At 39.7% G+C, this 60948-nt stretch overlaps 2 protein-coding genes across 2 annotated transcripts; both read right to left on the reverse strand.

Annotated features, from left to right (window-relative positions):
• Positions 1 to 41324: 41324 nt before the first annotated feature.
• Positions 41325 to 45171, reverse strand: fam181b (family with sequence similarity 181 member B). Its single transcript, XM_086215242.1, has one exon. It carries the CDS (start codon positions 44783 to 44785, stop codon positions 43829 to 43831), a length of 957 nt encoding a protein of 318 aa, XP_086071368.1. The 5' UTR covers positions 44786 to 45171; the 3' UTR covers positions 41325 to 43828.
• A 3298-nt stretch (positions 45172 to 48469) lies between these two features.
• On the reverse strand, positions 48470 to 60259 carry prcp (prolylcarboxypeptidase (angiotensinase C)). The gene is made up of 9 exons (XM_086215243.1): positions 59780 to 60259; positions 55036 to 55176; positions 54855 to 54956; positions 54490 to 54671; positions 53539 to 53696; positions 52523 to 52695; positions 50608 to 50775; positions 50315 to 50502; positions 48470 to 49589 (listed from the first exon to the last, which is right to left on the reverse strand). The coding sequence occupies exons 1-9, from the start codon at positions 59957 to 59959 to the stop codon at positions 49370 to 49372; spliced, it is 1512 nt and encodes a 503-aa protein (XP_086071369.1). The 5' UTR covers positions 59960 to 60259; the 3' UTR covers positions 48470 to 49369.
• Between the last annotated feature and the right edge of the window lie 689 nt (positions 60260 to 60948).

The following is a 60948-nucleotide window of genomic DNA, read 5'->3' on the forward strand; positions in this document are numbered from 1 at the left end:
GAACAGACACGGCTGGGCAAACATAAAAGAAGAAAAAAGTACTTTATGCAAATGCTCATTTTTGTTAAAAATTGTTTAGAGCATGCAGGTTATCAATCTTAGTAAGCGATTCAGAGGAAAATAAGCAGCTTTGCCTGTCTAAGCAGCTGTCTGGTGTGCAACTTGTCAGTCAGACAGGATATTAGCACAGCACGGATAAACCTTTATACAAGTTTTAGCACAAGGAAAAACAATAGAGATTGTCCCCTGTTTTTCTTGACAATTTAAATGCTACCTTTGAACTAAAGCTTTTGTGTATGGCGACTCTGAAGTCTGTACACATTGATGAGTGAAGGCCCTAAACATAATGCTCTAAATATACTGTTTATTAAAATAATTACAGTATATAAACTGGCAATTAACAAGGGAATATATGATGAAAAGGTGATTTAATACAGATTTAATGGCTGTAATTAGTGGGGGATAAACAAGCCCCCCTTACATTTGAATTCTTGTAGATAAAGAACTCTATTCCTGTGTAGAAAAGACTCCCTGAAGCATGTAAACAAGCAAACAATAAGTCATTTTCCAAACAGAAAGTACTGATGACTTTAATTAACTTCATTCTCTTCATCTACTCATAAAGGCCACAAGGAAAGTCGAAGTCTCTTTTGTTTACTTGGTAAAGACCAAACGCGTAAAGAAGGAAAATTATGATGCTACGGCGCATTGGTCTGGAATATTTAATGTAAATAAAGCTGCCAAACACTTAATCCCAGGGGAAAATGACGAGTGACTTAGCTTTTGCGGGGGGAGGGGGAAAAAAAGGGCCCTCTATGTGACTATGCATGATTATCAAGTGTGGATGAGGAATTTATCAGGGTGTGTAAACTTCACGAGTGTGCCAGCTCTTAAAAGGAGGGGCTTTGTAGACAGAGAGTAAACTCACAACGTCTTCACAGCATTGACCTGAGAACACAGGCAGACTTAATGTTAGAGTGTAGTCACACAGCACACACAAACACAAACTCAATGACTTGGAAGATGAAGGAATTTAGTGCATATTCTATTTATCTCACATTCTAGATGACCTCTAGCCTCTCGTCTGGAAGAGTGATCAGGTAAAAGTCAAAAGTCTGAAACGATTTCCATGGCAACTGCGGGCATGACCATACATGTGATGCACTGATTGGTTTGACTACTTTGCATAATGCAGGAGTGTGACCAGACGTATCTCACACTGAGAGCTAATGGCTTAGCTTCTGCATTAATGAGTCATATTTTCAGTATAACATTTGTTGCTAGACTGAACTGTGATGAAGGGGCTTTTTGGAGGAGAAGACAAACATTGAAAAGAAAAAAAAAGGTCCAAGGCTCTTTTCCGTCAAAAAAATATTAAAAAAAAAGCCTTTATTCATGGTGAAATTCTTAAAATTGTACGGTCCTTGAGATATGTTTGTAAATTAAAAAAAATATTTTGATCTGTTCTGAGCATTTGCACTTCATTTTATTTGTACTGAACCCGCAGAACAAACATTACTTTCCTTGTAAAACCCAATGACATCTCTTCTGTCCCCCCTCTGCTGTTTCCCTCCGGTGTGATGACAAACATGAAGTCCAAGGCTGATCCAGCAGCATCGAGTCACCTGAGCTGATGAAATAAATTCATCTGGTCATTGACTGGGTTTCAGTTGTTCTTGACTCGTACGTCAAGGCTACATGTATGTGACTGATCACAAAGTCTTTTGGGACATGGTTCAAGAACCTGCACCAATTTGGTGGCAAAGGGAAATGGGTAAAGAGAAATACATCTTTTTGCACCGAAAGAAGAGGAAAAAATATAAGAGAAAACTCCAAAAGTGTGGACAAAGATTGATTCACTTTTCTTCAGAGAGGAGTTTTGGCTTGTGCTTTCCTATTTCAAAAGAAATGACCTTTAGGTGTATGTAAAGCCATTCAGCTGTAGTGCACTGCCCTCACACGAGAGTCGAATGATAATGTATTGATGCTGTCATGCAGAACATTTTTAATAAGCCAAACCACAGTGCTGTGGTGACTCAACTTGTATGTTGTATGAAATTACAGTGTCTCAAAATTATGTAGAGCTGTTAACTCTGCTGTGACGGCAAATAATTTTTTTTTTTTCAAATTATTCCTTATTTGACATTGATTGAACAGACTCGAAGAACATGCCATGGTACACTGCATCTTTTGATACAATATTGTTGTTCACACAAAGTCAAATCCTCTGTGTTTGATGGAAACTGTTCTTAATAAGGACACAGAAGGTGCCATTATAGCTCAATCTGATGGATGAGCTGCTGGCTGGAATGTGAAACTGCCCCAGCCTCCTCCTCGGTCCAAGAAAGTGCTATTTCTCAGGGGGAGACATGCTGTGATTGAAGTATTTACGACAAGACAGAAATGTGATGGTACAGAGAATGTGGGTGACAAGGACGCATGACTGAACAGATTACTGGGTACAGACTGTAACACAGCCCTTTGAATTGTGATGCCTCACTTTATTGTGCCGGGGTTAAAAGGCTCACCTCTCGGGGAGCTGAACGACTCTACCCCCTGCTCTTTTTGATATAGCCGCCTACAGAACAAAGGCCATGTCAGCAAAGCCAGACGAACCCCAATAGACAGTTTGGTGTGACTGAAAATTCTCTGTGACATAAAACTGGCCCAGACTGATAGCGAGACAGTTCTCTCTAACATCTAGATGCCTTCTGGTGCATAATTAAACTCGCCTGCCTCAAAGCGCTCATTATTTTGCACAACCATCCACATTCTGTCCTTTAACATGGTGGTAGAACCTGATTGTAAAGCAGGAGATGCTCCTTAATGCACTATTGCCCTTTTAGCAAATGGCTTCTTGAATAAGTGCAGTTTCTCACGATGAGATTTGAGCAAACAGGAGAAGAAAATGACGAACAAACTTATTAGGTTTGTTTGCCAACAAAAGTTTTATTTCTTTATTCTTCTCTATATATACACATATATATATATATATATACATATATATATGGTATATATATATATATATATATACATATATATGTGTGTGTGTGTGTGTGTGTGTGTGTGTGTGTGTGCATAATGAAACAAACCATCCAGGTTTTTGACTCATACACACCTGCTTGGGTCTTCAGTAATAAGTCATCACATCTTTTTACTCAACCTTATCTGAAACACATTTAAACAAATACAAAGCACATTTACTTTCATCTCATCAATTCAAGAAACTTATTTTGTTCAGATGGAGGAATGCAAATGTGGCACACTGGCTGCTTTCTCTCCTAGCAACATCCAGTGTTGCCTCCTTGCTTTGACTTCTCTAAGCAAGAACAGCTGTGAATCAAACCGGCAGAATTTCTGTGAAATTTGAGCTGATGGCACACAAAGTAAAATCAAAAGGAGAGACAGCTGATCCTCCCAATGATGATTCATCTAATTTAATTGAAGTCATGGAGATTTACCAAATAAGGTAATTAGTATTACTTAAGCCAAATTGTACCATATCAGAGGTTTTTGTTTCCAGATTGATTTGGATCTGACTGATGGCAAACATGAACGGGGGTTTTACTGCAGGGCTGTTGTATTATACTCAGTACTAAACTTGTCTGTGGTTCTAATGGTTCGGCCGATCAGTATGTCTTTCCAAACTACTAATGATTTAAATGGAAAAGAAAATTTCCAAAAAGTACCACAAACTGATCTGGAAAGCTTTCTGATCAAGGGGTACAATGTACAGAACGTTTGGGTACATACATGTATATTTATGGCTTTATTCTAAAGAAACCATGCTTAGAAATAGCATCCAGTTGATGCCGTAAACTTCAGTTGTTCTTTTTCATGCCCTGTTTTATTTTGTTCACTCAAACCAAGTGACATTTATATTTTGCGCTGGTTTGTAGTTTTTTTTACCAGTATGAATGAATGTCATTTTAATTAATACTTTTCAGGGTGGATTCTACACAAATAAACATACACACACACGCACACACTCACAACCATTTGCTTTTTTACTTAACATAAAAGCATAACTCACATTATTGCATATTTAATTAATAGACAATAATTAATACACCTCACCTGATGAGATTTAAGTACCCCCCCCCCCCCCCACACACACACACACACACTCAGGGGAACACACAGTAACACTATCATTCAAAGCATTGAATATTTTTTGAGTTGAGTTTTCAGTGACACTATCGTTTAGGGGCTTTCCTGTCTTTTACACCCCTGTGTCTCCTCTTTTCGTCTATTGCTTCATTCCACCTGCCAAAAAGATGTGAACTCTAAAACATACCACCTTAAAAAAAAACAAAGAGTGCTATACCCTCCTCAGGAACAAAAGTGCACCTCTTGTGGATTTTACTCAGCAGTCTCTTCCCTTTCAGGAGAAGCTGATATGGAATGATGTGCATATCAGTGTCAGGATATAAATCCTTCTGTCTGTCTCAGCTGTTGCTATCAGTTTATGTCCTGTGGAAAAAAATGAAGTGGTTACCTGAGCAGATCATCACTGCACATACGTGATTGTACACTCTGTTACGCAACTGTAAAGTTATCTTCTGTTCTTCTGTCCCTTCCTCCTATAATCAGATGTTTTGTGGATACAACTGTATTTTATAAAACACGACAAATTAAATCACTGGTGCTAAATCTCACCTAACAAGATAAGGCTGACTGATGAATAAACGAAAACGAAAGAACGATATCAAGCAAATATATTTACTTGAGTAACTGAGTACAGTTTTCAGATATCTGTGCATGCCTGGGTGTTTCTCTCTTTGGAAACCCATGACTTCCACACCTGGTTATCAAAGCACACCAGCTTTAACTGAGTAATGGGGTTGTGTACTTTGTCCATCACTTCATTTTGAATCCAGTTACACTGCAACACAGTATCAGTATATTCTGAAGTATTTTGGGGGGGATGAACCGCAGTAGTTTCCTGTTTTTCTTGAAACATCCACTTTTTAACTAAACGTCATCTACCACTGTAAAATATTTCCAGTGACTGACGACCTCGTGTGAACTTGAAGCTTGAGGTGTAGCGTGTAATTTTTAAGAGTGATACTGATTCCGACACTGACAGTCATAGCGAGAGCGAGAGATCCCAGTCAAGAAAAAGTGGAAGACATTCTTTTTCAGCCTTACTCAAACTGTATCCTGTCTTATGCCTCTATTGTTTTATAGTCAGATGAAACTACTGACATCAGGGATATGACCATTTGCTGCCATTGTACCTACGATGCAAATGCATTTATATGATTGCACATTGTTTACTGTAATTGCTGAACTTCAAAAGAATAACTACAAATGTGAATTCATGTGTGATAGTAATTGCAATTATGTGTGGGAAACCCCGACAAAAAGATGGATGTTTTAATTCCACCTCCTTTGCAGAGCTTGACCCTGCTGTGGTTCTCTTGAAGAAGAAGTTATAATTAACTGATCAGCTGCCAACATAAACCGTCTTTGCCAACTAGAGATGTGACAGTTACTTAATTCTAAGATACATTGCCATTTGGAATCAAACTGCAAATGTCAGAAATGCTGAGTATTGGTCTACAGCTTGCCAGCACCTTTGAACATCACGCTTATATATGTTAGCAGAGCAGTTTGTTCTCATTTTTCTTTTCCTTCTCCATTTCAATGCCTAAATAACTACATTTGCAGGACAAATGTAGCATATTTGATATTAACTCTCTTGATATTGTAAAATCTCTTATCTCTCAAAGTGCTGCAAGGAATGCAAAGAGCAAGTATAGCATCAATCAACAATGCTAGTCATGTAGCTATCACAGTTGGAGCTCAGGGAGGGAATTCAGATTCATCTGACTCTTGGTATTAATTTATGGACAGAAGCATCTGCCATTATATGAAAAAAACGAGGAGACAACACATCGAGAATTGTTGACATGTAAAATCATAATCAAATTAAAAGATAAATCAGGATTCCCATTTCTAGGGTCAGGTTTTTTGAGAAGTCTCATTAACTATCTTTATATGCACTCAAAATTCCTTTATTATTCTGTTATATTATTCTTACAATGACCATACCAACTAAGCTGTTAACATGGCATAGAAGGTGCTGCGAGGACGTGAACTGCTGTAAAAAGAAATTTGCTGTATTCATGTGCAAATAATGCTCCTAAACCCCAATTAATATCAGCATATCCCTCGTCCTTGGAAGAAAACACTAATCTAAAAAAAAAATCCTCTGTAAAATTTCAGAATAGCACAGGAAAATTAGTGTAAATCTAAGCGTAGCCATAGTAAGTGATTTCAGCTGATATTCTATATATTCATTGCTCTTTCTGTTGCTTCCATCCAGGAGTAAACTGGAAGTTGACACAATCTGTCACGTTACCTTGCAATTTGTCACCTCCTGTTTTTTTTTTTTTTTTCACCATTTCTCACATTGTGACAAGCAGACAATGACATTTTTGAAACGAATCTCCAGATAATTGGCTCCTCACCTCTCACCTAACAGGAGGTGTGAGCTGTCCTGCTACCACATGCTCACATTTAAGGAGTGCTGCTGCACATCTGGAGCATCTAATGCCCTCAGATTCAAAGCTGTGAGTCCAGCTGCTTATTATCTTTTCGACAAGACAACAATGTGTGACACAGCCCCGTATTTGGTATTGCGCTTCATTATAAACTGAACATGTTAGCGATGTGCGAATGTTTAATTTTGTAGCAATTTAGATATGAGTGCTCTTGGATAAATACTAGATAATGAATTTCATCCACTTTCTTCCGCGTATCCTGGATTTCTTAGAGGTGCCTCTTCAAGTTTGTGGTGTTCTCGCCACCTGCTTTAACATCACAAACAACCCTGTCTTCCTTCTCCATTATACACTGTTTTCTTCTCAGCTACATCATATACAAGGTATTTCCACAAGTCCTCTCTTCTCTTGCGACCAAGTGAGGCAACCATTATCCAAGGCATTGACACACGTGTGTTTGACCGTGTTCTCTACAGTGCTTTGTGCAGCTACACTGTGGGCGTGGCTGCTGCACACAGGAGCTTTTTTGCAACAGACTAAATATCAATTCAGTAAAAAACGTAGTGTGTTTTATTATGTCCATTCGTCAACCAGTAGCATTTTCGTCTCGTCTCGTCTCGTCTTGTCTCGCTTTGATGAAAATACATTTTCTCTTCGGATATTCGTCACCAAGGAGCTATTTTTAGCTCGTCATCATCTCATTTACGATATGAAAAAAGCTTTGTTGATGAACATACTTCGTCATCATTATCCATCCATCCATTTTCTTCTGCTTATCCTGATAAAGGGTCATGGGGGGTGGGGTGGGCTGGGCTGGAGCTCAGCGGCTTTCGGGCGAGAAGCAACGTTCACCCTGGACGGGTTGCCTGTCCATCACAGGGCCAACACAGAGACAGACAACCATTCACGCTCACAGTCACACCTACGATCAATTTATCAATCAGCCTCGTCCCCTCTTGATGTCTTTGGACTGTTGGAGGAAGCTGGAGTACCAGAGAGAACCCACACAGGCACAGGGAGAACAAGCAGACTGCACACAGAAAGATCCCTTGCCCGAGCTGGGATTCGAACCCGGAACCTTCTTGTGACAGTGCTAACCACTGCACCACCATGCCGCCCTATAATGAAATTAAAATATCCAATTTTACTCTGTTGTTTCCTGCATTCACCATTCAATCCCACCAACAATAAATGAATCTGTCATTCTGTTTTGGAGATAATTTGTAAATACACACCTTTCAGTTTTCAATTGTCATTGTGCGTTCGATTGTGAAGACAGCTTGTTTTTTCTAGTAACAGCTGTTATTGGTTTTGACTCAGAGGCAACTGAAATTCAACATATGTTTCCGGCTTTTATGCGCGAGCAGAGACAGGCAGTAAGACAGGGCAGATATATTACCACTGCAAAATCAGTCCTCAAACCATATCCAGTTATTGTTTCCTGAGAAGGATTCCTCGTCTTGTTCCATCTGCAGAATTTGCTTGGGAAATTGAGGGTGGGCAGCAGGATTTGAGCAGGCCTTTGGCAACCGTTGTGAATGAATGATTCTGACTCTTCAGTGATGCAGCAACTGAATAATGCATCAGCTTTCAACAGGATGATGTGATAGAAACCACAGTCTGCCAAAGTCGTGTCTCGTTGGCTCCACCAGACTGATTCATCCTTGGCCAATGTCACTAGTTGAGAATGGAGTAACATCAGCACTATTATTATGTTCTTTTCACACACAGGGAGGTGCAGAGTCACCATGCAGAACTGGGAACTCGTATTTTGCAGGTTTTTTCATGTCTCTTCAATAGGATTTCAGTGCAATTTTTACATGTAAATTCATACAAGTTTACTATTACCTGGTTAATATGAATGAAAACCCATCAGCTGTTGATCCGTAGATGATGCTAAAGTATGCAACAAGAGTACCACTTGGACCAGATTTTAAACTTTATAAATTAGACATTATACTAAAACCATCAGCGAAGTATTCTGGTGGATACAACATTCAGATTTTTGTCATCATCCTCGTCAGAATCCAAGGACTGATGCATCACATCTAGATGACTTGCTGGATAAACGGCAAAAAAATGAAACAACATCAACTTGTAACTGATTTTCAAACCAACATGACAGGCAGAGAGATCGGCTTCACTCACCAGCCACAAATAAACAAAAAACAAAACCCAGTGCTAATCTGTTGCTGGGCTGGTATATTTTTACATCACCATTTGGCTGAAGGAGAAAAATAAAACCATCAGCAATAAACAATTCACCATAGGTGAGAAAAATCTTAAATAATTGTACATACTTTCATATACATTCATTAAATGAATATTAATCATAGATCTATGTAATTTTGGTAACATTGGTATTCAAAAAATGATTATAGATCAAAGCATTGAAATTTAAAAAAAGATTTTGCGACACGAGCATAAACGACAAACTGAACGTTGGAATTCTCAAAAAAAAGGAATGTTTTTAACGTAATATATTTTGAAAACACATTTATTTTACATGCAAAAACAAAATCACTTTTGATTGCAGTAAACATCTATCCTTCAACCATTTTTTTTTGTTGCAAACTTGTTTGATTGTCTCCTTGATTGCACAATAACTCCATATTTTTCGAGCCAAAGTGCACTAACCCTAGCGCTGATGAACAGAGGATGATTTTTTGATTGTGCTGAAGTGGCTGTGAATACCTTTGTATTCCCAGGATGCTTCAGGATAGAGTGTGAGACAGTATTCTAAGATGTTACTTATGACAGGACGTCTTGTACACCAGCCTTACTACATGGGATGTGTCATAGGTATGGTTAATTGATACAGTCTTGAAATTATTCTTCAGTCTTTCCTTCTACAAGTCAAAACAAAATGAATGACCGAGGACTCACTGTGTTTGATGTACTACAATGATACAATGTTGGCATCCAGAGTAAGGAAGGGCAAGTGGGGCTCCTTATTCCAAGCATAGTTCAAGGCGAGACTCACCATCTCAGACTTTGGAGCCCCCTGAGAAATAATGCAGTAACAACAGCAATCTGCATCTTGCTCCTGCCTCTTTCATTCCTTTTCAAGTGTTTTCTTGTAATGACACGTACTGGCCCACTTTGTTCCACTCTCCTTCTTTCTTTAGACACTCTGACATTCTTGTAGCTTCTTTACATGTCAAGTTGCATCCCTGCATTTTCCTTTCAGTGTGGGCAATGTACACACTGTACGCAGCAGCTCAAGCCTTCATTTCAGCTGGTTTAGCAGCTGGAGGGATTAGTCCAAAGATACAATGAGTTCAGTACTGATGAGTAACTGAAATGTCCTAAAAGTTTTTGTTCCTTTCTTAAAGTCTTCAGGTTGCTGAAGCGCAAGATAGTTGTGAACCCTACAAAGGCATTACGTGTTTTGCAGTATTCTTGAAATGTGACAGTACTTCACTGCTACCAAGGTACAAGTACTGGACAGTTACTCTACAACCAACCTGCTACAACATATGCAGGTGCAGCAACAAGTCTGATGGAGGACTTATGAAAAACAAAATGCCAAGACAACGGAGGGTGCAAGGTGTGCAGTTGAGAGTGTCTGAGACAGTGAGCATTTGTGAAGCTTGAGCACAGCTGTGGTCTGAACTCCACGGATCAATGAGCGATGCTACAGTCATGCACATACGCGTGCGTGTGTGTGTGTGTGTGTGTGTGTGTTTGTGTGTGTGAAACAGAGGCTCTGTACTAACTTCAATTCAGGCTCATGTAGACTGAGACAGCAACATGAGCCTGACACAAGAGTGGCATCTACTATTTGAAGGGTTGCTGGTTCAGTCCCTGCTTTCCCGGTTGAGGTAACCTTGCATAGCAGCCTGCATTATCGAGTGGGTTTATGTGAATGAGGCAACATTGTAAAGCGCTTTGTGTAAACTGAATGTCTAAAGCACTGTATAAACTAAAAGGATTTTAACCAACCTTTAAAAGGAGCAGCTAGCTATAATCTGGCTTGTATGACCCCCCCACCCACACCCATACACACACACACACAGACACACACACTGATCTACCACATTGGTAGTGAGCATTGTGGATTTTCAGTGGTACTGGCATTAACAAGGAATTTACACAACATCCCAAAGAAAGACAGGCATTTCAAGACAGGACGGATCTGTGCTTGTGTATCACACACTTGTTGTGAATGCACATCATCATCCCATCATGTTATCACAGTTTCACACCCTGAAAATGGAACACACCAAAAAAAAAAACTCATCTGTGAATCTTGGAGCGGAGTTGTACTTTACTAAAATATCTGTACATAAAATCCATACAAATACCAAACGCCACAGACGGATAATGTTAGAGGTATGATTGACACAGAAAACATTGCCAGCAAAGCGATTATACCATCAGTAAATTCAGGAATTTTAACTAGCTATTTTCCAGCTTTGATAACAAATAGAGGAAAAAAACCCATGGCTGAAGGCATTTTATCTTCCTTAGAATCCTGCCAGTTTTGTTCCACTGCCCATTTGTCAACAGTGATGTCCAATCGCTCAGTGCCAGGCGGGCAAATCAGCACCTTGTCACTTTCGAAATGACAATTTGAGTTTCAGTCAAGTCTCCAACCAGCTTGTGCCTTACAGCCACTCACTGGCACAAAACAGGCTCTAAGAATAAATCCAGCCCATGTGAAAATGCTGCCCTGTATGCAATCTACAAAAGTAACCATATTACAGCTCTGAGGTGACTTCAAGATTAAAGGCATTTCATTTATCAAAAGTAGAAATGTAAATTTGAATCAGTAAACTCTGCATGAGTTTATTTGACAGGGTGATAAAATGTTTTAAAATAATTTAAGAGCCAGAGCCAGGGTGCTTGTCATGGTTAGTTAAAAGCAAATTAAAATGAATATGGAGTCCACGTGGTGTTAATGCACAAATGGATGATGCAATATTTTACATCTTAAATCTCTCAAGCAGATCTAATTGTGACAATTATGGAGCTATCTTATGATTACTAGAAAAGCCAGCCCAAAACCTCACCTGTCACTTTCAGTTTCATCTGATTTCAATGAAACAAGTAACTATTCCATGTATTGCGGTAAACTCTTTCAGCCAAGGCAGAATTAACTGACAATTAGGTGAAGAAGATGAGCGATTCGAACACTGATGCTAAAGTCTGTCATCTTGCAGGCAGGCTGTGCAGTTGTCGGGTGGCACAGTTTGGTTTTCTGACAGCGAATTCATTCAAACTCTCCGGATGAACTGTATGTTACAAATAAGAATTTCCATGCTGCACTCACATCAAATACATGTGTCAACAAGCTGCAACAACAATTAAACACGAGAAATCCAACTGGTAATATTCTCAGCATCCTTCGCTCTCCATCACTCGTGATGATTGCAGGCATTTCTGTAGTTATTTCAGTCTGAAGTTCAGATCAATAGTTTGGGTTTTTTTTTTTCCCCCTCCATGCGCAATCTACCTTGGGTCATGTCTTTGAAGCCACCTGTGTTCATATTGCAAACGCAGTGGGTGTCAATTTTACCACCTACTACAGACCTGCACTCACTTTCAGGAGTGGAACACACTTTCGCTCCCACATCAGGTTTCACTCTTGAATGCTTTGCATCATTTTATATTATTTTCTCTTAAAGCTACAGAGCAACAATTTTGTCTCCTAGCCAGTTATTACAAACGCGTGTTGAGACGACACGTGCCGAGGTTCCGCTGTGGCCTACTACATCGTAATCAGTTCTGAAACACATGCAACCCTGCAAAATAACTTCTTACACCACAAGAAATAGATCTTGGTATGATAGTGTTGGTAAAGTCTCAAATTTATATGTGAAAGTGCCACACTAGCTTCAATGAAAAAAATGTAAATAAAGATGCTAAGAAATTTTTTTTTGTTTTTTTTTTAGCCTCCAAACAAGCTTCACTTCACCTTGGCATCATTTCCACAAATCTCTGGTACTCCACCGCAGAGATAAAACACCCTTTTCCCCAAAAGTATTGCCTCAATTTGGTGTTCTGATGATGTCGTGGAGAGTGTTGTCTGACATGCGATTTACAAATTCTCCCAAGGTGCTCAATCAGGTTGCGATCGATTGACCGCGAAGGCCAAAGCAGATGATTCACATCTTTGTGAAGCTCATCAAACCATTTGGAGACGTCATGCTCCTGCTCTCAGTGATTGAGGGTTTTCCTCTACTGTTTTTACCTGCTTGAATGTTACTCACAACCGATAAATCAATTTCAATCCAAAAAAAAACAAAAAAAAAATTTCAATAAGCAAACATGCAGAAAAATGGTCTTACAGATCTTCTTTCATTAAAAATCTGGAAATTCAGGTGAATTATAACCGGTGTTGTTCAAGCCCTGAGAATAATTCTGAAACAATTCAACTTTAACCAATAAAACACAACAATTGCAATTAACTTGAGGAATACAGCCTTGAAAATATGCAAAATTCTTGGGGTAAAAGTAACCATCAAACATTTCACTTGAAATTATACAACTGGAGAACAGACGCACTGAACAAGAATAAACGATGAGACCATGATTGATACGTTCAATCCCACTTTGATTAACTTTGGTTCCAAGATGAAAGAAAGATATATGAGATCGAACCAGTTTTTGGTAAATTGAATATTTGATTAATTATGTGATTTGTTGAAGTGACCTCTTACATCTCATAAAGTTGTTTAAGCCATTGTTAAACATGAATATGACAGGGAAGCCTAATCCTGAGTAGCGGACAAGTGGTCAAGATTTATCTGCCCGTCAATCTTATATTTGCTAGATTATAAGGATTTAGAAATAAGAGTTTCCTTTTTCAAACTCTTTGTGGATGTACAAACTGAGCCTAGGAACCCTCTTTGCCGGGTTATGAAACAAAATTATAGGACGTGGAATCCTATCTGTGTCAAAGTAAATCATCTTTGTGAATGTAAAATTTACCATCGTAGTTGAGAGCGCTATAACAAGAATATGATATACATTTTTTTCTTTTTTCTATTTCTTAACAAGCTTTTAATATATACAGAAATACGAGCTAAATCACCACAGGCAGAAATATGTGCAAAATTGAAATAATTGAAATAATCTGGACATTATGAATAATATGAAATCTGCCTCAAAGGCTTGAACTTTCCTCCACAACTCATTCCAGTGATGTGTTTTTAATGGTGTTTCAGGAGCAGGCTATTAAGGTGACTATGCATTGTATTAACAACGTAACATTGGTTGCATGGACGAGTAAATGCACGGGAGCCCTATTTTGACATTCTCATTTAGTTGTTATCCTCTGTTTCTGTTACCACAATCAACATGAGAAAAAAAACAAAACAATTTAAACCAAAAGAAATCAAAGTTAAACATTTTGAAAATGAGCCATTTGATTTTGTAACTTATGATAGTTCCTAAGGGTTTGTATCTTAATCACGGCATAGAACATCCGACCAAAGTAACCTTGATGTTTACTGTGCTTTGCCCAAGCAAATGTGATTCAGAGAGTGATTCATGGAGCCTCTGTGGCATGGATAAAGTCTCCAAACTAGAACTTTCTGGCCCTAATGAGGGCAGTCTCACAGCGTATGGGTAAGAACGTCCTTGATCTCTGAACACATCACACTTCTGTGTGATTGTGCACATCAGAGTGGAGAGATACTCTAAAAGGAGTCACTGCACTGAAGCCAAGTCGCCTGCTTGAAATGCTTGTTATGGCTGGGGTGAAGAGGTAATCCTTATCCCCCAGAATGAAGGCTCAGTGTTTTCATTGCATAACTCAGAATGTCATTACTCTTACATTCGATTTACAGTTTTGTTTTTAAACTGAAATACCAGTGTTAGCATCAATGCATGTCATGGTAAAGTTAAATATAATGATGGATGCTTGGCTTGGTCACGACAAAATCACAGAGCTAACAGTGATTTTTTTTCTTTTGTCAGTCACCTCTGGAATGCTGTATTACCATCTTTTCATTTAAAACCAGGTGTTGCAGATGTTTTTTTTTTTTTTTCTTTTCACCTCAGCAAGGAAGTCAAATGAGAATCCTCTCCCTCGGATCCAGGCTCATTAAAACATTACTTTGTCGACTGGTGAGCCAGCAGACAGACTCCAGTGAAGACATGTACAGGTTGCCATGTGGAGGCTGTTTGCCTTAATAAATAGCTTATTGAGGTGCTTTGTATTTGTTTAAAATTCAGCTCTGGTTCCCATCACCCCAACATAGTGATGCAGCTGGACGCCCACGGGAGGACAGAGAAAATGCTTAGAATCACACAAATCTGTTGAAGCTCAAAACTGTTCCAACATCCAAAAACTTATCTGGGGGGGGGGGGGGGGACTTACACCATATGGCCACTCCAGAGAAAGTTTGTTTTCATTATAATTCCAGATAATTCTTTTATTCCAAAGGAAAAGCCTGAAATAAGTGAAACATGCAGCCACTAGATTCACAGAAAAGGATCAAATTGCCAATAAACACATCGCATATGACAGAATAATAAGGGTGTGCTTATACTTATATGTTACCTGCACAGATTGAACGACAAGGCAGAAAATAGGCTTGTCAAAGTGAATGAAGCCCCATTTTTTTACACATATAATTCCCAACAAATGAGCAGACGAAGATTTACCGGAAAAAGACAGCTTCTTGAGGGCTTCTGGAGTTTATATTTCATTCTTTTAACAGACTGACCGCACATAAAGAAGCATGTGGCATCATTTTAAAACCCTCATATATCATTTGCCTACATAATAATGTGACAAAATTAGATGAATTTATTATCGGTGAGCAGATACATGAGCAAGTAGCTTAAAAGCATCTCAATACAGGTTCTTCATCTGCTAATGTGCCTCTACAGCTTTTCAGCACATCCACGTATTTGGAGTGACAACACAATCTGAGCTCTGACTGGCCTATCAGTGTGCTGTCAGTCAGCCTGTCAGCAGTGCAATAGTGCCATCTATGGTGGTATTGCAAATGAGGCTGGTCATCCATGACATGGAGATGACTTGATTGGTCCACTCTCAGTTCCCAAGTCATTATCAATGAAGAATGGTTTGTCCATATTAGTAAAATGAGTGTTTCTATGCCTGACAAAACCTAATGACATAGAGAGGTGTATGTAATGTGCTGGAACTTCATTAAGTCTTGGTAACACATCTTAATAATCTCTGGACAATGCCCCTCTCTTGGCTAAAAGGACGTTCACCCTCGACACCCTTTATAAAAGGCAGCTATTAACCCCCCAGATTACAGTGGTCATGAGCTCTTTTTACACCTTGAAATAGTATAGGAAATGTGAAATGCTGTGAGCAAATTGTAGGCAACCACAAGCAGTAATGGAGCATACGATTTTCAATTTGCATGCTGTGATAGGTAGCGAGACAAGAGCATCACTGTCATTCACTTATTTTCAAGGTCGAGGAGTACTTTCTGAAATCTGAGCTGCTTAACTTTAGAATAATCAAGCTTGTGCAGGTTGAGAAATTGCTTTCAATAGCTAGTGAAAGCATGCTCCCGTTGGGGAAGAGATTTTTTAATTAAAACAAAGTTACATAGTTATGTAATTAAAGTCATGATAATAATACATTCTTTAATTATGAAGTTCAGTAAGGTCTCACTGATTAGATGCCCAAATATGGATGAGATTAACAAGATGTGACACAGAAAAAAACACAGGCACTGGATGTGCTGCAACTCTATCAGGAAAAAGGCTTACATGGATTTGAGGGGATATTACTCGTTCCATTTTAGAGGAGTGTGAAATCCTTCTTTATGTAAATTAAACAATCAATATCAAATTAATAAACCCTTTAAAAGGCATATCTCTTAATGATTCCCTGAAATTCAGAAGAAAGAAGGGCATTTAAAATCCACATCGAATGCAATGTACAAAGCCCCTCCTCGCACCTCAAATCCCAGTTTTAAAATCCAATTTGAGGTTTTAATCAGGAATTGCTCTGCCTCCACAACCTAGTAATAAAGCAAAAAGCAATTATCAGTCATTCGAACGTACTGACGTTTTTATATATCATTCCACATTGATTTTGCGTAAGAAAAATGGAAAATGTTTAGTTGATTCAACATCTTTCATTATCACATCCATGGAAATACAAATACCAAAAGGCCTGGCAGTCAGTTAAATGAAAGCAGGAGACAAGAGCAGGATTCATACGCCTCTTGTCAATGCTCATTTACCTTGCAGACCCCACATGTATATTCAATTTATCATGGCAATAAAACCCAAAAAATAATTGCGGTATTGTGCTTATAATAGAATTTCAGGGCCAGGGGGCTGAGTGTTTCCTGCATCGAGACAGCATGAAACAAATCCCTGACCAAAGACTGCTTTAATACAGTCCTATTACATGACGAAATTCAATCCAGATACCCTGTGTGGAGGGGGAGTCCATTTGGCCAAAGCAGACGTATTTCTGCACCCTCAAACTCCACAAACGACATCTTCCCAAGCATACATTTTTGCACCACATGCTTTCTATTAAATGACCTTCCTGTCACAGAGTCCGTACCAAGCATCGCCTTTTACAATCGTATTCATGAGTCCTGCTTTATGGGATTCGTATTGCCTCCTTCAGCCAGCAGCCTAATATGTTTGTGTGAGAGGTGTGAAACCCATGATGTGAAATAAAATATGTCCTTTAATGAACTTCATAGGAAGATTGAAACTTCCTCACCCCCATCTGATCTAACTATGGGGCACATAAAGAATGGCTAATGGTAACTTCCTGTACTGCTACTATTAAGGAAAGTAATTGTTCCGGTGTTCACCTCTGCACCGCTTTTCCATTTGAAAGATTAGATATTCAAACGCGGTGCTTGCCAAGAATCACAAGCTTCTATGAATTATCGTTCCAGAACAAGCTAAAGGGTACCAGGGGAAAATGTTATTTTCCTCTATTACAGGCCCTCACTTCAGAAAATAAAATGTCGATTAACACAACTTGGCCCAAAGAATTAACATGATTTTTGAACCTTAAAAACAGTTTGACCAAATCTTATCAAATCAAAACTGCTGAAATCTGTTGCATGCCATGAATCCAGCCTGCGTATGATGGATGATAGCGGTGAGGGAGCTGAGAGGACCGGTGGACAGGGCAGACCCTTACACCTGAGCAGCCAGGGATGGTGTGGCCACATGCTGTTTGCATCATTACACAGCCTCAGCCTAGACCTCTGGTGCCAACCTGATTGATGGGCTCCACCAGGCCAAACGGCCCAATGGAGGCGTTCCGTCCAGACTAGAGCCCACGCCATCCATCTTTAGTCCCTAGTAGAGAGTCACGTTACTGTACGTCTTATCTGGAGCGGTGCTGCTTAGCCCGAATCCCACTCCCTCATTATATAGCCAGCTGGGCACTTACAGGTTTTAATATTGTATCCTATAAGCAAGAAAACAGAATTTGGAATGGATGGAACACAGATTAAATGTAAACAACAACGTCACAAATGTCAGTTTGTTGAGATTATCATTTGCACCGTAATTAGATCAGAGAGGTAATAGATTTATCTGTGGTGACAGTGATTAAAGCTCTGACAAATAATTAATGATTTGAAATAATTTCTCCACCTGATGATATCAACAGATGGCAGCGGCGGTGTCTTTGGGGAGAAATAAGCAGTTTCACAGAAGCTTAGATCAGACTTTGATACCAGACGAATTCATGATCTAATCAAACCCTGAAGAATAATTCCTTCCCTATAAGCATTCCCTCTACATGAGGGCCCATGGTAATGCAGTACAACTAGATAATTAAATTCACATGCATGTTCAAATTGGCTTTTTTGTGTATGTTTATTCATTTTTCCCTATTTCTGGCAGATTAGACGCAGACAAACCATGTTGCTGTTCACCTTTGACAAGATAAATCCACATACGGCATCAAGGGAGCAATTAATTGGCTTCATTTTTTACAGTGCATTATTTTTCTTTAATCATTTAATCAAACATCAGTTATCTGAATAATATAATCTCACTATAATCTACACGAGATTCATATTTTCCCTCAAACTAAAACACCTGGCCTCGATGAATTGAGTTAAATAGGTTCAAATTTCTTTGACGATATTAAGCACTTTACCAGTAATAGATGTTGCAAATCATCTTTCAAGCACTTCACCTAGACTCAAGGAATATATTCATCTGTGACACGTCAAGAAAAATGCAGCTAATATCTAACAGAACAGTCTTCAGGATCCAGGTTGTGTAATTCGATCCAGATCACCTTGTTGAATGTAGTTCTTGAGATCTTTATCTGCCTAACAAAAAAAAAACAAAACAAAAAAAACAACAACAAAAGCAGACACAGCAGAGGTCCTGCTATTTAGTTAGAACTAGACGTTTAAACATGTCTGTATTTGTTTTAACTCCCAAAAAAAGTTTTGCCGTTCTCTATTGTCACTTTAGGAGATAAAGATCCCATCAGCATCTCCCCTGAGTTGACCTCAAATGGTGCTTCAACATTTCTGGCAGAGCCGTTAGTATTCATAGTGGATGCATCAACAGGCAGCCTATGAGATCATTCTCAGCACATGACAATGATAGACAAGCCGTTTCTCCATCCACGGAGGATGAATGGCCATAACAAATGAATGCCTTCCTGTCTGCCCCTTTGGATGCTCTGGCCCTGCAGACAGATGCAGCAACCAGATGCACACAGCTTGTCTGCTACCTCGCCGCTTCAATAACTCTCATTACGATAATTGTTTGCTTAATGTTTCCATAATCTGCCGTTTACAGGAAACTGTTTTCTTTTCCCTAATACCACAGTAGCTTCCCTGAGGTCCTATTCACAATGCTATTTTTAAACAATTCTTAAATGCTTTTTTTTTTTTTTTTCTTCATACCCATAATGAGTCAGGAACCGTCCCAGCTGGCTGCTTTCCCTGAGTGAAGACCATCTTGGGCAGGAGCGCTGCTGGTTTGAATGAACAGCAGAGCCGTCACAAACCAGCCGATGGATTCCACTCTTCTGATTTAATGAGTCACTCACATGCCACGTTGGCACCAGCTCCCAACATCTGGCACTTGGGTGGCCATGCACGTTCATGGAGTTTACTTACATTTCACCTCTGCCATTACTCAGAATGAGTGATTGCCTACTTAGTCCGGGTCTACGGGATTTTACACCACAGACACACACGCGCACACACTGAAATGTTCCAGACACACACGCACACACTGAACTGTTTGATTAGAGTGATAATCTCAATATTACAGGGTAGAGATGAGCACCATCACAGCCTGCTCATAAGGCCAAAATTTGTTTTATTTGTGTTCTCCCCGGAGGGTTAATTAGCAGGTAATTATTTTTAAAACCTCTTTGCCTGGTACTAGTAATCACCCAATTATCAACACACAACCTGCGATTCTTGAAACACTTTTTAATATATCATAAAGTACAAAGTACAATTGAGTCCATTTACCAAGGGGCTAAAGTGGCAGATACTATGCTTTTGCAAATAACACTTGTGCAGTGTGTAATGTAGCACTGTGCGACACCATAATAACAAGATACGAACTGATAATTAAAAAAATAGGATGGATAGCGCTCTGTTTGAATGAGCTTGCTTTGTTGTTTGAATGAAAGGACATTTTGCAGCATCTTGCTATGCACTGCACTTCTTGTCTCAACTCTTGCAGCCTTTAGTCCTTTTGAATGTCACCGGGCAGCTGTTAGAAATGTGAATAATCAGTGAATGCTCTGCCTCTTAGGGTATTGATTTAAAGAATGTGAACAAAATTATAATATTGAAATCAAATTATATCACAGTAATACTTTCTACAGAGAAATGGGGAACGTACGCTGAAATGTCAAGGAGTGTTTTCATGTATCAAAAAGTGGACATTTAAATGCACAAGTTAAAAAAAGCAGAATAAACCAGAAAGCATTCAGGGAGGAATATACCTCCGCCGAGAAAATTTCAGTCTCAGTCGCCCTCACACCCCCTCGTGTATGGCTGTTCTGTGGACAGTGGCGATAAAACCTGATAATATTACTTCCGACATCCACAAGGGGCCGCTACTGAAAAACAGTTTTTTTGTTTTGTTTTTGTACATCAGGTAAAAGCAATGTATCTATGTAAATTAAATACTTTTTATACTTCGTGCAACCACTACGTACTGTTCAGACTGGGACTCTCATCAAAAGAAAACATGGAACCATGTTGAGTCCAGTTAAAGGAGACTTTTTTATGTTTGAACCCTTTTTGTCAAGAGAATGATGGAAATAACCGTTTCTGGAATTGCTCCACCTTGGAGCAATGGCATAGCAACCTGCAGATTACAACCACTGAAAGTGCACTCATAACACTATAACAGAATAAAAATGGAAAATAGGGTACGGGATGAAAAAAGAAGTTCCCCTTTAAAACAGTTCTGCTTCTATAAAACATGAAAATCAACCACTTTGCCCTTGTAATATCCATCCAAATTTGACACGGATGTCATCAACCCAGGAGAACATCAGATGTTAATATCATTTCCTGTTGCCACCTGGTGGCACTATAACTAATCTGCCCTAAAATGCAATTGATTCTTCCTGTGCCCAAATGAAAACCCTCTACCAAGTTTGATTAGCAGACAAACAAACAAACAGCAATGAAAGCTTTACCTCCAAGGAACAGGTTAGTATTAATCTGGACCAGAGTGGATTTTTGGTATTTGAATACAACACTTCATTTTCTCCTCTTCAGTAGTTTTTCATAAATCCCATTTTAACATCAATAGAAAATATTTTTGGTGCTTCAAAATAAAGATGATATTTAAAATTTGCGGCATTGTTTCTGAGAGGCCCTTGAGTTTATCTCTAATAATGATGACTGACCAATCCATCTGTGAATCTTTCTCTAATTATCTCACATGTGAATACTGCCTGCCCGTGACATTTAGCAAGGGCTTTTTCAGTAAGTCACCGGGTGGGCTGAGATGCCATTAGGTGATAAGGTTCATTTATTGTGGGCTTCTCATCAGCACATTTTCCTGCCTTAAGGCGTAAAACACAATCCACACTGATTAGCATCAGCCCCATATCAGGAGAAACATAATAGCCCCACTCTGAAGGTGAACCTTCTGAGGGCACAATCTTAACTCAACACAGACAATAACCACAGATTTTTTTTTTTTTTTTTTTTGCAGTTGCAGGATTATCTCTGCAGCTCTGTGTTGCTCACACAATTGTTTTGTATTCACATAATGCCAGTGTGGATTCCGGTAATTAAATTGTTAAGTCACAGCATGTCCTTCATACTTATAGTTTGTACCTTGATGTAATGTTGCTGTCAAGGTTCATTAATTGATATAAAGACAAATTAGAATTGAGCCAAAGTGTTTCGCTAGACTCCATAATTGAAATGACCCAATCCTCTGTTTGCCCTTGGGAACGATGAGTGAATAAAAGTAAGTAAGCAGCAACTTTGTTTTCTCTGACAGCAGCACTGATAGCTTTGCTCTATCTGCTTCCCATTCAAGAATGACAATACAGAGAATTCAGTGATACATTATACCTACTCTCTCTCTTAATCGTAGCTGCTTTTCTAGCAGATCTGATCCATTACAGGCCGCAGTGACACAATGAAGTTGATTATGTAAGTGAAACCACCTCCAGAAGTTGTTGGTGGATGTAATGGTTACAACAGCTAATTAGTTGGGTTGGTTGTCTTTGATTTATATAGTCTTTCCTATCAGCGTTTAATCAGCTGAAAGCAATGATCCATGCGCAGACAAAACCCATTTAATTACAATCCCTTTGATCGTGACAGAAATGCCAAGCTCTTAGAGGGGTGCTTAAAACTCACATAAGATTGTCACTTTTTCTTCATAGATAATTCCAATAAATGGCCCGTAATTAGACTGATCACACTGTTAAGGGAGTATCAAAACAAGATGCAAGTGAATCACTGACTTACCCACTTTAAGCACAGTGGATGTAAGCACATTCTTTGGTGTCTGGCCCAGATGAAGCTGAGTCTGAGAACTATTGTGTTGAACAAACACAAACTTGATCATGTGCTCATAGATTAAAATAGATGACCTAATTTCCTCTGAAGAAGTAGATCTTCTGAAAAATGTACAATTTTCTTGTTTAATAAGGCACAAAATGTGATTGAAAACCTCCACAACCTTAAATGCAAGTGAAGTGGGCGGTCAAGTTTCTCATGCACCAGATTTTGAGATCATTATATAAACACAAGACTAACAGCCTGGGAAGGTCTAAAAAAGAGCTGCTGAGCAAAATTCAGAAGGGACATCAATTCAAATGGCAACAAGGGAGTAGACAAGAGACAGGACTTGAAACTGAAGAGATAATTGATAAAATTGTTAAGCAAAAAACAGACAGGTTATGTCACAGCCGCAGATGTGTCATCTAACATCCAGACTATATAAACAGTGTTGAGCCAACTTGCGTTTGCTGTTGTTCTTCTGAAAAGTCCCCAGCATATGAATACAATCTGTTGGATTAAAGCATGTTTTTAATTTTAGAGTGAAAGTAAACAAGCCGTTATGTAATGTTTAACATGACTGAGCTGAAGTGGGGGTGGGGGGGGTCTCATAAGTGTGACCATCATTGCTAGTACAGTGGAGGCATATAATGTGTTAAATGAATGCAGCAGCACCACAGAAGAAGTGACAATGTAAATAATTTTGAATCCTTTTTCATAGCGGCCATATCACGACGTGGGTTTGAAATGTGGATGGCACCAACAAACACCAGACCCTGCAGCAGAGACGCCTTCTTTGTGATGAATGCAGAAGAGGGGAAAAACCCATTTGTGATCCCAGAACACCTATTTTTGAGAATTTGAAAGGGAAAAATTTGGGGTGAAGTATCACTTTAATCAAGTTTTGTTTGTTCCTTAACCACACAGACCTTTGCTGGCACACATAAACCGCACAGCCACTTTTCATGCCGCACACAGCATTTTCACATTTGACTGGTGAGGAACATATTTTAGTCCTGTTCTCATTTGATCATCATTTTCCCCATCATATAAACGTCAAATTTGCCTATTGGAAGGATAAAAGAAACAAATAAACATTTCACTCTGTGTCTTTTGGGGAAGTTTGAGAATCACATCTGCTTCTTAAGCTTAAATAGAACATATAAATTTATTCAGATCATGACGTCATACTTTCCTGCAGCTGCCGAGTTAGTATATCAGCGTTAGCCTGGTCAGTTCCTTTAAGAGCAAATTCATTTAGATTTAGTTTAGAGTATATCAACAGGTTAATACACTGCAATCAACTAATTATTTAGATAAAACAGATGAAAAGGTACACCATGCAGCCTGTTATTGATACATGTTTTCAGTCATCTAATTCTTTTAGGAGGATAGCAACAGACATATTCCTTAGCTAGTGCAGGAGTGGTGGATTCATACAAGTGCGCTGGGAATAAACAGACTTGTTTTCCAAACAGTCAGTAACCACAGCGAATTAAACATAATCATCATGCCACGGCATCTCTCATTCCGTGCAGCAAGAAGCAGCATGGTCCTCGGACTGCCTCGCTGCTGCTCAGAAAACAAGGGCACCTCTGACCAGAGAGCAGCAAGCATATAAAAAAAGAAAACCCCCGCAGTAAACATGGTGGTCTTTACACTCTGGCAGCAGCTTATATCTGAATATGATTGATTCAACTACAAAAGCCTTTCAAACATCAAAAAGGGTGGGGGTTTGATAGGCTGACCGGTGCATGTTCGTGTGTTAAACAGAGAAAAATCAATCCCACACGGATGAGCCACTGACTGTAGCAGCTGCTGATCAGAATGAGATGCAGGCACAAGACCTTGTGTTTTGTGTATAGTGTTGCTGCAATCACTCCGCATTTGTGCAAACGCGTCTCTGACTGCCATGTTCAGCAGAGGTTATTTGAAGTTCAGCAAACATATGACATCCCAAGCTGCTGTAATATTGTATGCTTGTTGAAAAAAAGCAGATTGTGGCAAAAGTAGGATTCAACCTGCTTAAGTAGAAATAAAGAGATGCAGGCTTTTAAATAAAATCAAAAGTAGAAATACAAAAAAAAACAAAACCACATAGCAGACATTTACTTGCAATGCCATCACCCACGTTGGGACAAGAACAAGTAATTGGTCCCCTTAATGAAACTTGTCTGTTCATCATGCATCTTTTTTGTCTGCTGTACATCAAAACTAAACAATTGTATTTTTGAAATAGTAGAACGTAAAAAAAAATCCAATTTTTTGTGTTGTGTATTTAAAAAGGTGGCACAAATAGAAGCAAAGTCAAATAAAGTACAGATACCTGAAAAATCGACACTACTTCTACTTGACGTATTTGTTCCTTCCTATCTCTGGATGAAAGTGGGTCATACGATCATCGCTCCATTATAAAATAATAAATTGAGCTGATGATATCTAACACTATAAGAGTATTTGAGGGTGGATTCTTCCCCCTGCTTAAACCAGCACTCTGAGCCCATTCCCTTGATCATTGATTTTCATCCGCTGAGTTGATGAAGCATTATTTGTTCATGCTATTATTAGTCCACGCTTTCAGTTTCATCAGGAACTCCAAAGCTATTTCACAATAATCTCTGGGATGACATTGAGATGGTATTTTACAGTGTGTTCCAGGCTTCCAAATTCTCTACACAGTCAAGCAGCACCAACGCATCACAGTGCATCTAATACAGCCCGTGTAGAACAGGCATCACTGAAAGATTACACTCGGGCACATGTGGCTCATTAAATTGTAATCTCATATGTTTTTGGTGAATTCTTTGAAGTGAAACTGTCCACCTTTGATATTAGCAGAGCAGAGGTTTGTGGGAGAACACCAATGGTCCGTTACTTTGATTTACACCTGTGTGACAAAAGCACCTTCCCTCGTTATTACCTCTTCCTGGAAGATGCGGTGGAATCGTCCTCTGTCTACTATAACAGTATAATTTCAATCAATCATGACAGAGGGAGCGTCAAGCGAAGCAAAAAGATATGAGAGAGATGGATCGGGTAAAATCCTGAGAGGACAAAGTCATGTTTATTGGTTTTAAGCTCATCTCAGGAACTCATTACATGTCAAACATCACCTGCAGTGAAATACATACAGAAATATTCTTGTGAGGTTTTTAGCTGCTGCATTGCACACATTATTAAAGCACACTCACTTGATTTTCATTCAAGAGGAGCCATTTGCCCTGGCTCTGCATTTATCAGATGAAGAGTAATAGCAGCTTGCTCCATTAATGATTGAAAATAGCCCTTAATTAAAATCTGTGGAATTCAATTAAGAAGAGATCCAGATTCATGTATTACAAAAGTACGTGTAAGGTAGGTGAGCATTGTGCTCCAAAAACAGGTACAAGTACTACTGGGTTAACGCTACCTGTACTTCAATCTGCTTTTGATGTTAAAGGTCAGAATATCACCTACATAGTTGAAGATCAGGATAAGCTACAACAAAGTATGATAATGAGAAAATATTTTCTTCATAAGGAGTTTGACATTTTACCACCATAATCACAATTTATCTTACAATGTCACAATGTTTCTTACAAATCTTAATTACGATGCCTAATTTAGCAGTTAAAGCTCAGGCTCAAATAAAACACTTGAAAATAAAATTAATATCAGTAAAATGTGCTCCTCCTCCAGCATAACACCTTTGCCTGTTTCTGCCAAGGTGCAGCTCTTATAACGTTAATCTTTCCTTTTCAGTAATGTCAGCTCCTGCGCTTTCTTGCAAGGTCACTAATTCCTTGCTACATAAATGTCACACTTAGCATCAATGTGGGGATATTCCCTAAAGACATGGGGTTTTATATGCAAACAGTGAATAGTGACATGAAAAGTGACCCATGCTGTTAGGAAGGTTCAGGTGTTCTGAATACACGTCGCACCTGAGATCATGCAAAATTGGAAACAGCAGATGGTACAATAACAGTGGTCATCCATGGCTGCGTGTAATGTTAGCTCTTTTTGCATCATTCGTTTGCATACGATTGGCCATAGATATGAATATAGGGATATTGTATGATTGTAAATTTTGCATTTCACTAATTATAACCCCCACCATGGAGGTCACGTGAGTCCGAATTTCATCAAACGTGATAGAGGTTTGTAGCGTTGGCCAAGTAAGAAGCCAGTCCACTTTGGGGCAGATCCATTAATCACAGCAAAAATTGTCATTTTCTTTAAATCGGGTTTGGTTTGGTTTTCCTTGCCTTATACAGAAACAACCATAATGACATGGGACGGCAGACGCCTTGTTTGCTTCTGCCACACAAATGTGTGCCTGTAACAGTGACCTTGACCTCTGACCACCAAAATCTTTTCTGATCATCTTTTAGTTCCATTGGATGTTTGAGGCAAATTTGAAGAACTTCGTTCATTTGTGACATATCATGTTAACGAGACAGAAATGGATGGACAGACACATACAGTAAGTAGTGGTGTGAGGAAATTGGCTTGCAGTTGTCTTCTTGCCAGATCTTGCACACTGACAGCTTATGTTTTACCACAACACCTTACTGTCTTAGGAGCAGTTTCATCACTTTTATCACTGGAAATAGGGATTTTATGGGTAGAAAAGGGTGATTTTCACCAGTGGAAACATCACAGTGTACAAGCAGCTGGACACGACGCCACTGATACACCTGGGATCAGCGGGGGTCTCAGTTCTGTAAACGTCATTTTCCCTCCTCCAGGCAGCCCAGCAGGGGCTGATTAGACCAACCGTCACTAAGCTATTTACAGAAAGCACATCACTCATTTGAACTGCAGCCAACTTGAGTTTCTCTCGACCACATTCACCGACGGATTGTCTCTACTGTCATCCCTCCGTGCCCATTGTGATGAAGCTCAGGCTTGAAAAAGACCCTAACATCCAACATCAACATCTTGGTCTCTAACCAGTTTGTTTGGACTGAGTGATTAGCAACCTGTATTTGAAGTTTCCTTTGTTTGGAGTTGTCAGTTCTCATGTTCGCTTGATCTGGTCTGAGGGTGGACATTGTAGCGTGCTGTGGAAACTGTCAAGTCCATATTTTCCGACATGGAACACATCAAGTCCTGGTGCAACCTGGGCTCTAATGGCAATGAATCAAGGCACTGGTTTGGCACTGATTGGTTTGAAAGATGTCATGCACGAAACACACCTATGAATAATCGGGTGTGTAATGACTGCCTTTATGTGCGGTGGGCTTTGGTTTGCGCTCTGATTACACGCCCCTCTAAATACCAAAATGAAGCTGAACACACCCTGAATACACGACGCACACAGCGCCATCCGCCAAGAGCCTAAGGCTATAGATCACTTAAATGGGGCCTGTGATGTGCATCATGCAGGTAGGCCTTCTGGAGGGATGTCCTCTGGTGCTAACAAAGGTAATCTAAGTCTTGGAAGGATGAAATTGCCTGGTGTTATTATGGAACTGATGAATTAGCAATTTCCCTGAGACTTGACTGTAGGTCTGAACAGTCCAGAAACACTATAAAATGTGTCTCGGCGTTCCATAAAGCTGCTGCTGTTACCCAGATGTGACGGTTAGTAAGGCTTGGCAGCATGTCGAGGAGCTTTGTGCTGTGAGTGATGTTGAGCAACATCTATTCACTTTAAATTCTTTACTTTAAATAGTTTGACTTTCAGCATGAAAGTGCATGGCACAGGAATGTTTTTCCCAAGTCTATTATGCAAAAATTAAAAGTGGAAGAGAGAGGAATCAAAATAATACAGACTGGGTCTGTTTTTTTAACATATCCTGAAAAAACCCAAATCTCCCAAGATATCTGATGTACCATTATTATCTCTCTGCGCTTTTCAAATGATCAAACATTGTAATATCATGCATATCATTGCACATTTTCTCTTTAACAAAGGACAACAGCTGATGAGGTGGTGTCTCTCTGTGGCCAGGGACCAATTTGTATTAGCACTGTCAGAAAGTGTGTCAGAATCGGCCCTTGTCACCTCGGAATATAGTCTCAATGATCAGATGATGAGATGCACTCAGATCTGTAGTTACAGTTGTCCACGTGTGATTGGATCACACGTATCTCGATACGTCCTTGTATCAGGTCTGAACAGAGAATCAAAGGTGCCCCGTGTTATTTCTATTCTTTAGTCCTCTTCCTGCGGTCTGTCTTAACCTCACTCCCAGCCTTAATTGCTTTTTCTGCCCTTTGACAATTATAAAACTTCACTTTTTGTTTTTGTGTGATATTACATGGAACAAGAGGGGAAACATAAATAAAAACGAAAAATAAAATACAGTGTTTAATGTTAGAGCTTGTTCATCAAGTCCTGTCACACTTCAGCATGTGATCATCAAGTTTCCAACAGAAATACCTACTTGTTGCTAATTAAATGGTGCCTGTTTTGTGTCAAACTTGGATTTTCGGTGTGTGAATGTAATGGTGAATATATGAATAAGTTCCATCCAGTATGTTGCTAAAAACCACACACTTTTCCATCTGTGTATCAAGTCAATATCATCCTCATGTATAAACAACAGTTTCTTTTCTGAGCATATAAATGATACCAACGATGAAATTCATCAGCCCAAGGCTCCTTCTTTCACATGTGTGTTATATTTGCTAAAACATACGGCAGCTGACTATTCAACCACTGTTTTGCACTCAATAGAAAATCCCAGAGAAATTAATTAATAATGTCAAAGCTCAGGTTGTTTGGAGTTCAGCCTTACCTGACCGGAATTAAGTGGCTAAGGTGACTCAGAGCTCCCTGCTTGTTCCATAAATGGAGGTGCTGCAGGCAAACACTAAGTTATGTCTGTCTGAAGACAGCCCGGTGTTATCATTCACTGTCGAAACCCACTTCAAAGTCTCTGTCATACATTTTTTAGCAGAACGTAAAAAAAATAATAAAATTGTGAAATCTTACATCTTTAAAGAAGGCAAAACAAACTCTAAATGACATAAATTCACATCTTGTTTCAAACTCGGTCTCAAAGTTGTGGACTGCAGTAAGGGATGCAACAATTGATTGATATGCAATGATGCACCAATGCAACTGGAAATGATGTATGGATATCAGGGCCTATATTTCCACACCTGTCCCAATATTATCTGCATCATTAGTATTGGGAATGAGTGAAAAAACTCCATATGAAGAGGTGGAGCGAGTGGTACTCTGATAGATAAACCGTGAGTGGAGATATCTATTAGGCCCCGTTTTTTACATTATGATACTATCCAGTCACTGAGGGGGTAGTGGATGCCATGCAGCTGCAGCAGGAGCCAGCTGTTGATTTCATGTTGCCAGTGTTGAATGCTGGCTTCCTGTTTCTGTCAAAACAGTACTCACCGAACCTGTAATCTGCTCCTAACCCCGACCAAATGTTTTGGTGCCTAAATCTAGAGAGACCATGCTAAAAATGTATCATATCAGACGTTCAGAACAAACAACATTCAGCTGTCAGGGTTGGAGGACTTGTTGGTTGTGTACTCTATATGAAAGTAGTAAAGGAAACTGCATTTGCACTTTTCAAAGATACTTTTTTTTATACCGCAGCTACTGAGGTGTTTGCCACTTATGAACTGTGTTTGACATTTGCTAATGAAATGTTCATATTATGTTTTGTCACAGAATGTGTGTGACATTTCACCATATCATTTCATATCAAATCGGTCCCCAGTGTTTAAATAACACGGAATCATTTGCACCAAGACTCAATATCATCAACATGGCATCACGAGAAAACTTCAGCTCAAGCAAAAGATGAATTATTAGTAAATATTAAAAAGAACATTTTTTTAACTTAGGGACTTTTACTTTTTGCGTGATAGAAGATATGTGGGAGCAAAGGAAGAAGTAAATACTATGTTGAGTGTTTTGTGCTTTGAAAATGCAGTGACCAAGCATAGTCAGCTGTTCGCGATCCGTAAGGAGATAAAGCACAGAAGCGTTAGGTAGAGTTTGACATTTAACATTTATGCTCATTTGCCATCATTTGCAAACATAGTCTCACCAGAGCGTTCCTCAGGTCTATGAAATCAGAGCATAGTGTGCCATACCTCCTCGCTGACAGAAAAGACACCCGGTGACCTTCTCACAGTGTTCGCTATCATGATGCGATCTGAAAAGGTCACAGAGGACTACACTCATACTGATGATACTTGTTCTGATTGATAGACTTGAAGCTGTAGTTAAACATTCAGCTTAAGTGCTACTCAGTTCATATTTAATGAGAAAAGACTATCTTTACTCAAGAAAAGTGTTCTTATGTATAGGATGACCAACCTTCAAATATTTTTCAGAATAAAGCTTTTACGGCAGCACTTTCCTTTTTTTCTTTTTTAAATGAGTTTTTCGCATTTTCAGCACCCTCCTGCAAGAAAGCCTCGATTGAACCGGCTGAAATTTGACATCATTTGTATGCAGATTTGCACGTCTAAGTCAACGTCAATAGAACACATTAATGCGTCCTCATGTTGAGGATCAGAAGTTATTGGTTTGAGATTTTATTTGATTAAGCATTTGACAGATTTACTGGTTTAGGATGAAGCTTTATTGATGAGTCAATAATTGTGTTGCTGTGCATATAAATCAATGCCTGGTCTTTCTCCTCAAAGCCAGTTTATGGATATTCATTACACCCAAAGTCTCTGTTTAAGCATATATATATATGCTTCTATTTTCTGCTTTTATCTCAGTGAAGCACTCTGTAATCTTGTTTTGAAAACCTTTTTTCTTTTTTTTTGCAGGAATGGGCTACGAAACTGTGGATGTTTCCAAAGAACTGCAGTCCTCCTACAGCTTTCTCCAAAATGTCATTAAATGTGGTTACATGGCAGCAGTGAGAATGGAAACAGGAGATTTTAGGGTGTGACACTATTTTTATTTTCAGTTCAACAGCTCTTAGATCTGCTACATTAAACATTTCTCTTTGTCTTGCTGCTATAAAGATAAGACCGATTTTCAAAAAGAGTGTGTGTATATTTTTGCGTATGCATACATTGAAATATTTTAAACTGACTGGATATAACTCAGACATGACTTTTGAAATAATTGAGGGTAACATTTTGGTACTCTTTTCAACCAACTTGAACCTAGAGCTGGTTCTGGGTTGGTGTTACAGTGCCATTTCACATTTTGTTCAAATTCTGAACTTTCTAATCACTAGTTTCCACAGGCTTTAGAACCAAACCATTCCACTGGTTTCCTAGCAACACCACCAGCAGTCCAACTCAGTAGCTGACATGCCTGAACACCGGTTGCCACAGAGAAGAAGAAAAAATTCAGGCAAAAAAGGAAGAAAAAAAAAACACCATTTCCAATGGTGGACTACCTCCCATTATTTCATGTGTTACTAGAAGCTCTTAGAAGCTGATTTTTGCTACCAAACACAAGTTGTCCAACATATGTGTGCTTGATCTTATGACCGCTAGAAATAATGATGAAGTACAAAGAGAAGAGCAGCTTACACTGTAAAAAGTCAATGTGTTGCCAAATCTATGGGTGTAATTTCAGCCATATTTTCTTATTTCATTCACCATAAGGCAGGGTCATTTGGTGGAAGTAGATTCTCGAGAGGAGAGCTTGTTCTTCCATGGGTTAGGGTAAGGGGCCTGTTCTGACTTGGACCTCAGAGTTGGATGAGATAGACTGAAGATGTTCGTTCTTGCTCATTGACGACTCTGCATTTGGTTTATTTGTTATTAGTTGTTCCACTGTAAGTGAGCGAGCGAAAAGCATCGCGTGCAATGTGGAGGTTGTATAGAAGGACGTGATTGTTGCCAATGAGACAGCTTCAAGTCATTTATCTGGTGGTCAGTGACACACAGTGAATGCAACTGCTCGCGAGGATTTCAGTTATTACACACAGTTTGTCTTGCACCTCACGATGGGGAATATACTGTAAAGGAGATATTTTTAAGATTCTGTAATGATGCAGTCATCCACAGGAGGGATCTCTATCTGTTAAATTGTTCCTCAAAAGATGAGAAATAAAGTCAATTTCCTATTTTTTATGCACACCTCACAGAGAAAATAGATTATCTTGTGAAATGTAATTTGCAGCCCTGAGCACCTTTTTTGAAGCATGTCTTTCCAACATGTAATTGTATTGTCAGAAAGTTGTAATAATTATTGATATTACTGAAGAGTAAGCTGTCTGTTTTTTTGGAAAGCCTCGAATTATTTTCCAGGAGAAGGCTAATGGAACATTTACCAGATGAGGAAGAAAACCTGGCTGGTACATAGACATTTTTTGGCCTCGGAAATAAAATCAGTACATGCAGACGAATCTCCTGGGACAAAGATGCTAATGGACCTCTAATCTGCATACATTAGCATATCACAAAAACGAACAAGGACATAAAGAGGCACCGTGTCTTTATAATATCATCACTTTCACTGTGGGTGCAGATGCTGATAAATATGACGGAGCAAATGTGACTAATACTGGTTAAGTATGTGGCAAAAACTAATAATGGTGCATCCGTTACATTTGGCTGATGGATGTAATATGTTCTCAGCAGTATCACTCTGCAGTTTTGAGAGGAAACAGTCTCTTGTTTAAATGAATGTGAAAAGCATCTCAAAGGATAAATACGTTTTCATGCTATGTTTCAGATCTTTTAAAACTACGGTTTTTAACATGATTTAGATAAACGCATTTTATTTAATAGCGTATCCTCTGTGGGTGATGAATTATTGCCACCGAAATTAAGAAAATTAAAAAGACACTTAACCCAAAAAGAATATTTTGCCCGTCAAGCATTCATAAATAGAAACAGCATCTTAAAATCACAAAGACATTTTTTCCCACTTCTTAATGCCTAAAAATATACAAGATTCTGAACAGGTTTTGCTAATGTGTTCACCCACAAGTCTCTGCATCTTTGACCCACAAATCATGTCATGATTGTTACTTTACAATCTGCTCTGATTTTTTTTTTTTTTTTAAAGTGCATTTACTCAGAAAGGACAAAAAAGGAAGTCTTCATGTTCCGTCTCATTGGACTGTGAGTACGCTCTGGCATATTTTCCACACCTGAAATGACCTGATTTCATCTCAAAGATCAGTAAACTTCATGTCATCTTATCATCTTAATCCTAAAGGAACTGTGCAGGCATCACAATGAGAGATGACCTAACTTCCAAATGAAACGAAGCATCACAAAAGGACCTGAAACAAAACTCAATACCTAGAGAGTGGATGCCTTCAATAGTCAGAATCCTACAGATTATTTTTGATCATCGCACTTTCTATCTTTTATAACTGTCAGTTTACTGAATTCTGTTCATTTGAAACGAGACAAAACAAAATGTCACAACTGGGAGTTTGCCCTCTCTCCCTCACTCGCTGTCTTTCCATGAGTAAACATCAAACGGTGCCAACAACCAGACACAAGATAAACAGTTCATTAAAATTGGGGGCATGCCATCATTCACAGAAGTGCACCGCTCAACCTGCACCTCGATGCAGAGGAGATAACGCAGGAAACACTCTAAGCAGTCTCATCTAAGGCTACACCTGGATGGGACAATTTCTTGGATATTATCCCAATCATTTAATTGGCTTAAGTTGTGAGGGAAAAAAAAAAAAGCAAAGTAATGAGTCGGCTGAAAGCAAAACAAATAAGTATGACAGGAGTTTGACATGAGGGAAAATGATGTACAGGACCGTATATCGACGGCGTATGAAATGAGTGCTCCTGAAATGATGATGATGATGATGATGATGATGTTTCTGTTGAGTTACAACTATTTCTTGTTTATTGTTTTGTCAGGGGATAAAAGAAAAAAAGCCATTTAGCAGGCGAGAGCACACCAGGTATTTCGACTGTGTAATTGGGTTGACTTAGATGTGAAGCTGAACAAACAGGGCTGCGGGTGCGGAACAAACAGCTGTCTGGCCTGTTTGGTCTTTCATGACAGAGAAAGAGTACAACATTAAATGTTTGAGCTATAAGATTTAGAGTTAACCGCAGGGGAGTATTCATAAATATGTCCTCTTGGATGTGTAAAGAAATAATGTTTTCATAAGTTTAGAATGAGCCCTTTATAACAACAAGCAGATTCTCCTCATCATCAGTAGTCCAAAATGAAAAGAAAATAAACTCCATATTCTTCTCACAATCTTTTAACCATGCTTGTTCTCTTATTTCTTTTTTCAGATATAATTTATTTAAGCTGGAATCTCTTTAACTAAGAAAGAAGGGACTGTCGCGTGTGCCCACGACAGTGGACAACCCTAAAGAAATGATCCGAACATACAGAGAATGTCTATTAGTAACATATCAGGCGCTGGGTTTGGCTCCATCACAACAGAGGGTGTCACACTGGGCTCGTGTGATCATGCGATCTTTTCTCACCCCACACAGTCGGACAGCTACGCTCCTGTATATAAGAGACATGCTGGGGTGATGGATTGAGTTTGCAGCTGGAGAGGGATATGCGGTTCCTGCTTACAACCTCAAGTTTCTCACTTCCATCTATGAGCCAACACTGTAACAGCCCCAACAGGGACCTCAGCCATAAACAGTTTACAAGGCTATCCAAAACCTTTCAGTTGTGCTTTACAATGTATCAACATGATGGTCTAGTTAGGCCTCGGCACAAAACAAAGCGTGAGACTTTGAGTAAGTTCATTGTTTTTTTTTTAAATCTGTAGAGCATTATATTAAATTAAACCAAAATAAATATTGTATTTAGATTGTTTGTGATTATGCAAGTCAGAGTGTGCCATCTCTGAGAGCTGATTGGCTCAACTCCACCCCTGATTCTCCCAGTGGCTGGTCATCTGGCTGATGATGGCCAGTCCAGCTACTGCAGCAGCATCTCTAAAACAGAAATCAGACAGCTTTACCACTACATTTTAGTAACTCTTTGTATTTTGTGTTTCAGTGTGGTACGTGTAGCTTAGTGGGGGGGGGGGGGGTGGTCAAACATATTTCAGTTACACTCACATCCCATTTCAGCACCTAGTTTCTTCTTTGTATTAGCTTTATCAGGTTTAGTTGTGTCACTGTTTGGTTAGTTTTAGATTAGTTTTTTTTTAAGCAGTTTATTCCCCCATTTAGATTAGCTTGTGTTTTGTAGTAATCGCTTCTGTGCGTCGAGTGACATATTTTGCCTCGAGTTTTGTTGTGCTTTGTTAAACTTTTATTTTGTGCGCCTTAATCACCATCAATTCCGCTACAAGCTTTCCATCGTGAGTGTGTTCATTATGTCCCTTTCCCCGACCGAGCTGGGTCGCAACATCAAGATATACTGTATCATTACTGACAGACAAGAAGGAACATAAACAGAACCTCTACGGCACTGACATTTGCATCGCAGTTTTACTTTAAGGGTGGATGATACATGAGCACCTAGCTGATATGAAGCCCAATTTCAAAGCAGCTCCTCGTGGAGAAAAAAAAAAAATATTTCAGTCAACTTGATGCGTGCAGTCAAGTGCGCTGTTATCAGCTCAGAATCAAGTTTTGAAGCTCATTAGCCGCTTTTGCTGGTTCACTGGCATCATGTTTCATATCCATTTTTTATTTTTATTTTTTTAAGGATTGAGAAAGGCCAAACCTTGCTATGGAACTGACGAGACAAAAATAGATGTCCCCTAGATTTTTCCTGAAGATAGTCTGATATCAGTGTGTCTGAAGTCCTTCACCCCTGCCCACCCCCCCAAAAAAACCTTCCCAAAGGGTTGGCTCTGGCAATTATGGGAAAGAAATCTGTGACAGGTAATGGGATTTCCTCTGCTTTTAAAGATTATTATGCTTCTCGAGGGATGTGCAGGTGGTATAATACAACTTCCTCTCCTTCAGATGATAGGTACATCATTTATATCTTTAGATCACTTCTTGCCCTTGGTATGTCTCAAAGCACTTCCCGTCCTAGTATCCTTGGACATTTGTGCCTCACAGTAGCCAGGAGGAATTTACAGGCTGTAATGAGTCATTAGTCAAGACGTTTAATAAAGATAATTGCAGCAAATCAGTAAAACTCTCTCACACTTGCATGCTGGCTGCCACTTTTGATAGTTTTCACCTTTTATTTTAAGGTGTAAATGTTGCACAAGTTGGCTGATGACAAGCAGAATTAACAACAACAAAAAAAGTTGTGTTGTCATGCTGAGTGCAGTGGCAGACTTTGCTGCATTAAATTACCACAGACAGACTATACATATCCAGCCTTCAGCAGAGATGTTACGCAACAATTTTGTTTGTCAGTCTGCCGCTACCTACACACAGTAAATGATAATAATGCAAATGAAATGCACTTCTTTCTCTTTTTAAAATTTTTTTTTTTTCATTTTGGTGGCTTGTTGTTTGCTTTGAGCTATTGGACACAATCATAAGTATTTCAGGCAAAAAAGAAAAGAAAATGCTGGCAGGGTAAGTGCCACAGGGGACAATATGTGACAATGGCAAACAACAAATAAATAGAAACAAATTTGAAAAATAAACAAGTGGGGATTGTGATCTCTTGGGCTTTCACTTCCCCAGTTAGGGTTCTCTTTACATTTACGTTCTGGAAGTCATTCACCAGCAGTGGTTCAAAAGATTATTGAAGAACTTTAGGAATATTAATGACTGATCCGGTTACCCGGGGGATGATAAGTTGATTGTTGCATAATGTCAAGGCATGAAGTTTGTTTTCAAGTGGGTTTGTTAGAGAAAATGGAGATAGCAAACTAATTCACTAATCAAACTAAAAATAATGTATAGTTAGAAATGTGATAGAATAGGAAAGGCCTTTGGTTTTTGGAGATCTGATAGTGACAGCTTAAGGCAAGGCATTTCTGGGCTTTAATAGTGAACAATAAGATCTTAACATCCGTTCCAAAATTGTCTAATAAAGTTCTGCCTTCTTATTTAAGGCAATTTCTTCCTTATCGAGTAGCACAAGGTGGGACATGGAGAGGATGCCATATAAACATTACGTTCCAAAACTCATATTGTTGTTGGACGTATTTTGATGGAATTCGGGTCACTGAGCCACTGGACATCGACTTCTGCCCACATTCATTTTTACTCCAGCCACTGCCACACGGTGCTGGACGACAGCAGAGGAACAATACAAACAGACAAGTAAATTAAAAACTGCCACAATTTGAGCTGTGAGCAGCCGGTGGAGTCATCTGGCAGGGCACAGTTGCTTTGGCCTGCATTATATTAAAAGAGACATTGCTAATTGTTGGTAGGTTTCAAACCATCTTTGTGCCAGCTGCTGACTCTTTGCTGTCCTGATTTCAGAATGTCGAGTAAATCCGGACAATTGTAACAATTTTTGGCTTAAACCAACGTGATCTGTCTAATTCTGGCAATCTTTAAACTTCACATTTCCACCTTGGCTATCTTGGTGATAATTGGAGTGGTTATGGGAATATGTAATCCTGTCTAAATGTGTATGGAGGATTTAGGAAATTGACCACGTTCTTTGGGGAATTTTGTTTCAGAGAGGTTGCAGGAATATGGCTCTCTGAGATTACTAATGTTTACAACCTTTCAGGAAAGACTAGGACCCAGAACGCTTCTAGAATAACAAGCTAAAGCTTCTATATACAGTACGTGGTGGCAGGGGACCCAGATTTTGGGCACGAGAGGCTGCGAGGAGAGGAGGAAGTTACTCACTAAAGCCTCGGTTTAAACACGTACATGACCCTGACTTGGTTGAGATGAAAAGATGCACATTTGCTTTCTCAAAACATCCAGGAACTTTTTCATGCGTAAATTCCGATATGTTGATGGAAAACTGAAAGTGGCATGAACTCTGCATTGATCAAATTAAATGAATGATCAGTTCATTTTTAGGGGCACTTTCACAGTTTCGCTGTCTAAAGGCGTATTCAGACGGGATCAGGCCAAAACTCATGTCGCTGATCCAAGTTGTTTCATCTGAACTCACCCTAAGCACAGGGTTGCCTCGGCTCGGAGAGAGATGGAGGTTTATGTCATACTCTTTATTATACCAACTTTGTATTTATTATATGTGTTTTGAAAACAATAAAAAAAAGTTGAATAAAAAAATTAAAATGATGTGTTTTTGCACAACGATTTCAAAAAGCATCTATATCGCATGAAAGTCTATTGCTGACATTAAATTGTCATACCAGGCACAAACAGATGTAACCATCTCGATGTTTTGATCAGTGCTGTAAAATCATATCATCGCCATGCTTCCTCTTGTCGTACAACATACTCTTGACGAATATCAATATTTGTATTACCACAGTTGACATTAAAAATTGATTCACCCATCGACATCTGTGTGTTACATTTTGCTAAGTTTATTGAATGTGTGTTTCAAGAGGCTCTCAGCTAAAACTTAGCACTTTGTTTGAGTGTTTTTTTTTTAATCTCTCTTGTCAAATTCTTTGAAGCTGACATCACTTTGTCAGTTATATAGATGTTGTGATGGATCGTTGATTAATTCTACTGCAATATATCAATTCTAGCCTCTGTATTTGGATACTATATTATAGTTATGGGGGGCAAAACATTATTCTAGTATTATATTGTGTAATTAAACTGCATGGGCTCTAAGAGTGTGCCACCATGTGGATTTGAGTCATGCCTCGGGGTATTAAGTGTGTGTTTCTCCCACCTTTATGTTTGAACAGGGGTGTGTTTGAGTGGCTTCCAGAGTGATATTAGTGAGTGTGTTTTTCGTAAGAGAGTTTTGTCTGTCAGTTTGGGTAGCATCTGCATTGGCAGTATTGTCTTTAATCTAGCTGAGACTTTTGTCAGCTGCACAGCTTGCAATTGTTATCATGCTGACAAAAACACAGGGATGTAAGCAAGCATACCCACAACACCCTGGGGAGAAAATCAGTGCTTCATAGCTGCCGTGAATGTAGAATGCAGACTTAAATGGAAAGCGGTGAGACATGAAATGCATATGAAAAGAAATATATCTGAAATTCATCTTGTTTCATAATCTTACACCAGAACAAAGTATAAAGATCTGACAGACACACTATGAAATTAATATTGATGGTCACTAACTGCTGTCACTGGTTGAAGGATTACCATAGAAAATGTGAGAAATTCAAGATGAAACCTTTGCATGTGACCTTGCTTTGCTTGAAGAAGTTGCCCTTTAAGGACCTTGAGAGGTGGGAAGCAGCCTCCAGCACTGTCTACTGTATGTTGTCAAAGAAAATCTTTTTCAAGAATTTGATCACCATCTCAAGGATGTCTGATTAAGAATATATCAAATAAACTCAAAAACTCAGTAAATGCATTATGAACTACACATAAACAATTCAATAGATAAACATAAACCTCTAGGCCTTTGCAATTTAATCTTGAACATGAATTAATCAAAGTTGACATTCCCGTGTTTCGACAGTATAAATGTGAAAGATGCTTGTGAGTACTATGAAATACTTTGATTCCATCCCAATGTTGTTCACACACCATGGGTGGGAGCTGTAAAATATGTACTTTCTAGTGAGTACATGCTTGTATTTTTAACCGCGCTCGTGCTGGCCTGCAATATATGTGCATAACAGGAGTACACAAAACCATGTGTCATTTACAGTTTTTCTTTATTTTGCATTTCAGTACACTGAATTTGACGGCCGAGAAAATCTGCTGTATCGTATGTAGTTTACCTTGATAGCTGGCTCTTGTTATTCAGGTCTGTGCCAACATAGAATAATCTCTTTGACAAACATTGCATCTTCTTTGTGTCACAAATCAAAGCAGGATACAGTTGTGGCAGCATCAGTAGGGCCTTATCTGAATGTCAGCCGATGTCAACCAGAGGATAGAAAATCCATACGTCCTCCTTGTCTGTACTTCTCTGTTATGTAAGTTGCTATAAATTGTCCCACAAATGGGTTGACACCTTGTTGACCGACCAGCAAACAAAGCTAGCTGGTGGGAGTTAAGAAAAAACAAGTACATATTTATCAGATGTAGCAACGTCTGAACGAGCCCCCACACAAGGCTGCAATATTCTACATAATCTCATACATCAGATGCACCTTTTTGTCCTGATGGGAGTGGTAGACGCAGGGTTTTCTGTGGAACATTACTGCCATCTAGTGCATTTGATGTAGAAACTGCTTGAGGTAGATATTTGTGGTTCTTCTGCAGTCTGATGCAGGGTAAAGAAGGAATGTAGGAGGTCAAATATAATGGAAACTTTATCTTTAAGAGCAGGTAAAATGATGATGGAATTATTGTTATTTTAGATTAACATTACTTATGTAGATTTTTTTTGTTGTTTTTTAAATGAAGCATAAAATAATTCACACATACATACAGCAATATTTAGATTCAGGCAGTTAAGAATATATCAAAACATATTTTTATTAATTAATTTCATATATTATCACATAGGATGTTATACAAGAATTGTACCTTTGGTTAAATAACGTTGTATTGAGGCGGATCGGTGGTGCAGTGCTTAGCACTTACAGTTTTGAAACATACTGATCAATGTGGAGAACTGAGGATATGCCTTGAGAGGTTGCATTATGCATTAATACCACTGTCTCACCTAAATATGCCCCCTCAGTAGGGCTAAATGGCAAAAAAAAAAAATGCCTCATCCTGATTCCAAAAGTGGATCTTTTTTTAAATGTCTGCTGAACTGTACAGGGTCACAAAAATGTTCTGTCACAAAAACTATAGATGCGCACAACAAACATGAGGCAGTGCACAGTGGTGCAGTGGTTAGCACTCACAGCAAGAAAGTTCTGGGTTCGAGCCCTGGCTCGAGTATGAGATCTCTCTGTGAGGAGTCTCCATGTTCTCCCTGTTCCTGTGTGGGTTCTCTCCTGGTACTGCGGCTTCCTCCCACAGTCCAAAGACATGCAATTGGGGACGAGGCTGATTGATACTCTAAATTGACTGTAGGTGTGACTGTGAGTGTGAATGGTTGCCTGTCTATCAGTGTTGGCCCTGTGATGGACTGGTGACCTGTCTAGGGTGAACCCGCCTCTCACCCGAAGGCTGCTGAGTTAGGCTCCAGCCCCCCTGTGACCCTTAACAGGATAAGTGGTAGAAAATGGATGGATGGAAGTTTGTACTGTGAACACCACCAATATTTAGAGTCTTTTATTGACTGTAAAAGTTCAGAGTGCAGTACTGAAACTGATTGTGCCGATCTAAAAAAACAACAGTTACTGTAATGTGAAAGAATTGAAATATTATTTTCAATTTTATCTCTTTACCTTTGTAGTCACTTTTAACCGCCTTTACACCTGCGCAACGATTGTGTGCATTATATGTGAACTATTTACAATGTTTGTGATCAGAATAGTTACTTGAATGAGAAGTTTGCTTCCACATTAGAAGGCAAAAGCTGAACCCAAAACAAGCCAGCAGGGGGAGAAAATAATGTATACTGCCAGGCAGATGCACCGTGGGAGGTTGCAAGTTGAAAAGTTGAGTTGAGCACTGATTGAGTCCCTAAAAAAAAGACCATGAAAGGGTTGAGTGTTGTCAAAAGCATCAAGCACAAAGTGAATGACTATGGAGTAGTAAATGTCTACTTTTAGAATTAATGTTTTCATCACTATAATTTAGCTTTGTTGGGATTTTAGCACCCACATGAATATTTACCCCAGCCACCCCTTGGATGTCGTGCCTCGACATGTAACACACCATTATTTCCAAGCGTGCATATATCAAATGAGTGATTCTGCATCTTTACGGCCGTGATTGTGTGTTAACTTATTGAGTGATGCAATGTCACTAAAGACCAAACTTGAAAAAAAAGGAGTTCTCTTCCATCTAAACACTTTGTATCTGTGAACGGGCGAAGCAGCGTGAAGAATGGATTCAGAGAATAATCGTTTTCTTTCGCTTTTATTTGTGCCAGCACTTAAATGCACCACACATAAATAGTGGAATAGTTCTCATTTTGTTACATCGCTCTCCATGATATTAACACAAAAGATTTTAACTTGAAAGACTGATGTAGTTTTCAGGATTTATTAGTCTTTTTCCCTACGGATCAATGTTTTATATCACATAATATATGAATGGATGTAAAACTTATCCATCTTGCAATTTATGTCAGTGTGATTATGAAAATTTCCCTTCAAAAACCAAAAGTGTTGAAATATAATTGATCTCATATCTGATACTTCTTCCATTTGTGGTCTTTTGTGATGTTTTTTTTTTTATATTTACTTGGACTTTCTTTTCTTACAATACTTTGAGTTTATTTTTTCATCAGCATGTTCACACTCCCAAATGAAATGTAAAAGGCATCATTGTATCCTTTCTCCAATGTGCTGAATTCACACCTTTTTTCACTCCATACTTGCTCAAAATGGCCCCCTACTGGGCTTGGCATTATTATAATTACAACATGTAGAAATTGTTATGTTGCTTTTTCTCTCAGTCTTCAAAATCTCAAGTAATGAGACTGAAAATCCACTTAATTTTGAGAACATAATCCAACACGTTGAAATACTATGAAATCAGCATTATTCACAGTGTCTTCCCAACCAGATTAGAAACCATATTACAATGTACTTAATGCATTGCATATTAAAATGCACACTGTGACGAGAAAAAAGGCTGATGCGTTACATTTCAATGCAAGGCCTTCATTAAAACGTTGGGGGTTTTTTGTCGAGAGCACTTCCTCAGACTCAACTGTGAGACTTAATTACAGAATAATTGCATTTCATGTTGGATTAATTGTCATTTTGATGTATTATGATTTTTATTGTTTTTGCTTTGTACTCTCTCGTCTTGCATTTCGCCATCCATGATGGAGACAAAAACAGGCAGGCCATGTTGTCATAGTAATAAAGACCAGCTTTCAGGTTCTTACAGTAGCGAGATAGATTAAAGGATTTTTAACAAACAAATAGATACAAATCTGGTGGCTAAAAAAAAACAAACATCCCCAAGCTGTGAAATATTACTACAAGCATGGCATCACGTTCTGTAGTAACCATTCCAGCAGTACAACTTTTCCCTTCCACATTTCTGTTATCAACATAAATCAAAAAGTGCCTCACTGAGAGATTGTTGCAGCGTGTTTTGCAAATGTGGCAAACAGATCTGTTTTTTTTTTAATGACATCAGTGCTTATAATTGCAGTTTTTGTTTTGTTTTTTGTTGAATGTAAAATAGTTCCAGTAAGATTAATTCTGTTCGACATATTTGTAAAAAAAAAAACAACAACAACAAAAAAACAGACAAAACTTGTTGATATCAAGTTATTTTCATGAAGTTTCTTCTTTTTGAGAGGGAAAGTGTGTGTGACACATTACTGATACAAAACATTCAAAACCAATTGCAGTATCACATACTTCCACAACAAATGAACAATAATACCAAACTCTCTTCGACTACTATTACACCTTTATAGGACTTTAACAGCTCCGCTATTGTATATGAGTGAGTTTCTCATAGAGATGAATAATTAGTTCTGTTATAACTGCCACTTATATCATAAGTGACCTGAGGTATGGAGCAGTCTGTGAAAAAGTTGGAGAAGGCTAAAGTGCACAGTGCGTTGTCCTCTAGGGGCCCAGACGCAGCCTCAGCGTTACAGTAGACAGGAAGCTGGGCCGGGCCTGTTCGCAGGCTATCTGCAAGTTTCTTAGAGGGTGCTGAGCAGCTAGTCCACGGCTCAGAGTAGAGACCTAGTAAATGGTGGGCATCGTATGAGGCAGGATCTGGGCCTCCCATCTCTGGCTGGACCCGTGTGGACATGCTTTGATAAAGGTCCTGCTCGCTGACCATGTTGCTGTAATCAGGTCCTAAGAGTTCGAAGAAGTCTGCAGCCTCAGGATTGCCTCGTTCCAAGTCCTTCAGCGTCATCCCAGATGTGGAGCTGACTTTGGAGCAGTTGGCTGGCTCAGTGAAGAAAGAGGGAGGCAGATTGCGATGCCTCAGGGGCGGCTTCTTGGCTTTTTCACCTCGTATATCCTTCACGGGGCTGAAGAGTGCTGCCAAGCTCTTGCTCTGTAAATTGGCCTGAACCCCATCACGCTTAGGTAGAGTTTTGCTCTGCACAGGGCCGGACTGAGCCTGGGGTGAACCCTGCCTTTTAACTGGAGCATCCGTTACGTTTCCTGGTGTTATGATGCCCGTGCATCTTTTGATCTGCTTCTGTAGATACTTCCGGTGGTTTACTTTTCTCTTGGATTTAACTGGCTTGTCAAGAGCCAGTTTGATATTGCTGGAGGCTGAGTCTATGAAGCTCAGCAAATCTCTGGTGGTCTCTTTGTAGTCCTCATCATTTTCTGCCTCACCCAGGAGACTACCATCCAGACTTTTCTCCATGTCATACTCCATCACAGAACCAGGGAAGCAGAAATTCATGAACTGAGGGTTCATGATTGCAGTCTGAACAGCCATTACTCTGTTGAGCCCAGTGGCTACACCTGTGGCGTCTGCTGTGATCTGTGAACCAGAAGTCTCTTCAGAGCATCTCTTTTCTTCTTTAATAAACACTTGGTCCTGATGCTGCTCATGAGGTTCCAGTAAATATTCCCGAGTAGAAGTGAGGGGCTCTGAGGAGAGCAAGGAGATCTTTCAGGGGGCTGGACTAATGATGTCAGAACATCAAAGAGGAGGGGCAAAGAGACTGCAGGACTTAACTCTTTGCTTGTGCTGGGCCACCTGCATCCAAGAGGGATTTGTCTGAAATTCCCCACTGAGCTGAGGACAATAAGCTCCGTCAGAACTCTCCCCCTCCAGTTTAACTGTTTGTGTGTGCTCTGAACCAAAAAGGCTTTCAAGAACCTGGAGGATATTAATGTAACTTGAGCCTTTAGGACAAAAAAAAATAATCTTGATGGATAGTTTTTCTTTTAATAAAGATCTCTCTGTTTTGCTTACAAAAAAAAAACATCCGTTTTTTTATGTGATGAGGTTTACTGCAAAAATACCAAATCAGATTAAAAGAACAACATGCAAATCACTATTCATAGGAAAAACTGAAGTTAAGTTATAGTCTAATTACTGTTCGTGTAAGCTTTGAACAAATCCAAAGTCAAATCAGCACTATACAGTAATGAGAAAGCTTTCTTTTCTGTGGGAAAATCTTTGTGCCCAAACAGATGCCACTATTTGGGGGAATCTTCCCAACTGCTTGCTTGTGTCTTAATCTGCTCATGGCATAAGTTGATTTCTAGTGCATTCCCAGGCCAGTGGGAATTTCTGCCCTGGCCTGACAACTATTATGGGCTGCCTTTGACATAAAGCCCTACAGGGTCTAAATAGCCCCTATTCTTCGCCCGGCAGTGAAAGGGAGCTTTGTGCCAGAGATTCATTAAATTGCACCTCACAGCCCCTTCGTAAAATGGGTCTCAATAATGAACAGTCGATTTAACTAGAAAAGCTGCCGGAGCTGTTAAATTAAAGGGGAATAAAGTGCAGTTCAGGCTCAGTGTGCCAGAAGAAATGTTGACCTTAAGAAATCCTGGGTATGAAACTTCTGTTGTCAACAATAATGTATTTACAGGAAGTTTTTTGGCCGGCTGTGAATGCAACGGAGGATGTGTCCAAGAGCCAGATTGTTTTGTTGCCAGCATTTATCCCAAATTTCAGTGGAATGTCTATTAGATTTACTCGTTTTGACTGATAGGGATGTTCCAGTTAAACCTCACAAAAAAAATACTATTGCACCATGGGTTTTTCTTCTATTTGTAGAAATTGCAGAAGTGCCTATTTGGGCTGAGCATGTTAAACAATGAGCTGTTATTCTAATTTTAGTTTGAGGGGTGCTGCAGCTGGGTAACCGAAAATGAATCCTTGAATTTTCTTGCAAAAATGCATGTTGAGGTGAATTTAGAGTGGGATGGAGTGAAAGTGAGACGGTTACAAATTTGTCTTCAAAGCAAGCAAATGCCTAGAGAGAAAAGGGACAGCGAAACTGATAACAGTGATCTAATTATCTGCAGCCCAACACAAGATTGAGATCTACGGAAATATACAAGCAACAAGTTGTTGCTAAGCTGCTGCAGTACCTTGGGGAGCTGCAGGATCATATCATGATTCAACATGAAAAGTGAATTGTTCTACAATGTACAACCTTTTTCTTTTTATAAGAAAAAAAAAGTTAAACCATGAAAAATTTCATTTTATAACAGGATAGTTATTTTGCCTGGGCTACTGTTAACGTGCAAGGAATAAATAAAGTGAGGGATAATGGCTCACTTATTTGATTTGTTCTACTTCATGCTCGGGTTGAGGTGTGGTGAGATTCCGCTGGTAAAGAGCAGCGACGTGGTGGATGATACGCTGATATCAGCGCGACGCTATAATGGGGAAGCTCAATATTGACATAACCTGCAAAACATCTTGTTATATCAACTCTTCATGTTGTGACAAAAGACATCATCACATTACAATATGATAGATTATGGTAGGACAAGATCTTGTACACACACACACACACACACACACATATATATATATACATATATAAAATATCATGTTATAGCAATTAACTCGTTGCTGCCATGTCAGAAAAGTAAAAGCCTGTTCAGTAATGCACTGTCATAGCTGGCAAAAACCCTGAAACATTCTTAAATGAACTATTCAAGAGGAGAAACTGTACTTTGACCACCAAGCTGTCTCTTGTGAATCCAAAACCTTGAGTTGATTGAAGTGATAAGAGCAGGAGGAAAGTGGGGGTCGCTCGTCACCATATAGCAGCGTCTAATGATTTGGTGAGGCGGCTCTTAACTCAAAGTGTTTCTGTCTCCTTCTCCTTGCATGAGGCACAAGTTTGGCAAAGTGACATCATCCCAGTCACGGCAGCCGTATCCCCCTTTTTTTTTTGTCAAGGGGCTTTGGTGTTTGTGCTGGTGGGTCATTCACATCACAGAGCCTGACGCAGGGATCCCGGAAACAAGTTTCCATTGTCGCATAAAGGCAGAGAGGGCGAGATGGGAGGGGCTGAGGCAGAGCAGCATAAAAAATAAAAATTTATATATATATATAAAATATAATTATATATATATATATATATATTTATATATATATATATGTTTTTTGCTTGCCTCTGCTAATACCACATTAAGTGTGCGGTTAATTGTTTAGTTATTAGTTAAATTCCTGTAATGGTCCAGTGCTTATTTTAGCATTACTCACCCAGGTCAAGCTATGGATTGCCTGTTCAAAAACTCATTATGTTTAGACCTTGGGGGAATTTTAATTTAGAGGAAATCATTAATAATCGGCTGTGCTTTTTCCCACAACCGGCAAGTTGTTGAGTACATAGGTCCATATTGTTAAGATATTGTTAAACATTACCACCACGCCCTCTGTTCCTGAGAATTTACTTATTCAGCAGCACCCAACCCCAAGGGAGCAGGGTGCTGAATGCAATGTGATGTGACACACACAGGCTTAATCTCTTCCTACAAGTGTGTGGTCCCTGTCAGAACAGGGACATACTCAGACTTTGGGGTCGAGTGAATACTAATAACATCTTTGATTGATGGCCGGTGTCAAAGACTTAAAAAAGCCTGACAAAATTAATGACCTCTCCAAGTCCTGAGAAAAGTTTAAGGAGGGCATTTGGTGGCTGAAACCTCCATCCTCCCCCATGTTTAGCTATGTTTCTTTCTACGGGGGTGTCCGATATTCAGTCAAGCCTGTGACAAAATGTTGAGAAGTCAGGCTTTGTGTCCTGTGGTAGAAAATCAACCCACATACCAGTGCCTGACATGTTCCCCATCTGCTTCACAAAATCACATTATGTCTCTTTAAAAAGAGGCGGGGGTGGGTAGGGCAGGAGGGGGGGGGGGTTAAGTTGGCTGGAGTAGTTTAAAGAAAAGCTGTAAGATTTGTTTTCCAGTGTGAGTGCTTTTATTAGGTCTACTAATTCCACAAACATTTTATCTTGATATTCTTAAGAGGAAAACACTACTTCTGCTGAGGCTCGATCCTCCCACCTCCTCACTAACCTTCCACCAACCCTTCTGAACCTCTCCAGCACCCCAGGAGTTGTATTAATAATATTACTAGCGGGGGGGAACAAACCGGGGTCTACGGGTTGCCTCTGTGCCACAATTTAGAGCTTTAATGGTGGCTAGTGAATGAATACGTGCCAGGGGGAATCCCACAGGTTTGTCTGCAGGGGTGAGGTCAGCGGGCGTAGCTGCGATAACCTCCCACCACTTGCTTTATTGGCCTCCTCGGATTGGATTTTTATTAAATCTCTCGCACATGCAATTGTTCCGCCTACAACCTGAACGCCTCCGTTTGTTTCTAAAAACATGACAAAGAGTCTGGTGGAAACAGCAGATCGACAATCCCATACAATTAGAAGAGAATTCAAAGAGTTATGAAGACAATCATTCATTGGTTTTAATCAAAGGAAGACTTGTTTCTTTGGAATGACAGCATATTGAAGAAATGCGTACTGAAAACATGAGAGAAACACAGACAAGGCACTGTTCCTGTAAAAAAACAACAACTAAATATCACGTCATATCACACTCACTCCAGCGACAAAGGATTTTCTCCTGAGATGTATTTAAACATAAAAAGCACATTCCCCTTATTTTAAAAGAAAAAATACATCTGAGTGACCACAGAATAATAAAACGTGTCATTTTGAATTATTAAAAAAATGTAATTAAAGATAATTGTAAAGCTGACTGAAAAACACCACCAATTTGGAAGAAAAGCAAAATGAAGATGATGACACAAGTAAATAAAAGATTTACAAAATTGCACCGTTACAAAGGTAATATCAATAGCACTCTGTCTCCAAGCCCTTGGAGTGCGTGGTTTTCAGAAATGGATCGTGTCGAATAAGGTCATAGAAAGTTGTACCTCTGAACCTGATTAGGACAATAAAACATTTTGAGCTGATTTATTACACTTCTTCAAATTAGGAGTGATGCTGAAAAAAAAATTTAATTAATGATGAAAAAAAAGTCATATCTAACACTGATTAAAAAACAAAAACAAAAAAAGAGACAATCAGGTTGAAGTAGTTGGAAGTGTTTTTGCTGCCTTGCTGATCCACTCCCTGAAGTAGCTCAACTCCAAGACCCGGGCGGCTCGGACTGAAGGGGGGTCATGGTCGTTGCTGTAGCGCAGGTCCAGGTGATGAGCTCCATCAGGAATCATAATGGAAACCAGAGAATCTGAAATGTTTTGAGTCACTCCACCGGCCGACCACGGGTCGAGTCCTCCGTTACTGCAACACAAGAGCAGAGAACATGTGTGTTGAAAATATACACCTGTTCGCCAATTTATTAGGAACACCAGGATGCAGTCTGTCCTTTTACCATTTACAATTTTACATCCTTTCACCTGTTTTTTGAAAACCAGTACAGTCAAATTAATCATTCTGTTTTTGTTGCTCGAGAAAAAAGGGTTGGAAGTGAGTTGCTGGACTGTGTTGAAAACTTCAACTATCTCTGGCTTTTGCTCATGAGTGTGACCAGCAGGTCTGTTGTGGTGAAGAGGAAGCTGAGTCAGAAGACGACGCTCAGTTCACCTGTCCATTGACATTCAAACCCTCACCTGTGGTCACATGCTTTAGGAAGTGACTGAATGAATAAGCTTGTGGAAACAAGCGCCCGAAATGACTTTCCTCCACTGGGAGGCGGAGCTTAATCTTAGATGTGATGCGCTCGGACAGCCGGAGGAAGCTAAGAATCACTGCTCCTTCATATTGAGAAGCGTTAGCGAGCCTCCCGGGTGCCCTCCCCAAAGGTATACAGAGAACGCCAAGCTGCTCAGACGTCCCGTTGTAGACCCAGAACACATCAGAAAAATGATATATCAAATCTAACTAGGAAGCCTTTCATGATCCCCCCAGGATCAGGGGTTTGCTGACTTGATTACAGATAAGCAACGGAAAATGGATGGACAAAAGACAAACCCAGAAAACAACATATTCTAGCCTGGTATGTTTACCTAAAGATAATGTTGCTGTGAGAGCTGATGTCTTTCCCCCCATAGACTGTTCCTGCCCAGTCAGATCGAGGCCTCACACCGAACATGGAATTACACTCGTCGGAGAAGGCTTGGAAGTTCCACTCCTCGGGTTCAAACATATCCTGGATGCCATCTGTGCACATGGGCATCACCATCTCCGTGCAGGCCTGGGGAGGAGGGATTGAACATGTATCCTTTCTGACAGGTAAAGCTGCCCAGTGACACATCTGTGTAGTCATTTACTCAGCTGACAAGACATCAGATGCCCGTACCTGGTAGAACCAACCGAGGAGGCCGAGGCTGCCAGTTGCTGTCTGAGATGTGTTGAGACAAGAAGAACCTCCTGTGTAGTTGTAGTAGACTCTCACTGCCTGGGCGACGCCGTGCAGCAGCTGATGGTCAGACACCGAGGAATCGAAGGCGAGATACTTGCACACAACCTTCAAAAACATTCATGGATGAACTGGACATATGTGACTGCATAACAGCTGTTTAAGCAAATGCAGGCATTCCTTAATAGCATGAAAGAAGAGGTAAAATATCTCATTCCATTACATTTGAGTTGTTTACAAGGCTCACTTTCTTGTGGCCTGTAAAGTGTTTTCCACATAAAACGTGGTGGCGCCTGATTTGCATATGAAATTCCCTGGAATGAACTTGAATTTATTGCTTTAATCTTGGCACGAGAGGAAAAACTGTCTGTTCAACTGAAGTTCATTTCTAAATGATTTAGATTTGAAAGGCACTGAGTTTGTTTCCATCGATCGTGGTAGATTTCTCAGTATTAATAGCGTGGAGGTTAAATATTTGAGCTTTTGTTTGATTTCGCTACGTGTTGTTATGGTTGCAGCAGCAGAGTTGGCCTTGGCTGTTGTTCGCCACTCTTTGTGAGGCAAAGAAAACTGGGCTTTCTTGTTTTTGAGGTTGGAGAGGAGCTGCACCAGTGTGGAGTCTGTTACTAAGGCTTTTGTCTGCAGGCCGGGGAGGAGTTGGTGGTCGATGGATGAGGAGGGCCACAGACATGTCCAACTAAAGATTTATACCGTGAAGAAAAAAAAAAAAACACTGCAATTGCTCTAAAGCATCTTCTCCTTACTTTTCAGATAGGATTAGGTTTATACATTCATCTCTGCCAACAGATTTCCCTCCTCTAAGCCTTCAATACCCCGTTCTCACACTCACTCAGATAATCACATTAGCTTTGTCATTAAAAAAGCTCCTCTTTGCACCCACTGCCTAAACTGCTTAAACCAACCATAGGGGTCGCATACATTAAAGGCCAGCAGCCAAAAAACTCCAAATGACCATTTAGTGTTTATTTCAACCCCACAAGATGGACTGGAATCTATTCAGAGGCTGGGTCATAAAGAAATCACAAAATATGGATCATGGTTGTAAAATGTTTACTCATGAGGCACTCAGAGGGGTGATAAAGCCCCAGAGAGAGTCGAGGGTCAACAGTAACGCTTGGTGTAAGCACGTGCAACGCTTGGTGTATGCACGTGATAGGCGAAGGTAGAATACACTGCACCCAAGTCAATCACCCTCCAAAAACCAGCCGCTGTGCTGTCACAAGCTCTTTCACGTGAAAACAAAGGGTGTTTTGTCCAATAACCATATTAAATGATTGCCAGTATTTAGCAATCTTTGCAAATTAAAGCCCACTTTTCAACCAACTTTTCACACCAAAGTCTCCGTTGAAGTATTTCTTAGTGAAATGAAAGCTGTGAGCTTTTGTTTTGCAGCCTCGTGGCCAAATGCCGTCTTTGCTGTGGTGTCATGTGAACCTCCACACCTCCGAGATGTGCCGGAGTGTGCAAGTGAAAAGAGAACTAGTACGAGAAACCAGAAGAATGGTGTCCTACGTATAGCCATTCACCTAAAGAATACTTAAAATCCCAAACAAAAGAGATCCTTATGAATATTAATGAAGTTAATTGGCTGCTGTTGTAAACAAAAGCTTAGGAGACCACAACAAATACCGTCATGAAGGGCAGACTGTTGGGCAAAATCAGGCGCCACAGCAAAGACAAACAAGTTGCAATTAAAAGCCTTTGACAGTAAATCAGCTGGAAGTTTAACTAGACCTTCACATTTTCTTTCATTATTTTTGGTCCTTACTAGAAAACAACTACTTTCAAATTTAAAACTACTGTTTCGAATCACTTCAGCAGTGACGGTGTGTACCTGGATGGGCCAGGGAGGCAGCGGCTGGAGGAAGTTTGCCTCGTAAGGATAGTCAACCATTGCCAGATTCACCCAAGTCTCCTGGAGCCAGTTCTTGAAGCTGACAGCATCATTTTTGTTTTTAAGAGGAGTGCACAAACTGAATTCTTCTGAAAGCCACTGTAGACCAGACGCTTAAAAGAAGGAGAACAAAAATCCTTAGATGTTCATTTATGCCTTTTCAATTGTTAGCGTGATGTTGGAGCAGTTCAGCACAGAAGCACACCTTCCTAGTCAAGTCTGGTTGATTTGCAGACATATAAAAGAAATAGAACATTAGACAACTTAAAACAAGGAAAGCATTTCTTGTTGTGATGTGACAATCACCTGTCATTAGCTGCATTTTAAAAGGGATGAACGGATGGAACTTTGTTTATTCGGTCTATGCTTTTACCTGCAGCAATGAGAGGGATTTTAAAAATGCACAAGAATATTGGCATCATGGGCAGATATAAATATTGCTTACATATGTCATTATCAGTCTGATGGCTAGTATTTATATCAGCCCCATTTTGCTTAGGTGTGCTCACCCGAAGCCCCGCTGTTAAATTCGGCTCCCTTCTGCCGTCTCTACATTTTAGAGTACTCCCCTCTCTATAAATTTCAGTTGCTCACAGCCTTGCATTCACATCGGATATCTACAGAAAATGATTCTTCTATTTCAGACTGAATTATACAAGTTGTGCATGTTCCTTGATCCACACATTCTTTCCACCAGTCTGTCCGTGTGGAGATGCTCCAGACTTCAAATCTAATAGAACCAAATGTTTAGCGACAGCCGTGTGGTTTCAATCTCCAGTAGACTTTTGCTCCAACTCAAAAATACTGAGCAAACGGACAAACGTAAATAAGTTCCTAAAATCCTGCAGTGATTCTCGCAAATTACACGACACATGATTAATAAGGTCGGTTGTAGTATGCAGCCTAATAAACATTTCATAAAAGACAAATGAGCCCATCGTGACTACTTGACTTACCAGAGGATGAGACGTTACTAACAGCCTTCCATGACTGTCTGATGTTCACTTCACAGTTATAGCCACTTTTGGCAAAGTCCTGTGTCACCACTTTGTAAAAGTCGCCACAGGGCACCATGCCAGGGAACTGCCATATTGGTGCGGACGATGCCAGAGCTCTGAAATACAAGAAGGAGCAAAAACCCTTGCAAGCACATCCACCATCTTGTGTAAACTGAGTCATGTTTGTGGAGCATGTTGGTTGCATCCTGATTGGATTCTGTCCCACTTTTGAAAACACAAAGAGTCATAATAGTCGTTTTGAGTGAAATGATGCAGCTGTAATACTAAATTAAATGTCTGATACGAGCTATTTAGAGTTTTCAGATGCATCTCGTGTTCTGAAGTTCCGGATTTTATTCATTCACATTTAATCAGATACACCATCTTTGAACTCAGACGAGGGCCACAGTCGCTCCTCTGCATTTCAAGAACTTCTTTATCTCAGTATGATCAACACACAGGACTCAGATGAAGTGGTTCCTGAAAGTTTTTAATTCATAAACAGGGCTTTATGGTCACGCAGTGTAAAGTTATTAATCCCCCACATACATTTACAAATTGGTAAAGAAAAGATGTAATAAAATCAAAAAGTTACATTTAAAAATTTTAATTCTAAAATGTAATCATAAATATTTGATGGTTAGTTTAAACTTAAACTCCTTGTATTGTAAATGACTTCTCACAGCCCACCAGGGGTCCCGCACCCTCACTTTGATGACCTCTGCTGTAGAATAAAAACCTGAGCCAATAAAAATGCATTCTTTCAACACTTCTAAACATGAGGTAGCTGCATGCCAATGTACTTAAGCTATATCTGTAGTTTTAACAGTTTGCAACTATTTGGAGCTGCAAACACAGAAAATGCAATGTATATATTTGCATAAATCAAAACAAGTACTTATATCTCACCCAACAACAACATTGGGATACTTCATCCTGAACCAGGCAGCCAGCATCCCCCCATAAGAACCTCCGACAGCGATGACAGGACTGTGCTGTGCTCCAGGTAGGGTGCGCTTCAGATTCTGAATGAGTACTGCGAAATCTGCCAGGGCCTGTTCTGAGGTCAGGTAGTTCAGGTGTTTGCTGTCCTGCAATGAATTAATAAGTATCAGTCTAAAATGAATGGATATTCCATGCACACAGAAAAAATATTTACTGCTCCTGTAGTCTTTTGGAACTAAAGTTTGCTGAATATAGTCCTGGGCAGGATTTTGTTTGTATTTATAATTGCTTGGCTTTTCAACCCCTAAAAGAAATACGCACTCACTTACACTGTAAGAGTCTTGTCCAAACGGCAGGGACTCTCCATAGTACCGATGTTCTGCAAAAACCAGCATGGCGCCCAATTCCTCCTCAATATCCCACATGAAGCCCTGAAGGGGAAACAATGACAGGTGTGGAAAGAGTCTGCAGGTGATGTATACGTATGAGAAACGGCAGCTGGATATTCACGGTGTTGTTGCAGAACCAGGCGATGTCGCCTTCATTGCCGGTGTAAAACAAGATGGGGCCTCCGGGCTGACGCCAGTGTTTGTCAGACACAAGGTATCGTTGCTTGTAGGTGCTGTCTTCTAGGAATCCAAAATGATCAATCTGAAGAATAAAACGCCAGATGATGAATTATATGTAATTCATAAATAACCCATGTTATATAAAAATATATAGAGTGGTAGTTTTTAATTTCAATCAAAAGTAATAAAGATTAGACTTGTGTTCCCTGACAGAAAAAGATAGCTCTTTTCTTAAATAGCTTTGGGATAAAATATTAATGCTGCAATGTATCATGATATTTCTTCTTGCAATCATACACTAGCACCAAATATCCTCATTTTGTTGAGGTGCTTATTGTACTGCATTGTACTTGTATTGTAAAAATATAAATAAAATAAAAAAATTCAACTGACAGAGCAACAAATAAACTCCTGGTTTTCAGGAGATTTTTTTTAGTCACACTGATATTGATGTTCTTTAGATAAACTGTTCTAATGTTCTAGATTCTGGCACCACCGTTACCATGATGAGGGTCTAAAAACACAGACACAGCATGAAGGCTTTAGACCTTGTCCAGAAACTGATTGGTCCACCCACTGACCAATCACAGCTCGCCTCCGCCTCCGGCTTCCTCTACAGCCGCTGCTCGTCAGGCTGATTACTGCCAGCATTCGTTCGGTTGTTGACGTCAATCTAATTCCGTGAGACTAATGCTACATACTGGAAAGCAAATACTGGCTGCTCTAAAAGAGTAGTCGCTGTTACATACACAGAACAAACTTCTGTGTGAACTACCGTTTAAGAGCAGCGAAGAAGAATTGATTTCCTGTATGTAATAATAGTCTGAGCTAACTGAGCTAACTGGACTTGAGCAGGGTCCCATTTAGGGTAATAAATGGTGTAGTGTAGTATGGGATGGGTGGGTGGCCGTAGCCAGTATGTAGTGAGTTTCACTTGGGTTCACTCTATTGCTGAGAGTTATGAAACAGTTGGCAAATGAACAACCTTCCACTAAACATGACATGATGTTGATGATAAAATCAGCATAAACTGCTGGACCTGGGTGTGGTCTGACAGTCCTGAGACTGGATTTTAGGGTAATTAGCCCCAATTTGTATGTTAAAATCCCGAGCCAGTATAAAGGATGCCACATTAGTTCCACTTTAGATGAGCTCTGAAAATATCCTTTCATCAAACCTCTGGGCTTCGGGGGTATCTTCCCCTTTCAACCATACTTCCTTGATTCTTTGTTTCACAAAGTCAGAAACAAACCAACAATTTCACAGAGAAGACAACCCCACGAGTGCCACAGCGGAGTTGTCCAACCCTTGAAAAAGTCCCAACACTTAATACAAAATGTTTTTATTTTGTTTAGAGGTTGTTGTTTTTTTCCCCCCCTCTTCGCTCTTTTCCCTCTTCAATGGAAACAAAGGAGGCAGCAATTTTATGAGCCAATGACAGCAAAAAGATTCTGGAGCCTCAATGTGTTCATTCAACCCACGACTCCTCAGCGCTTGGCAGTGCTTCCAAAGTGGGAGAGGACCATGAGACAGTTTAGAGGAAAAGGGTCAGCGGTTTGGCAGCAAAATAAGTTTCAGTGATGTGAGTCATCCAGAAAGTATTGTTCAAATTTTGTGAACACAGCATTTGATTTAGTTTTCTTTTTTAAAACAAAAAAACAACACATAATTTGTCGAGATTTTGCATTTAAAGTTACCTTTATTCATAACGGCACTACCTGTTTAAGTGTGAAACTTAGGTAGATTTTCTTGCAGTGGAAACAAAAAGATACTGTGAAGTCAAATCCAAAACTACAAGGTCATTAAATTAACTGTTTCACCAAACTGGGGAGTCCTGAGTCACTTGTCAGCATCCAGACAAGTTTCATAACACATCCACACTCTGACAAGTAGTGCCACCATGTGGTCGTAGCAGGAAACACTAAAACCTTCTCTCTCTTTTTTTTTTGTTGTCTTTTTCATTAAAATTCAAAGCACAAACTGAACATCTACTGTCTGGAACAGCACTTTAACTGGTGCAACATGAAAGGAGGTTGCATCTGTTGTGTTACAGTCCAGCAAATGGAGCCCTGAGGAAAGCACAAGTAAGATGTAGTGAAGTAGCTGGTAACTGTGAGGAAGCCAGAGGACACTTCCATTCATTGTGTGGAGGCAAGAGAATTTCCTCTGGACAACTACTAGATGACTTGATGCTTTCTCTCTCTCTCTATCTCTCTCTCTCTCTCTCTCCACAGCAGCAGCAGCCGCCCGTCTCACAGAGGAGAGAAAAGGCTATATTGTTGACAACTCTTTTTGTGAAAACAGCCAACTTGCTAATATACCACTGACAGACATTTTATTTGTTCTACTCGTCGGGAACAAGTGTACAGTGTCTTGTCTACTGGCTGAAACGAAAACACATCAGACAAGACAATGGGTGTCAGGAGGGAGGAAAGGCTCTTTATCTTCTTGTCAGTTTGGCTGATTAGGAAGGATGCTGTGGGTGGACCAGGTGTGTGGAAGCATTGTCCCCCGAGCCAAAATACTGTTTAGTGTGCACACACACAATATTAATAGTGTGTAAATATAATACTTAGGGCTGCAGCTAATTAATCCTTTCATTATCGATCCATTTGCTGATTATGTCTTGATTAATGGATTGTTATTCAAGCACAACTAAAAAGACTTCCAGCGTAGAGAAAAACATACTAATACACGTCAGTGCAGCTTGAAAAATGTGAACAAAAAGCTGCACTCCTCTAATAGTACTAACATTTCCTGTTTTACTGGCAAAAACCAATTGAAGGCTAATTTCTAAATATATTCTTCTCAATTTTTTCCTGAAGCATCATCAGGACTGTATCTTTTTTTTTTTTTTTTTTTTGAACTCACAGGGTTGTTTGTCTCTATCATGGAAGAAGAGATCAAAGTCTCTCTTGTTTTTCCACAGATTCCTACTAAATGTGTCCTCTGCATTCAACACGTCCTCTCGGTTGTCCAGGTCTTTCTACCAGAGCCACTGACAACTTCCTACCATGCATGTCTTTGATTCGGAGGAAACCGGAACAAGACAACCCACGCTGGTACAGAGGGAAGATGAGAGCGCCATGCCAAACCAGAAAAAAACAACCCCAAACCAGTGTTACGAGGAAGATGCCTGAGACTCAACTAAAAATCAGTCAAACACTCTTATATTCATGGGTATGACTCAAAAACAACAAGATAAGAGTTTTTGAGCAGGATTGGGTACCATTAAAACTAAAACTAATATCAATAAAAGGTCCTAGTACCTCATTCAGTCCATTTTGTTCTCTTTTTGTTGTTTATTTACTTTCTCTATAACAAAAGAAACTGCAATAAGGGCAATTAATCCAATATAATTGGAAATCAAGGCGACTGCAGCCAGTGCCAGGAAAGTAAGCAACAATGTATCAAAACCGACATTTCATTAAGTAACCTCACACTAACTTGCTCACTGACTACATCGGAAATGAAAAACTTTCCACATATCTTCAGTGCAGACCTTGACAGAAACAAAAAAAGACACCAGTGTAAAATTAACTGTCATTACATCGGAGGTTTGAACTAATCAGGAAGTTGATTGAGGTCACCCAGCCTTAATTTCAGTTGTAAAAAAACAAAACAAAAAAACATATCAACACAATTTCCAGGAAGATGCTAACACAGCACATAAAATACATTTAACTCTGGAAATTTTAAGTATATTTTTTGTGTGTTCAGGTGTTTCCTGAGGTTAGATGAGTTACCATGATACAAATTGCATAAAGTGTCATCTAGATCAACTAATAAAAAGTGTAGGCACACTTGATAGGTTTTAGCGTCGTCCCATGGTGTCCCGTCTACACCTCCCATCTCTATGAGCAGGAACAGTAGAGTAACTCAAGCGCTGTCTTGGGACTGAATGATTCAGGGTTAGTCCCTGCACATGCTTGTGTGTTGCGTTAGAATGCATCTGTACACTCGTGCAATTCAATCCTCCGTGAAGTTACAGTAAATGGTAAACAGCTGAATGAGGATAAGTGAACCCCCACCCACACTGAATTTAAAGCGTTTTACATTCAGTGGGCCCTGGAGACCTTTTTAGGCGGCGAGCCAGGAAGGGTCGTTGCAGCTCTGCGTGCAGGAACACAGCCAATTGTGATGGTTTTTCCCTTCACTACAGGAAGCCAGAGGGAAGCACGCATTGTCTGCACACACAACACTCGAACCACTTCTATGCTATTAAGGGCATTGAAAGTTTTAGAAAGAGCAAGTGGTGTAAACATGACTGCATATAAAATAAAGTTACTTAATAATCAGCCAGGAATCCTCACTGCATAAAATAAGGTGGCACAATTTTAACAACATATCTAATTGAGATGATTTTCACTGATATTGTAATTACTCAGAGGGATTCAGTCACAAAAGGGGGGTTTATCACAGTGCACTACTACCTGGGGCTGGAATATGAATAGAACATAGCGGGGGGGGGGGGGTATTCCTATATTGCTGTATACATTTCATGCAGGTCTACTATTTCACTCCACCAGACACGTGAGGCAGATTTCCAACATGTCAAAGTGAAGTGAAAGACAATGAACTGGAGTTAATAAAGGGAAACAAGTGAAACACATCTACACAATAGGTGATGTAGTTGAACGCATTATTATGCATTAAACAAAATCAAAAAATTATTCTCAACTCACCCTCTGGTCAAAGTAGTAAGTGTCATAGCTGATGGGGGTGTCGGTGGAGTGAGATGACCCACCTCGCCGGGTGAAGAGTTGGGATTTGAGGGCGACCGCATGTAAACAACCGATACTCAATGTTAGGATGCAGGTCGCTGCAGCTCTGCCCCAAACCTGCGTCCTGACTCCGGCCTTCATCGCTGCTGATCAACAACCGTCTCGACTGTCCTCAGCGCATGATGATGAGACAGGATATGTCTCCTCTGGGTCTGGAAGAGGTGTCCCGTAGAGGGAAGGAAGTGAAACTCGCCTGTCAGCAGAACCAGAGAGGTTTGATCAGACAGTGTCGGGAGCGAAATTCACTAACTGGAGGGAGGATGATGAACAGCAGCCATCGGGGCTCTATTCCTCATGTGAACAACTTTGATTTAACTCCAACCGGCTAGCAAGTCAGCAGAAAGCAGATGGTTCCTACTACTGTAAATATGCTCGCAAGGGTTGACGGGAGTTGAAGTTTTACGTCTTGAATGTTGCTGGGACTACACCGGAAATAAGCGCATAAATCGTTTTAAGAAAACCATGTGATATGATTTCTAGTAAGCGAAGATGTCAAGTGTTTTATTTTACTTTTACCATCATTTTCGAATTATTCATCGGGTCTTTTTTCTTAATTTCAGTCTTTGCTCAGTCAAGGAATACAATTTTCATCAAACATGACGCAGCTGTTATATTTAATCAAAACCAAATGTCTGTTTGGTGTCAGCGGACATCCGCTTAGGGAGGCGAGTCTTCTCATCGCAAGCAAATGTGTAAATGTTTGGCTTTGTATTTCCTGACTGTCTGCTCTGCTGAAAGAGCAGCTAATACATGCAAGGTGAAGTCAGGCTAATAACACTGATGCCAACCCACTTGAATCATCAGGCAAACCCGTTAAACTCACAAGGTATAAAAGGAAGGTGGAACAAACTTGACAGATGGACAAAGGACGTGGCAGACGGAAAGAAAGCGTGGAACTAGAGGGCAACTCAATTCATGACACAAGAGACGACGGACAGACGAGGATGGGGAGACAATGGAGGCAGGACAGACGAGGATTTACACGATTGAAGATCGAAGGAAAAAAAAAGACAGGATAATTCGAACATCCAAACTACGCAAACAGCTTAATCAGACGGTCCAGACAAAAC

The sequence above is a fragment of the Aulostomus chinensis genome, chromosome 10, assembly GCF_037954235.1.
Source record: "Aulostomus chinensis isolate RoL2024-O1b breed Wild chromosome 10, RoL_Achi_v1.0, whole genome shotgun sequence".
Classification (NCBI taxonomy): Eukaryota; Metazoa; Chordata; class Actinopteri; order Syngnathiformes; family Aulostomidae; genus Aulostomus; species Aulostomus chinensis.

Bases quoted from the DNA above. Each gene is read 5' to 3' on its own strand.
- fam181b (XM_086215242.1), bottom strand. From the start codon at position 44,785: ATGGCTGTTCAGACTGCAATCATGAACCCTCAGTTCATGAATTTCTGC.
- prcp (XM_086215243.1), bottom strand. From the start codon at position 59,959: ATGAAGGCCGGAGTCAGGACGCAGGTTTGGGGCAGAGCTGCAGCGACC. The intron at 55,177-59,779 runs GTGAGTTGAGAA...TTTATTCTTCAG, and splicing joins CTTACTACTTTGACCAGAGG to ATTGATCATTTTGGATTCCT. The intron at 53,697-54,489 runs GTGAGATATAAG...CTTGTATTTCAG, and splicing joins TATCCCAATGTTGTTGTTGG to AGCTCTGGCATCGTCCGCAC.